This window comes from Lactuca saligna, chromosome 9 (genome assembly GCF_052625555.1).
Source record: "Lactuca saligna cultivar CGN05327 chromosome 9, ASM5262555v1, whole genome shotgun sequence".
NCBI lineage: Eukaryota > Viridiplantae > Streptophyta > Magnoliopsida > Asterales > Asteraceae > Lactuca > Lactuca saligna.
Genome location: NC_136425.1, coordinates 2,102,216 through 2,174,304, shown reverse-complemented (window position 1 = coordinate 2,174,304; position 72,089 = coordinate 2,102,216). Strand labels below are relative to the sequence as shown.

At 34.2% G+C, this 72,089-nt stretch overlaps 7 protein-coding genes and 2 long non-coding RNA genes across 11 annotated transcripts; 3 read left to right on the top strand and 6 right to left on the bottom strand.

The window, feature by feature from the left end:
* Positions 1–2,119: 2,119 nt before the first annotated feature.
* On the top strand, positions 2,120–5,798 carry LOC145014835 (DUF724 domain-containing protein 7-like). Of its 3 annotated transcripts, none has more exons than XM_078973266.1 (7): positions 2,120–2,614; positions 3,139–3,800; positions 3,885–3,996; positions 4,081–4,262; positions 4,378–4,462; positions 4,555–4,719; positions 4,803–5,798. In XM_078973266.1, the coding sequence occupies exons 1-7, from the start codon at positions 2,593–2,595 to the stop codon at positions 5,585–5,587; spliced, it is 2,013 nt and encodes a 670-aa protein (XP_078829392.1). In that variant the 5' UTR covers positions 2,120–2,592; the 3' UTR covers positions 5,588–5,798. The 3 variants fall into 3 exon arrangements, with proteins under 3 accessions (XP_078829392.1, XP_078829393.1, XP_078829394.1); XM_078973267.1 differs by having other exon boundaries at positions 2,122–2,614; positions 4,806–5,798; XM_078973268.1 differs by lacking the exon at positions 2,120–2,614 and adding an exon at positions 2,805–2,922.
* Positions 5,799–24,957: 19,159 nt separating this feature from the next.
* LOC145014187 (uncharacterized) lies at positions 24,958–26,919 on the top strand. The gene is made up of 2 exons (XR_013665445.1): positions 24,958–26,526; positions 26,601–26,919. It is a non-coding gene; the product is annotated as an uncharacterized LOC145014187 (long non-coding RNA).
* Positions 26,920–27,178: 259 nt separating this feature from the next.
* On the bottom strand, positions 27,179–29,352 carry LOC145015717 (protein FAR1-RELATED SEQUENCE 6-like). The gene is made up of 5 exons (XM_078974191.1): positions 29,230–29,352; positions 28,817–29,162; positions 28,575–28,727; positions 28,252–28,501; positions 27,179–28,163 (listed from the first exon to the last, which is right to left on the bottom strand). Coding segments are annotated over exons 1-5 (1,515 nt in total). The 5' UTR covers positions 29,232–29,352; the 3' UTR covers positions 27,179–27,399.
* A 49-nt stretch (positions 29,353–29,401) lies between these two features.
* LOC145015719 (uncharacterized) lies at positions 29,402–37,855 on the bottom strand. Its single transcript, XM_078974192.1, has 2 exons — positions 30,549–37,855; positions 29,402–30,464 (listed from the first exon to the last, which is right to left on the bottom strand). The coding sequence occupies exons 1-2, from the start codon at positions 30,604–30,606 to the stop codon at positions 29,404–29,406; spliced, it is 1,119 nt and encodes a 372-aa protein (XP_078830318.1). The 5' UTR covers positions 30,607–37,855; the 3' UTR covers positions 29,402–29,403.
* LOC145014800 (uncharacterized) lies at positions 36,154–38,566 on the top strand. The gene is made up of 5 exons (XM_078973241.1): positions 36,154–36,162; positions 36,741–37,064; positions 37,168–37,606; positions 37,659–37,840; positions 37,946–38,566. Exons 1-5 carry the CDS (start codon positions 36,154–36,156, stop codon positions 38,564–38,566), a joined length of 1,575 nt encoding a protein of 524 aa, XP_078829367.1.
* A 115-nt stretch (positions 38,567–38,681) lies between these two features.
* LOC145017661 (uncharacterized) lies at positions 38,682–40,854 on the bottom strand. The gene is made up of 2 exons (XR_013666608.1): positions 40,086–40,854; positions 38,682–39,242 (listed from the first exon to the last, which is right to left on the bottom strand). It is a non-coding gene; the product is annotated as an uncharacterized LOC145017661 (long non-coding RNA).
* Positions 40,855–55,217: 14,363 nt separating this feature from the next.
* Positions 55,218–55,652, bottom strand: LOC145014793 (uncharacterized). Its single transcript, XM_078973234.1, has one exon. The coding sequence runs from the start codon at positions 55,650–55,652 to the stop codon at positions 55,218–55,220; it is 435 nt and encodes a 144-aa protein (XP_078829360.1).
* A 33-nt stretch (positions 55,653–55,685) lies between these two features.
* Positions 55,686–56,263, bottom strand: LOC145014792 (protein FAR1-RELATED SEQUENCE 5-like). Its single transcript, XM_078973233.1, has 2 exons — positions 55,991–56,263; positions 55,686–55,829 (listed from the first exon to the last, which is right to left on the bottom strand). The coding sequence occupies exons 1-2, from the start codon at positions 56,261–56,263 to the stop codon at positions 55,686–55,688; spliced, it is 417 nt and encodes a 138-aa protein (XP_078829359.1).
* Positions 56,264–56,311: 48 nt separating this feature from the next.
* LOC145014789 (protein FAR1-RELATED SEQUENCE 5-like) lies at positions 56,312–56,949 on the bottom strand. Its single transcript, XM_078973231.1, has 2 exons — positions 56,698–56,949; positions 56,312–56,560 (listed from the first exon to the last, which is right to left on the bottom strand). The coding sequence occupies exons 1-2, from the start codon at positions 56,947–56,949 to the stop codon at positions 56,312–56,314; spliced, it is 501 nt and encodes a 166-aa protein (XP_078829357.1).
* Between the last annotated feature and the right edge of the window lie 15,140 nt (positions 56,950–72,089).

Genomic DNA, 72,089 nt, shown 5'->3' with positions numbered 1-72,089 from the left:
TCAAATGTTTTTGGTGGAATATAGAAAAGGACCTTATTTTTTTTTATAATTTGTTTAACTGATGAAAGCGTTTGAACTAATTTGTTTTGGAATAAAGTTAATACATATAATAGCATCATGTTTTTTAAAGATGTGTCATAAAGTATTTCGTATTATGATGTTAAATTTATTTTTAGAGAGAAATTTCAGACGAATTTCATTTGGCAACGATTATTTTGGAAGTGACATTTTGGGTTGACAATTCGTATTTTTAAGTGCAATTTGTGTACCTTTTGCACACTTATCTCGTTTATGTATCACATTTAATGTTAGAACATTACATCTTATTCATAATGTAGGGAGGTTTCATATTATCCGGGGATATGCATAATTTTTATGTTGAGTTTAAGTGGTTTAAGGACTAGAATCCATCAAGGAAGGTGAAAGAAGGATTGAGTCAAAATCTTAGAACATTCGGGCAATAAACGAACAAAATAGAAAATTTAAGATTGGTTAGACCTCAGGAGTGAACACATGAGCCGTGTGAATTTACATTGGAACTCCACATGGGCCATGTGAGTGAATATGGATGGGAGTCTTGAAGGCTTCACACAGGTCGTGTGGTTTGAAAACATGCAATTTTTGGTAACTTACTTTTGAGGAATTCCATATTAAAGCAAGACACTTTACCCTTTACATGCATCGCGTGGATTTACACTGAAACCATAGAGGCTGTGTGCCCCATATGATTTTTTTTTTGGCAAATTTTGTTTTGAGCTTTATTATGGGACTATCACTTCTTTGGATACATACATACACACTATCAGAGACTCACTAGTGATCATAAACATATTGAATTATAATATTTTTGAATAATAATATTTTGAATCATCCCTATTTTGATCATATTATATTCAATATCTATTAAAAAACTTTTAATCTTTTAAAATAAAGTTTGCTATATAAAACACTTTATATTTTAAAAATTATTCTTACAAAATTATTAGAATAGTGAGTAGAAATATATTTTTTTACATTTTTATAATTTTTGTAGAAATTTTTTTCTAGGTTATTTTTAGATTTTTTTAAAAAAAAATTCATGATTATATTTATTTTATAGAGAATTAAATTTTAATAACTTTAGTATTTTTAGAATTTTTGTTTTTTTTTTAAAGTACCTAAAAACTTATTAGGTGGAAAAAAGATCACCACAACCAATAGACTTATGATATATGTTGGCGAGAGAAATTAGAAGGTTCATGGGCATCTCATGTGTGCTTAGGTTTACACAAATATTTTTCAAAAATTTTCATTTCCACACAAAGTTTCATATATTTTCATAAATGACCCTTTGTCTTTTATTAATTAACCATTTTTTACATTAAATCTAAACCATCAAAGTTCACCTATCAATTTTTGAATTCTTAGGTCATCCTATATATATACTAGTTGATTCGAACTAAAATCTCTAATCATCATACTATACATTATAACTTATATAAAATAATATTCATTAAATTCTATCATTAGACATGACTTTTGAATTGATTTGAACATAATAATTCACAAAATATACTACAATCTTCACAAATGAATAGCTATATATAAAATTAAAATTAAAAAGGAACTGCAAACCACGACTTAAGTGGTTTAGTTGGGTACTTGGGTTCCAATCTCAGAAGTTTCAAGTCACGCATCGATTTGTGTTCACTATCGTTTTCTTCAAATCTGTTTTAACCATAGATGCATTCCACCAACCATCACCATTTTATTCACTATCGTTTTCTTCAAATCTGTTTTTACCAGAGAGACATTCCACCGACCATCACAATTTTATTCTATCTTTCGTCGGTCAATATAGGTTTGAAAGAAAATTTGGAAGAAAAATCGCCGACACCGCTTACTGTCATCATCAGCTACCGATTACCACCTAAACGTCTGTTTCAATCTACCATATCCCTTGAGTTCATGTTGATTCAAACTAAGATCTTTAATCATTAAAGTAGATATTATAACTTATATAAAGTACATAAGATATAGACGTGACTTTGAATTGATTTGAACATACTAAATCACAAAATATACCAAAATCTTCACAAACGAATAATCTCATTTAAAGGGTCCGTTGTTTTTAAAGAAAATGGAGAAAAATGGGCAATTGGGACTAGAAACACGTTAGGGTTTTTGGATAAAATGCCTGTCAAAAGTACTGCGAGGATGGGAAAAACACTAGGCCCTCGTTCTTAACAAAAAGGTCTCCGATCGAATTCAACTCCCACGAAAAAGGTTTCCACGGTCCTCTTTCCATTTCCAAAAACGCTGATTTCCGGCGAGAGTACCCCCTCCCAACTTCATCAATTTATTCTGTATATCGAGTACCATAATTGTTTGAGAGAACAGGCGCCCGTTTATTGTCGTTGCAGTCGCATCGTTCTGCCAGTGACAGTTCCGTTTTGCATTTGGAGCTGAACGACGTTATTGATTCTATTTAGCGAGACAGGTGGTGGACCGGCGTCATCGCAGGAGCTGTAGAACACTGGCCATCACCTTCCAGAACTCTCCGGACGGAATTCAATTTTGAATTCGGGTCAAGCGAAAATGGGTTGATGGCAAATGGATCCGACCCGAGGAGCAGGTTTCGCTTTACCTTTTTTTTAAGCCTGCTTGCTCATTTCTACCTTTTTTTTATAAGTCTTGCTTGCTCATTTTTACACACTCATGCTGTCTCTATTAGTTCTAGGGTTTTAAATTTCTTAATTGAAATTAGGGGATTTTGTGGACGTTGTCTTCTACCTTAGACAAGTAAGTACACATGCATCTAGGTACAATGAACGATGGGGGCGTATCTGTATGTATGCTGCACTTTGTTGTAAAAACTTAGGTGATCTGTTTTGAGTTTATGTTATATCTTCTAATCCGTTTGTCTCAGCCTTCATACAATGGGTGAGTGATTACCCCAATTGAGGATCTATGCTTGTTCATCGACCCAATTGGAAACTCTTGCCATGATTTTAATTTGCCCTAGTTTTCTATGTTTGTTTTCTTATGATTTGAATGTGATATCTGCATCAGAATCTTGTAACTTCCATGTTTGTTTTTGCTAGATTGAATCGTTCTGATTTTATTTCCTTTTGTGTTAAAAAATCTGGAAGAGAACAGCAAGATCGATCATTGGGGTAGGCGAAAAGGTGGAAATCTGGTTTGAGGAAGACGATCTACGCGATGCTTGGTTCCCTGCAACTGTAATTGAAGAATTGGGAAACAATCGATTCCTTATTGAATACCAGTGTGACAAGGCAGATCTTCGTAAAGTCACAGTAGATCGTCATCACATTCGCCCCGCAACCCCTCCGATTAAGGATACGAATTTTGTTTTGTTAGAGAAGGTAGATGCTTTTTATGATTTTGGCTGGTGGACTGGTGTAATCACCAAAAAACTTGCTGATAGTAGGTATATTGTGTATTTTAAACACACAAACAAGGAGAGAGAAGTCAGTCACCTGGAATTAAGGCTGCATGTTGAGCATGGTGAATCAAGCTCTGTGAAGCGTAGCTCTGAAGAGAGATCAGCTGTTTTGTTAAACGTTACGGGTCCAATTGACAAACAAACTTCCATTGTAGCATCAACGATGAAGAGAACAAAGGTGACAAGTGCTGGCAGCAACGATAAACATCTGAGGCCTTCTAAGAAGTTAAAGCCTGGAATCACTTTTGATGATCAAACCCTATCAGATGTGGGAGGAGGAAGTAAAGAAGCAAACAACCCAACTGCAACTGCAACTGCAACTGCAACTGAGAATCTTTCTCGTGGAAAGAGAGTGGTGGGTTGAATCTGTCATATTAAGCAAAGTTTTTAGCTTGTTAAGTGGTGTTGATGATAAAGATTGCATTTTCTACATGTCCAGCTTGTTAACCGAGAAAAGAATATTGAGTCGAGCAGTCCAGTGATTACTTCTGCAAGAAAGAAGGGGAGATCAGCAGCAGCTGATTCTAAAGGTGTGAAAGCTTTACCCCAAGGTATGGCAGAAATCTTAATTTGGATTTTGTATTCATCTCAGGTTTATTTTATATATAATATACTAAGTTATAAGTGTTTGGCAGGGGAGATGAAAATACAGACCCCGAAGATTGTTGAGAAGGAGCATGTTCCCAGAGAGTTTGGTCCTCCTATTACATGTGTTATGGGTTTGCAGTGTAAAGCCATGACTATCTCACAAACCAAGAATGTGAAGAAAACTGTGGAGTCAGGTGTTCCATTGACACCCAAGACAACAGGCAGTCAGGTGCAACATCCAAAATTTGTGTTTTTGGTTTTTTATTTAGTTAATATTCAATATTCATATAAACACACATTGTTTGCCTTTGCCATGTATGATGTATGATGTATGATGTATGTAGGAGGAAAAGGCAGCGGATGGAGGCGTGAGTCTGAAGAGGAAGAGGGGAAGGCCATTCAAATCACAACCCAAGACACCCTTGGCAGGTAGGTATAAATATAATTATAAATAAGTTGTTTTTAAGCAAAACATATCTCTCGACTAGAACATACCTGATTTGTTTCTTTCATAATTGCAGTGACCCATGCGAATGGAGATGCAGGGCAGCAGAGAAACACTCCAGTAGTGAATAATGCAGAAAAGCTGCCAAATACAAGTGTGAAGTATCAATCAGTAAAAGGCAAACGAGGCAAGCGACGAAAAATAAAAAGCATAAACATCGTATCTCCAGCGCAAGCACAAGGTAAATGATTATCATTAGTTATTATTATAGTAACTTGGAAGTTGTTGTGGTTGGAAAGTATTGTTGATGATTTGTGCATACAGCAGTTGGTAAAGATTCATCATCGAAACAAAAAGCAAAGGAGAATGGGGGTTCAGGTTCAGAAGTAGTTGTTGAGAAATCAGCAGACAGAATGTCGATGTCAATCTCAATCTCGGATGATCAACCACTGTCGAGGTGGATTGAAGGGATGCAGCAGCAGCCTTCAGCATCGGTGAAGAAACAGATTGAAAAGCTGTCGTTTGAGAAACGAAGCACGCTTTGGGCGACATTGGAATCAATGGAACTGTTCCGGATGATCCCACAAAAGCCGCATTTCCGTCCACTGGAGAAGGAGAAGGAATGCACGCGCGAAGGACATGCCATCAGCAAAATGGTGAACTACCTGCGGGTGGTGGAGGCCGCCTCACAGATGAAACTGGAGAGCCCAAGAAGCGCGTATGATGACAACATGGAGGCGCTGCTGGAATTGGAATCCCATGGATTTGATGTCAAGGCTGTGAGAGAGCGCTTGAGGGGGTTGCTGAGGATCAAAGAGAAGCAGGAAGGCCTGGAAGAAGAGTCGAAGAAAGTGAAAGAGAAAATGGAGGCGGAAAGAGTTGAAGGGGTGAGGATTGATAAGGAGATTGAGTTGGTGGATAAACAGGTGGTGGCCCTGCTGGAGAAACGTGTACAGGTGTTGAAGAAGAAGGAGAAGAAGGATGCACAGGTTGGCGTGTTGGAAGCTGAGGTGGATGGGATTCGTCAAGGGATCGATCAGGCTAGACGCAATTTTGATGACTTGGCTGCTGCATCTCTTTGTGTTTCTTCTGTATCTCAGCAAGCATGATATATATGATATAATGCTCCATGGAAAGAAGAAGAAGAAGAAGAAGAAGCTTTGTTTTTTTTTTTTCTTAATTTGTTGTGGTTGTGTTAGTCAAGTCAAGTGACTGTAGGGGGGGTTTTATTTTGATTATTCAGTATTGTATGTGATGCTTATTTTCCAGTTAGACTTTTAGCTGCTAAATTAAATACTTAATCACCCACCTTAACATTTACTGTTTTGGTTAGCAGGGAAATGTTCGGTTTGGAATTGTTATTTATTTACTTATTTTTTTTTTGCAATTTCTTGTTAGATTTTAATTTTACAAGGGTTTTTTTTTTTTTTTTTTTTGGTTGGAAAAGTACTTCAAAATTTACTCTATTTTTAAAAAAAATCCCTTTGGAACATTTGAAGTCCAAAATTCCATTATTATTTTTGCATTTGAAAACAAAATACCGTACACAATAAATTTTTTCCATACCCAATAATTGCTGCTTTAAAATGTTGTATTGTATAACTATATAATGTATAAATTGTTGTGTATGGTAAAAAACTGTTGTGTACGAATCACTTCCCCTATTCAATCAATCGATATGTTTCCTTTCTTATTTCCCCTCAATCTCGACCCTTTGTACTATTTTCTTAATTTTCTTTCTGATTTCTAGGGACGTTTGTTTTTGTGATTTTTTTAACCTTTTTGTTTGTTTTTTACACCCATTGTTTTTTGGTTAAGCTTCAAACTATTGGGAAAGAAGATGAAACCAGGTTTGCATTTTTTTTACACCATTGGTGTGGAGAGGCCATCTGAAGTGACGCCTTGGTATGCAAAGTTCTTTCAATACTTGTACTCTTTTTAATCTGTTTAATCTTGTGCTTAAATCCATATTTTTTGTGCTTCCTTGTAGATGATGTCACACTTCAGCCTATTTCATTTAGATTTATTGTTTTTTCCATTTTTTCTTTTCGATTTATAGGTTCGATTTTGTAGTTGCAACCTGCCAACAGCTTCGTCGCCATCAGCCACAGGGGTACCCTTGAAACAATATTATTTGTATATTTTTTTCCATCTAAAGGTTTGGATTTTCTTGTTAATTTTCTTTTTTGATATACAGGTTCATCTTTCTGATTATTGACTCATTCCCCAATTCTTGTTTTTCATTTATAGACTCATTCCCTCTGATTTTGTTTTTATTTCATATTTTTCCCTAATTCTTGATTTTAATTAACATGTAGTTTTTTATTTTTCTGAAGGGTTGATGTTGGTTTCAGATTTTCTTATGTGGTTACTAAAAATTCTTAATGATCATATGTCTACCGATTCCTTTATACGATTTATATTGTCTCTACTCGATTCCCCAGTTTTTTGATGGGCCATTATTCCAGAAACGTTTCTCGGTAATGTACTTTTTATATTGAGAGCATGTAACAAAACATTCAAGTGAAAACTCTACTCAGGTTTGTTCTTACAAAAGTTACTTGTGCATAATTGTACTTTGTTTTTCCTAATATAATTGGTAAATTGATGAACATTTTTGTTCCTTTACATAAATCTTATAGTTCCATAAAATAGATTGGCCTACACAAAGAGCTTCTGGTCTATTTCGACTATAGTAGCATCATGTCGTGAAAGATGATTAAGGCACTGAAGAAGTTTTACATCAGGTGAGTATTGTACAAAGTTAGTGTGTTTGTTTTAAGTGTGTGTTTTTTTTTTTTTTTGTTTGAAACTAAGTTTTATGGAGTTACTGTCTTTTTTTATAATCACAACATATGGTTAAACAAAAATACACATATGCATAAAATGAATAGATTACATCATTTTCAAAATAACTTTCATATCTTACAAGTTGGTTAAACAAGGTGGTTTTTAACCTTTTTGATTGAGTATTGATAATGTTCTTAATTCATCACTTTTCTTGGGGTCCTCACCTTACAACATAAAATGTTTCTAAAAAATTCACTTTAGTCCATGTTAGTTTAAGACGATTCATATAATGTATGTTTACATATTCTTTATAGAGGTAAAAGTTCACTGCCGGCTGTAACGTTATTAATAATATTTCAGACAACACATTTTCCTCTTCACAGGATGTTTGGTTATGCATTGTAATTTTGATTTTTGATATGTTCATATTGAACTAAACATTTTTTTAACAGATCTTGATTATTTGGTAACAAGGCTACCACTTGATTCTTTGGGTGTGATTTTGGCTGTATTTCTCTTGTATTTATGACGTATTAAAAACTTTGCACGAAAAATGAGCATGTCTTGATGATATTTATGACGTATTAAAAGCTGCTTTTCATGACATAAGGATGCCAATTTCAGTAACTACTTAATTTTTTTTTTTTTTTTTTTTTTTTTTTTTTTTTTTTTTTTTACCTTATACTTGCAAGCTTTTAATGTATATGGATTTGGTCTCAAGGATGGTTGCTCGACACCAAAGCTGTTAAAGGACCTAAACCTCAAGGTAGACATGAGAAGTAATATTAAACACCAGATATTTGTAACATTCTCAGTTAAATTTCATTTCAGGTGGGTAAACTATTAACAAGAGATTCTTTGGAATTGTTAAAAAACATGGAGGTTAGTTTTTCAAATGGTGAGTTTTCGAACAATTTTTGGAAAAAAAATGATGACGTTTTATAGCATCCTACATTTTGAGCAGTTTTTTCAATGTATTTTGACAGTTGTTTTTCTTTTTACTATTTCATGACTTTTATAACATCATATTTTTTTTTTTATAATAGAAATGTACTATAACTCAATCCCTTTTGATGAATCCATTTTTATAGTCACAAAAAATGTTACCCCACTCCCAACGAATATCATGTGAAAGAGTCGTAGAAAGGGATTGAGATTTTGATGTGGGTAGATATACATGTTTCCAAAGGATTATTGGCTAATTGCATGGATTTATGTTAGATTAAGTGTTTTTTGGGATGATTAAATGATAGTTTAGATGGTCTGTGTTATTATGGTAGAATTATTATTATTATTATTATTATTATTATTATTATTATTATTATTTACAAGAATAGTGGCATGGTTGTGGTCATTCTGTTTATAATCACCAAATTAATGCAAATTCTATAAAATATATTACATAATACAATACGAGCTAGCAGGCGATGAGAAATTATGATTAGCGGAAGTCAATTGCATGTTTAACAATTTGTTGGATCAAATGGCCCCTTATTTCTCTTCATTTAATTGTCATAAACCGACTGATAACAATATGTATATGCTTTGTGTTTATTGAAAGATAACATGTTTCTTAATGGAATTAATTATTGAAAGAGACTATTCACCGCCGCGGTTTTGCGTGCGTACGTAACTAGTGTGTGTGTGTGTCTATATATATATATATATATATATATATATATATATATATATATATATATATATATATATATATATATATATATATATATATATATATATATACACACACACACAAGAATTTTATTTAATTATGCTATTGTATTTTTATTACATCTTACTACATTTTCTATGTTTGAATAAAATTATCTTATTGTAATTTATTGTTTTGTTACAGATGATGGGATGAGAGGATGGATTATCATGTATCTATAATATATCCAAGCCAAATAGTTTTATCATAAACTTATTGTATTTACCTACTAGATGAGTGACCCCGCTTATTTTATTTACCTACTAGATGAGTGACCCTGCAATGTGTGATCTTTATTTTGGTCTTGTTTATAAAATGTTGTTCCTACATGTGGGAAATCTAGACTGAACGGATCCCATCATCAACATAAATTGTAACAGGTGTCTCATCTCTTGTTTTCAGGTTAACCATCTTTTCTCCAAATAAAACATTTTAGTTAGAAAAAAAGAAAAAGAAAAAGGAAATACAAAAAGTGTAATAGTGGAAGACGTCTTCATTTTCTCATTTTTCACTTTGGTTGGAATCGGAATGATCTCGTCCTTGAATTTTCCACCAGCAGCCTTTCTATGGGACTCGACCTACTCATTATCAAATAAATAAATAAATTAAAAGAAAACTTTAATTAAAAGAAAAAAAACATAATAAATTAACTTAACTCACTGCAGCCTGATCTTGTTCCTTTGAAGCGTTGGACTACATTTTCTGATGTGATTCCCATTGGAAGAAGACAATCTTTGGCTTGTGCCATGGTTGCAAATAAAACACAATAGATGTTCAAAACAATCCAAAATGGAAACTTTTTTTTGATCATTATTTATTATTAACAAAGAGGGAGAAAAAATGTCATACTTTTGGATTAACAGATCCTTCCCAAGCCATAGGATTGGTGGTCATAGATTCAAGCCCAACATTAATACGTATTTATATATAAAATTAATTCATAAACAAACCAGAAAAATGGCGTAATATAAGTATAATAAAAAATAATTGAAAAAAGATATTCACGGATCTCATAGAATCCAGCTTTAATAGCTACTGCATGAAGACCTGAGGAACATTGTCTGTTGATGGTCCTAATTGGCACAGTTTCTGAAAATAAAAAACAGGTAAGTCATTATATTCAGACAATCATGTAAAAGGAATTATTAGAGTACGAGGGTATTTTGGTCTTTTAATAAAGAAAAATGGAATTGATTCCTTCTATTATCATCAAACATGGAGTTTAAAAGAACATGACAAAATTGAATTCTATCTGTTTGGAAACAAAACATGGAATGAAATCCTGAATTCACTTGCTCTTTGGGAGGCTGGTCCCAATACTGATCCAACAACAGTGTCTCGAACTTCAACTGAATTAATATTTCTTTTTCTATCAATGCCTAGAAATTACAACAAAACAATGTAAAAGTTGTACAAGATTTTTCAAATAAACAATAAAACACAAGTTGAAAGCATTTACCTTTAAAACTGGGGCAACTATATCATCATGATATGTATCCTTGAGCCTACCCCTCTCTGTTTTGAAAAGGGTAGATCGGTAGGCAATGCATAAATGATAAAATAAGGAAAAAGAAAAAAAAAGATTACCGAAAGATGCATCTTGAAAGTAGTCACAAGTGATTCCATTGGATCTCACTTATTTAGAGTATTTTATTTGTAGATGATGATAACAACATAATGGTGTCCAACTGGTGAAAATTCTGATTCAGGCTTTTATTTTTTAATGACATGATAATGGTCTAAATTATGTTAGGTTGGGTGGTGGTGAAACTGTAACGCCCGTAGATCCGGGCTAGTCAATTTAGAGACAATAGGGGTCAAAAACGACTTTTCGACAAAAGATTATTAAGAATAAATAATCTCAACCAAGTTTTAGTATATGTTACAAGGTTTCCGTACATATAAAGAGCGTCAAAATCCGAGTTAAAACGAAGAAGTTATGGCCCGTCGAAGTTTTACGGCAAAACCGGCACGGCACCGGGAGACGTAAATAATGAATTTATGATAGAGCTTCTTTTAGCCTTAGTAATCTAAATGAAAGTCGTAGAATATGTTAACCTGAGAGCGTCCATAAAAAGAACGCCCAAATCTGACTTCTTATGAGGAAGTTATGATTTTTCGAAGTTTCGGCTTAGCGGTGTACAACCCGAAGTTCGAGTATTAAATCGAGCGGTTTTAGCCGACGCAACCTAAACGAGAATCGAAGATCTCGTTATTAGTAGCGTAACGATAAAAAGACATACGAAAATGGACATCGGATAAAGAAGTTATGAGATTTTAACGGACCAATCCTGTCCCGGCCTGTTAAAAATATAACTTTAAAAATAAAGTCAAAATTAGCCGATGGAGTCTAAACGAAAGTTGTAGAGTACGCCTCCACCTACGCGTGGATATAAATAACGTCAAAAACGGAGTTCGTATGAACGAGTTACAAATTATAATAGCATATTTACGTATTAAAATAAAGTATAAATCATATATACGTACACACACACACACACACACATATATATATATATATATATATATATATATATATATATATATATATATATATATATATATATATATATATATATATATCATTAGAAAGGTATCGAAGATGCGGTCATTATAAGACTAATGTTGAGTTCTTTCGACATTAGTTTAGTGCAAATATCATTAAATCTATTTAAAATAGTATTATGAAGGGGTGTTTAGTTGTTTATATAACTATAAGGTCATTAAGTAATTATGGAGGGTAGTTTTTGTAAATTCAATTACTATAAATAAGAGGCTTGGGCTCTCATATTTCTTGCACCATTATCTTGATTCAAGAGTCTTTCTCTCCTTATCTCCCGAGCATTTCGGTCCCTCGTGATTCGACTTCTCTTTCTGTAGTTTTAGTATAGTAAGGTGAGCGCTGAAGCGTTGCACGAATCTTTCTTAGAAAGATTCAGCGATGAAGTTATGCCCCTGCAGAGCCCGACTCCTAGCTGAAATCCCATTGTAAGTAAGTTATGCTTACCCTATTTTAAATATAGTTTATATTTAAAATTAGTATTGTTATTATAAATTTATAATAAATATTTGAGCTATTATTATGACTTATATAAATGTCGTTATAATATCTTTTTAACTACTCGCGGTACGGGGAATCTGGTTTAAAGGGCCGCATAGGGTTGTTGGATTTCAGAAGTGCTATACGCCAAAATGGTCCTGCCCTCCGATGTTTTATGTCTGACCCCTGTCTGTACATAGTGGTTGGAAAGTATTGTTTAAACGCTTATATAATAATAATAATAATAATAATAATAATAATAATAATAATAATAATAATAATAATAATAATAATAAGACTAATAATTAGTCACGGTAATATTAGACTAAAATCTAGTGGTGATAATACTAGGTTTCGTCGAAGGAAATTATTTTAAAGTAAACGAAGCGCTTTCCGAGTACCGAGTCACCACCTTCTTAGGTGAGTGCATAGTTACTTTCAGCTTACACATAGATATGAAGTATTTTATATAAATTACCTGCTATATGTGCATATTATCTGAATACTTGCTATCTATGCTGGATGAACGTTTTATACATGTTTTCAATGATTTAAACGGTATGTGTATTTTATATCTACAAAATGTGTTGGGTAAAACATGGGTAGATGTAATAGTTGTTGTGTGACAAGATAAAATAATGAGAGGCCTCGTTATAGATGTTATTGATGATCTAGTCATCTAGCGGAGTATAGATGATGACCACGGACTATTCTAGACAATCAAGTGGAACACTAGTAGGCTCGCAACCTGTAGGTGTTTATTCGAACTGTGTGTTTATTTGAACTGTGTGCTCACCAGATGTACTCCATCCCCCACATGGTTGCGTGAAGGACATTTACGGCTGAGGAATCCCCTTAGCAGTAGTGTCCATCCCGATGATAGTCCTTAGACTAGGTCCCTTGTGTTAGATGTCTTACGGACGTAAAGTGAGGATAACGGGAATGGGTAATCGGGTTTATTTGGTTTGATAAAGTTAATAAACTTATTTATTGTGGGTTGAAAACCCTATGTGCTCACCAGGCTCCCAAGCCTGACACACCCAGTTTCTTGTATTACAGGTAGTGGCGCATGAGCATATATGTGATGTTTTGGACGAGGGATTACGGATATAGGCCTGTAGATATGAAATAATGTAGTAACGCCTATGTTGTATTGTTTATACTTATGTACTATATCGAACATGACATCCCAAGTCTTTTTAATGAAATACATTTCTAAGGAAATGCTTTTGATAAATCTTTATCATAATATTGTTTTGGGACAAATTCCGCAACTCTTTTATTAAAAGATTACTCTGATTTTGAAATAAAGTATAAACAAAACCGGTCTTTTCTGGCTGTGATTTTGGGGATGTCACAGTTGGTATCAGAGCATTAGTTTAAGCGAACTAGGAATTTGTAGGATTTCTAGACTTAAACTTAGAATGCTAAGCGATGATTGTGAGGTGTGAGCACTAGCTTATTTTAGGAATTATGCCTAAAATGCTTTTATGTGCTAAATGCTTTGTGCCTGACATGCTATTATTTGTTCGGATCTATGGTCTGTTGCCGACCGGATCTGGAAACCTTATGTGTTTAGAATTATAAGCGTTTAACTACGATATTAGAACTAGCATATAAACGTTTCAGAGTGATAAGGATGATTTAAACCTCAATCCTAAATAAAGATCTAGATTCACCTTATTCGGTGTATAGATCAAGATGGAAAGGACCCGTAGCGGAAACATGAATGCAAATGGGAACCGAGATCAGCCCCCAGTGATACAGCAAATACCAGTCGTAGTAGAAGTTTCACTTGAGCCAATCATGATGGCCGGAGTGCAAGCATTGATCCAGATGATGTTGGATCGTCAAATGGAGGAAACAAGGCATTTACTTCAACAAGCTCGAGAGGAAATTACGATGCCTGTCGAACAACCCAAGCTGAATGACGGGCAGTCTAAGGAAGGGAACGACAGCAGGACCGTTGGTCAAGCTGATCCCCCGGTGATTAGGAGGAACAATCATGATGAAGGAGTCGAGAGGAATGAATGCAAGTACAAAGATTTTCTAACTTGCAAGCCATCGACTTTCACTGGGAAGGAAGATCCGATCGGTGTCATGGATTAGGTCTCAGAGATGGATTTGGCCTTCATGACATGTGGTTGCAAAGGCAACCTACAAACCTCGTTTGCAGTACGTCAATTCAGAGGAGGCGCTGTTCGTTGGTGGAATACCCTAGGGAAGACTTTGAGCCCCAATGAGCCCCTGCAACTGGCATGGGCAGAGTTTCTGGTGCAATTTAAACGAAAGTACTGCTCAGCTCAAAACTTACTCGAGCTAGAGAACTAGTTCCTGAACTTGAAGAAAGGAAGCATGTCAATTGATGAATACACCAACAAATTCACAGAGAATATGGAGTTCGCCTTGCGCCTTGTTCCGGATGAGCTGACGAAAATCGACAAGTACGCAAAGGGACTTCCATGGGAGTATGCGGTGCCGGTGCGTCAGGCACCTACTCTGGAGGCAGCTATCTGGGCTGCCAAGTCTGTGGAAGATATGATTAAGGGAAGAACTGCCAACAAGATTGAGGTTGGCGAAAAGAGGAAGTTTGAGGGGTCTACGAGGCCCAATAAGAAGATCAAGTCTGGTTCAAAGGAGTTTAGCGGAGGAGGAAACAAAGTGAAATGGTGCGAGAAGTGCAAGAAGAATCACTTTGAGAAATGTAGCGAAGAAGTGACTTGCTACAAGTGCGGGAAGATCGGACATTACGCCAACGAGTGCACCGCCAGCAAAAGGGTGTGTTATGAATGCCGTGAAGAAGGGCATGATGCTAAGGATTGCCCGAAAAAGAAAGAGGCGGCAAGACCAAACATTCCGCCAAAACCAAAGGCAAGAGCATTCCATATGATCCTAGACAAAGCAACTGACGATGCAAGGAATCAGGAGTGAGGATGGATACATGGAGATCAAGTTATGAAGAAGCCATGTAGATAGTGTCATATGGTGTAGCCTATTAGAGGCATAATCTAGGGTGAACTTGAACACCCATGTAATCGTTTCAAGGAATAATATAAAACCTTCGTTTTGATATTTTATGTGTTAAGTTTCTATGTGATTTTCTTGTATGGTGACTTGGAAAACTACGGGACAATACTTGGGACGAGTATGAGTAGGTGTGAAAGGTAGTAGAGGCCTATACTACCGGAAGCACAAGACTCACACTTGGATCAGGGAAAGTCACAAGGTTACCAAGAAACTAGTAATTGATTTTGTTTTATTCAAGTATGTCATTACCATTGTTTCGGTAATGACTAAGAAGATTGTTGTTATCCCGACCCTAGTGGTCATATCACATTGAGTCCGACTACGATGAGTAGGTTACGTGGTTTAGAGAACCAAGTTTGATGTAGCGTCCGACTTAAACCAAACGATTGAAAGTATGAGTACATGCATGCATACTAGTATAGTGATAAATTTAGGATGATACAAAATTAAAAATAAGGAGTTGGACATTACGACTAGACCCTCGGATATGTAATCAGACTTGGGACGAATATAGCCTGATCAACTATATTTAACCCAATGTGTGATTAATGCATGACGGGAATGGTCGCAGTGAGCAACAAGCCTAACAACTTCCCATACAAGAAAATCATTAAGAACCTAACATAACGTTTAAAATACGTTTGGAGTATTTTGTGGTACTATAACTTATGTGATAATTAAATAGACCCTTACTGGCAGATTCATAATTACCGAGTGTATACCTTAAGGTTTTATATAATTTAGATTGTATAGACCTAGAAATGGATGATTTTCACTCTACCTCCTTTTCCTTATTTTGATGTGGTCTTAGAGTAGGATCACTCAGTTAGAGGCATGTTTAACCTTAAGATATATATACAACATGTATACACTGCGTGATTTTGGGAAGACTCAGTAGGGGTCACCCAAAAGATAAAAAAATTGTTTTAGTTAATCCCATCGATTGTTTAGCCACTCCCATTCTCGCAAAAACAATATAGATAGGCATAGCCCCTCCACCACAACAACCACTAGAGGAGTCGATGAAGAACGAGAAGAGATTCATGAAGAGGATTCTCGGAAGGGATCAGTCGTAGAGTAAGGCACTGGAGTAAATTCTAATGAGCCTTACCATAGCATGATCAGAAATGAGAAACTCGCTCGGACATTCGGGTCCGACCCTGCATCACGAAGTAATGGAGATCAGTGGCAAAGTCTAAAGCAGGATGTAGTAAGGATTCAACACATCTACAGCGAACAAGAACACCTTGGGAATACCCGAAGACAACAAATCTCTACAACCAAACTTAGGATAATCATATCATGAGCATAAAACAGATAAACCAATTCCTTAGATACGCAAAGAGACCGAGCATTGTATGCGTCACACTAATAGTTAATAAACTAATACAACCTCGTGAGTTAGTAATTGCACTGCTCACACTATGCATTAGGGTTATTTTGTCTTTCGTATCAAATGGCGGCAACTTATTCAGTTCATAGATGTTCATAAGAAGGTAACTACTACTAACTCATAAGGTTGTTGTACATAGACCTCTGTTATGAAACGTTTTCAGAATACTACAAAAGCCGGAACATGATACGCTCAGAACTAAGATAACTTAGTTAGATAACTCACAACGTGTAAGCATTTAATTATGATTCATTATCACCTCACTTTTTTTTAAACATCATCATTGAAAGGTGCCTTCTTCGTGGACCTATAGGGTGCGATCATACCAACATTATTGCACCAAATCCCATCAGAACTCCTTAGCTAAGTGTGTATGGGGAAAGATAGTACTAGGATGGGTAAGACTTAATGCTGGTACAAAACCCACTTCTATCCACTACCATAACTCCATCTTGGGGATGTTTAGAGGGAAACATTGGGAATAGCACAACAAAGTGAAAATTTTATTTATATAAATCGTAAGAATGTAACTAGCAATGATCATCACTACTCACGAGGTCGTCCCTCACCATGCAACAGGACTATGTCGTCACCAGGAGGGAACCAACCAACAAGCAAGACACCAATCCTGCATATAGACTCTGCTACTTTTCAAGCGACAGTCACAAAAGCAGTGGCAGCCGTCATAACGCAACTCAATGCTAACAACGCCAACAAAGTAGGAGGCAGTGTCGACAATACTAGCCGTAGTAACAGTCGAGGACATCGTCAGATATCTACCAACAAAGAAGCCTCAGACCACAAGCTAAAGAATAAGAAACGAAAGTTTTGGGACAAAAAGAATCTCACTCTAACTCAAAAACTCGCTAAAAGACAACAAACCGTGGTTGCCCCTACAATACAACTGCGATCACGATACATGCCTCGGCCTTTGCCATAACAGCTATCGCTCAAGCACCGGCTAGACAATATAATGGAACACTTCCGAAGTGTAACAAGTGTAGCTATTACCACAATGGGGTTTGCCGGGTGTTTCACTGTAAAAACTGCAACAAGAATGGGCATACTGCCCGCTTCTGCAGGACTCAGCCCCAACACCTCGCTTTAATCACCAATTCTAGTGTAGGCACAGCTTGCTACCTATGCGGCGAAACAGGACACTTTAAGAGGGACTGCCCAACAAAAAGGAATGACGGAGGAACAGGAGGAGCGCGACAACTGAACCTACAGGAACAAAGAGAACCTACAAGAGCAAAAAGAAACCTTATTAGGACATTTAGGATCGTTTCAAAAACAAGAATAGTTAAGTAACGTATGTTTGTATGGTTTTATTATGTTTGCTATAATTACCGTCTATCAAGAAGTAGTTAAAATGCTCTCTCTCACTCAATCAAATCAAAACACTTATATATGAACTGTGATGACTTGATGTATACATCAGGGTTACTTATAGTTAAAATATTACAGACTTAAAGTGAATAATTCCGTCCTAATTCCTGTTCCACATCTAGTAGTGGGGTTAGGGTAGAGCCATTCACTCGTCGGTTTCATCAATATCAAATGACGTACGACTTACATATATCGATCGATCATAGAGTGATCTGTCGGAGATCACGATATAACGTATCATTACTAGCTATCAGAACACACTTATTACCAATACTAGCTGTTGTGGTATGAATCATTTACAGTAACAATAACATCGATTAAAACGGAACACACTGACAAGAAACACAGGATGCACTATCACTCTAACGAATATCTCATACAAATACAACGTAATACATGTGTCATTAAGAAAATATGACGTCATAATTCCATATGGATTGGTTTGGGTCATCGCCTTATCAATTGCATATGTTACGAGAAGACCCTCCACCTAACCAACTGAATAGCGAAACCCTCGTCTTTCATAGCCCTAAGTCTGACTCTGACCCTTGGGTCATCCTTCATTGTGAAACCCCAAAGCACTCTCTAGAGGTGTATTATATCTTCCGAAACCATTTCAAAGTACTCCTAGTAGACCATTCGAGAGTATCACTCGTATATCAGATCAAGATTAATCCCGGAGACATAGGATGAAATGTGGATAACCTATCACTACTATGTGTATATGCGAAGAGTTGGGTATAATTAAGATTCCACGAACGTTAGATGAGTGTTCCCGCCTTATTTCCTGTTCCTTGTCTTGTTGTGGACTTGGGGCAGGGACACCTATCTAACTGTCTTACAAATCTTAATTATATAAGACCTGTATGCACGAGGAAATGGCAGATGGACCAGGTACGAGCCCTACCACGAACTATGAGATAGAGCTAACTAGGACTACAAATGAACATTCTACCATTCGAAAGAAGCAAGTCATGCAGACCGAAATCATACACTCCCTATCGATCTAAGCAGCTGACGCAATGGTGAAAACCCGATGGAGCAACAATCGGGACCAAAATTTTACTTAAAAGAAGAAGCAAGAAACCACGTTCCAGAAACTAACACAGACCCTATGTAAAGCTCCGATTTTATCACTACAAGAAGGAATCAAAGACTTTGCGGCCTGCAACGACGCATCAAACCAGAGCTTGGGATGCATGTTAATACAACGAGAAAAGGTCATCATCCATGCCACGGAACGGTTAAGGATGTACGGGATCAATTAGGTCACTCATAACCTAGAATTGCGAGCAGTGGTAGTCACCCTAGAGACCTCGAGGCACTACATCTACGACACGAAAATGTACAATCTCCACCGATCATAAGAACCTAGAAGGCAAGAGCCTTAGGGCACGTTATCCATGAATCGAATCTGGACGCCGAGGTTGGTAGATTCGGAGACGCCATCACAAACGAAGCACACAAGAACTCGCTACTCCGTTCATCCAGGATCGGACGAGAGGTATCTGGACCTCAAAGGATGATAACGGTAGCCGAATGGAAAAGCTGACATCGATACGTATGTGGGGAAGTACTCAAATTGTGCCAAGGTCAAGGTAGAACTACAGGAGTCTTCGAGTTTCCTACAACAATATGGGATAACTGATAGGAAGTTGAGTGGTTAACCATGGAATTCATAACCCAGTTACCGCGCACATCCTACCAAACAAAGAAACCAACAAGATGGAGAATTTGAGTTGAAAGTACACCAAAGGGATCGTATGACTACATGGTGTGCCAATATCTAATATCTCTGACAGAGATATTAGATTCATTTCACGAGTCTGGAAGCCATTACGGGGACTGGGCCGACAGGAGTGCGGCCTATTACCTACAAACAAACTGACAAAGTGAAAGAGTTGTTCAAACCTTGGAGACGTGCCAAGAACTTGTGTGAGTGACTTCGGTAAAAGAGTGGGATACCCACTTACCATTCATTGAATTTTCATACAATGAAAGCTATCACTCTAACATTTAGGACGCTCCATTTGAAGCTCCTGACATCCGTAAGTACAGATCCCCTCTATGCTAGATCAAAGTAGGTGTTACTCTGTTATCTAAGGGACAAGTCCCTAACAACACCCCCTGCTGGTCCTGGAATCATAAGAGAAACTACATAGAAGATTGACCACATCCGAGAGCAACTAAAGGACTCCAGAGACAAAAAAAGGAGTGATGCGGACAACCGACAAAAACCTTTGAAATCCCAGGTCGGAGATCGATTACTATTAGAAGTCTCACCCTGGAAAGGCTAGATACGTTTCGACAAACGTAGGAAATTGAATCCAAGGTATATTGGGTCGTTCAGTATCCTCGATAGGGTGGCCCCAGTAGCATAACAAACTTAGAATACCTCAAGAACTCAAAGATGTACACCTTACATCCCATGTGTCAGACGAAAGAAGAAATTGTTCAACGAGAGTTTCCGCTTAGTAGAAAAACCGAAAGAAATCAAGTTGCATCCCTATTGTGAAGGTCCATTGGAACGTAGAACGAGGACCCGAGTTCGCCTAGGAATGCAAAGACCATATGGAACAGAAATACTTGTATCTTTCCCCAACCCTTGAAGTCCTAGTCAAAGCGCTAATTTCGGGACGAAATTCCTTCTAACGGGGGGATGATGGGACGATCGTCAATTTCCGGTCAAGTCAAAATCAAATAAAGTCAACAAGTCAAACCGGTCAACTCATTTAACCCTTGTATATTGGGGTTTACATTGTGTTACTATTGTACAACTCGTTTTTTTTAATAATGAGTTATCACTTGGAAAGTTCTTATGTTCAGAAATTCTAAACCTTAATCGGGGTAAGTGAAGAAACTACTCGATAAAACATTAGTCCATAACCCTTGGGGGCATATAACAATCATAACGAGGCTTAACGAGGTGTACAAACCTTGCATTGTGAAGCTAAACATCCAAAAGGGTCACAAACGAAGTCTCTCTCAATCTCTCTTTATCAATCTCTCTCTCTCTCTCTCTATCTATCTATCTATCTCTCCCAAATCTCTCTCGTAAACTCCCTCAACTTTTTATAATCATTTAGGGACATCCCGACCCATAATGGAGCCAAAAACCGCATGAAACGGGACGATTATCCGTGAAACAGTTCTATATAAGCGAAACCATAAGAAGCGAACCCCTAAGAAGCCTCTTGGACCGAAACCCCTTGCGAGGACCGAAGGCAGCTTTAAGAACTGAACCAGGAGGACCGAACCTGCATGAGACCGAAACTGCATATGGGACCGAACCTCACATGGACCAAAACCGAGACTGCTTCGGACCGAGCCTTCGCATTCGCTTCTCTTCTTCCGCCTTCGCTTCCTCTCCCTTCTCGCCTGCGAAACCTTTCAGACGAACCCCTATCGCGGTTCCCATCATATAACCAAATCACTCTTCGGTTCTAAGCATGTTAGGACCGAACTTCGGTCCTGAGCTCAGAATTTCGCATCTTTTCCCGGTTTTCAACCACTTTCGCGTTTTAAGCCTGTTTTTCATGATTTTGACATGGGATTTTCACCCAAAATCATATTTTGACATATAAGACCCTATATATTCATAATTTAAACACATTTTAAGTGAAATCTTTATCTAGGAATAATATCTAGTGGATAAGATATTAAGGTAGAGTGTTGACTTTACCTTAAAGTTATGACACAAGCAACCTCCCATACCCACTCCATATCACTATTGATGCTTTAAGTCACCAATCCCATCATCCCTAGTCTATTCCTTGTCCCCGCACACCCTTCCCCAGCAAGTTATCTTGCACAAGGGCTAGGAATACCTTATCTCACCTCCAAGAAGTCCTTCCTTTCACATTAAGCTAAACACTTTTCTCTCTCCACTTCTCTCCAAGATTTCGAGATTCTCCAGAGATATTGAGCTTTTCATCCTCCTTTGGTAAGTAAATTTCATCCCTCACTTGATTATCTTACACCCCTTCACTCAAATCATGGGTTCCTTACACAAATATCATCATAATTGTTGCTAGATCTTCGAATCTTCAAGCATCTCCCAAGTGTTATTGACTTGGAAACTTCTTCTATTCATCAACCATCCTAAGAAATCACTCAAGGTTAGTTCATACCCCCACATTTTCATGTTTCCTTTAAGTTTTAGGGGTATCATACAAGTTAAAACACCAACAAATTAACTAAACTCAAACATCAGCTTTCAACAGGAAAGTTTGGTTCCATTCACGGACTGTTTTGAACATCTTAAACTTTTTAGTTTTCAAACCGTATTAGGTGCAAATAGTTCAGGTTTATACCTTTAAAATGACCACTTGCACATGTTCATACGATTTTTCTATAATTATGGTAATTTTTACAAAACTATCTATCACTGTAGGTACGAATTTGGACCAATATGTGAATATGGACATTTCTACACAAGTTAGAGACATATAAAAATCATAATAAAAATTATGAACAAGATAGACACATTTTCTAAACTCTCAGAGTTTACGGATTCTGTTTTCGACTTCGTATGAATTTTCTGTGATTTTTACAAAATAGTGCAGAAATGTTAAAAACAAGTTAACAACTTACAACTTTCATCACACTTTGTAACATGTTGAGCAAAGTGTTAATCTTGATGACTTCTTATTTTACATGTGTTTTCTATTGTGGCATAATTATATAATAGAAAATACTCACTGATTTGTAAGAGTCATTTATCATTACAAATAATACAAGATAAGGCATGATAAACATAGTTATATTTGTGCACTAAATTCAACTTACATAGAGAAGGGTTCATTTACATTACAAACATTTTAAATAAACTATAATAGGTATAGTTTATGTTTATATACATTACAAACAATTATGTTAAACTATAATAGGTATAGTTTATGTTTCATTTACATTTCGAACTTATTATAAAAGTTTTTCAGCTGGTATAAATGGGGTACGTATACAAAGTACCGAGTTTATACAAAAAGTGGTTTCAGATCTCTTTACGTAAATCCGTTAATATATAAATTTGTGATACATTCTCTTCATGTTACTTCCAAAGTAACAAAGTCAAAAGTCTTGTAAATTGTAACCAGAGTCTCTTGTAGGGAGAGCGTGATAGTTGTGTATAGATCTATATTGGGTCTCACAAACCCACACCTGAGCTGCATGCAATAGCTAGACCGGCAGGTCTGAGGTGACAAATGTCATTTAACTTTACAAAGCCTAAAGAACATCGTATACAATGCCGACTGGGTCATAGCATGGTTATAATAACTCACATGGGGTATTAACAAACATAAGATTTATGGGTTTTACTTTCAAATTAAACGAGTTTATGTCGATTTAAACTTGCATAAATTTTCTTAAGTATGGAAAATTACTTGTACATTTCGATCTTGACATTTAAGACTACAATATATTTTAAAAGGGAAATATTGGATTTTTCTGGAACAAACATTACTTTTACGAGGAAAGAATTCCAAACACCACATACAAAAGCTTATGAACTCACGAACTTAATTGTTGACACTTTTTTTAAAACTACTTGTATTCTCAGGAAATCAGTGAACCAGATAAACAACAGTTTTTGAGGATGGGACGCTCAGACGTCAAACATTTCATTTTGTCATCATAATGTAATTGATTTTGAAATATGTGAACACATACTACGATATAACTTTCTAATTATATTTATGATGGTTGTATTTGCTTTGAGCACTATTATACTCGTTGTAATGATACTACACATGAAGTCCTCCACCCCTGGACGTTTCCTCCATGCCCTAAACTTGGTATAACCTTATTTTTGAGTGTTTTAGCCTCTTAAGGCCTTGCATGAACGTAAAGTTGGCAACTTTACGTGGTAACTACCGTAGAAGGGCTTGGATCTGTAATTTGGGGCCTTGGATTCCACTGGAAAGGATTGAACACAAAAAGAGCTGAAGGGACTTGACGAGTTGCTTAGACAACTCGACGAGTCGGGGAGGGTTTTCCGGTCCTTTGGATCCTAAGTGATTTCGGTACGCTGATTAAGGGATGTCGGTCAAGAGATTTCAGTTTAGAGTTTTCGGCCCTTGGACATAAGGAACTCGGCGAGTTGCTCAGGTGACTCGACAAGTTGACTCACCATTTTGGTTGTATGGACTCCGAAGGAGCTCGACGAGTTATTGGATGCACTCGACGAGTTGAGGTCAACATGCATTATTGACCTTGACTTTGACTAGGATTGACCATGGTTGACTTTGAGGGTATTCATGGTATTTCGGGATTGTGACAAGTTAATCACATGATGATTATAGGCAGTTGAGTTGGAGTTGTGCGTTGGGATGTATATGATCTTATCTTGTCAGTTCAGCATTCACGAGAGGCGAGTCTCCTCGCCATACCAATGGGTCAAAGGCACAAAGGTCGACCCATTTTGTGATATGTGCTACGCTCGCTGTTGTAGAGATATGTGGTATAATATTTAGTTATGCTAAGTGTTATGCTAGTTATATATGTGATACTTGCAGGGAAGACTATAAGGGAGCCCATGACACTTGGATGTAAGACCATGTGGGGGAACCCATGACTTTTCACGTAAAAACCTTGGAAGGATCCCATGGCACTTGGATGTAAGACCATGTGGGGGAGCCCATGGCTTTCCAGCTAAAGACCATGGGGGAGCCCATGACACTTAGGTGTAATACCATTTGGGGGAGCCCATGGCCTCCTGGAGTAAGACCTTGAGAGGAGCCCACGACATCCTTTTATGTTTGTATGCATGACTTATGTGGTTTATGTAGCTTTTATAGCTAATATGATTATGTGTTTATGTGGATTGTGTAGGGTATGCTCTGGGAAACTCACTAAGCATTAGCTTACAGTTTTTGATTTGTTTGAGATACTTCTAAGCCTAAGGGCAAGGGCAAGACCTAATGGTGTGGCATGCACTCTCTCTCAGGCGTTTTTATGGGACACTCTGATGTTTGGAATAATATTGTTGATAATATGAATTTGAAAACAAATGTACTTAAGAAATTATGGTATATTGGAAATGTTTTTAACTAATTAAAAATGAAAATTTTCTTTTTGAAGTTGGGTTGTTGCACAGACTTTAGCCATAATTACTTTTGATATTGACACTTTTTGTCCTCCCTGCTTCTACCGCCACTGTAAGCCAATAAGAATGAGATTAGTGTCGATGGGGCTTATCGTTTCCTCATTCGGTTTACTTCTCATATCTCTAGTTCTCATCCTATACAACTATTCTCTCTCAGATTTATCTTCCAAATTTGAAATCGATGAGGACTCTTCATTCAATGGCCTCCTACCTTCAGAATTATGAATTCTGTCATCGCTCAGGCTTCACCTTTGACCTATACTCGGCTAATCACTCTTCTTTTGTAGTTTTGAAGGGTTTTTTTGGTTGCTTTAGGGTTTTGATTGTAGCTATAAATGATATAGATTTCATAAACCAATGGGAACTCCTCGCCCCTACCACAGAAGGTCAAACAAACCCTAATTTTTTACGATTCCTTTCTATTTGTTTGTAAATTTGATTGCTTTTCTTTTGTTTTCTAGTTTTCGATTGTAGCTATTGTATTATTCTACTGGTTATACCATATTCACAAAACCAATTCGTTGGTCTTATTGGAAAAAAGCCATGGGATTGAAAGCCTCTGAATCAAAAGGATGATAATTCACCGGAACAATCACACCGTTTCCTATCTTCCGATTGTCGACAAACACTTCCCAAATTAGACCTGTCAAAATCATCCACCTTATACTCCGAATTTCTTTCTTTTTATATTCGTCATGAATTCGACTTTGATTTTCAGGTTATTTTTGTTGGGTTCCGATTTATATTACCCATTTGTTTTTCCGACTTTTCAAATTCTGATATTACCCTTTGCAAATTTGTCACAAGGTATAACATTGTAGATCGTAGTTGTCAAATTAGCAGCACTGATCAAATTAACAGGTTTACGACAATGTTGAAACAAAAAATGGTTTAACATTTTTTTTATGATTTTTGGATTTATTTAACATTAACTTACTAACGGTTGTTACTGAAGGTGGATACAGATAAAGATAAATCATTAATGGTTGAGGTCGTCAAAATAAAGTTATCATATTTATATGTACAAGTGGTTTTTCTAAAGTACAGTGGTCTAATTAGGAATCAACCACAATGCTCATCAGATATTCCTCTAGCTTGTGAAACAATATTGGTGGTCGTATACCCTAACTAAATGGCAAAATCTTCGAATGACACCTTGATTAGTGATAAATCCAACCAGAATGGTTCATATAGTTAGTTGTAGGACAAAGTACACGAATGGTCCCTATGGTTTAGTGTTTGTTACGCGCCTAGTCCCTAACTCTATTTTTTAACCATGCCAATCCTTAATAGTTTGGTTTAGTGCACGGATAGTCCCTCATCTAACATTCCGTTTGATTTTGGAGTTAAAACCCCCACGTGCCTTGCACGTTGAGGGGTATTTCCGTCATTTTACTTATTCATCCTATAAAAACCCTAGATCAGTGCATCCCCCTTTTCTTCCTCTACGTTTGTTCTCTCATTTCATCTCTCGTTTCTTTAATGGACAAAAAATCAACAATGATGAAATGTAATTGCGGGCAACCAAGTGTTATACTGACATCATGGACCGACGACAACCCCGGAAGGAAGTTTTATGGCTGCACAAAGAAGGTAAGGTCGTTTTGATTCTAACTCAAGCTTTTGTGTGACAATGACCGCAAATCTGTTGGATTTGAACTTGACAGGGACCTAAATGTAAGTTTATTGGATGGGTTGATGAGGAAGGATGTGGACGATGTACTAGGATAATTCCAGGGTTGTTGAAGGCTAAGAACAAAGTTGAAGCTGAGAATCGACTGCTGAAGATAATCATTATTTTAAGTTGGGTGTTCATAGGAATCATTATATACAAGTTGTAGTGCTTAAGAAGATCCAACTAGTATGCTATGTCTGATGTTTGTCTTTTTTGAACTTATTTTGACTTCTATGATCCATCTAGTTGGTTGTTGTATGTGAATTTGAAGTGTTTTGAAGTGTTTCTGGAATGTATTTTGATTAAGTGTTTGTGAATTTGATAATATTTTGGTTAAGTGTTTCATTAAGTGTTTTTGGAGCTTATTTTGACTTCTATGAGCCATGTATTTTCATCAAGTGTTTCTGGAACTTATTTGGAAAAGTAAACACTAACAATTGACAAAAACAACCAATAACATATGCTAACAATCGACATAAACAACTAATAGCACAAGTGGGATTTAATAAAGGGTAATTTAGTTTCCATACTTTCCATAACATAGTTTCATACATCAACAAAATGGTTAATAGTTTCATACATCAACAAAATGGTTAATAATTTCATACATCAACAAAACGGTTAATAGTTTCATACATCAACAAAATGGTTAACCAAAAGAAACATAATTTACCCAAAAGTGTTAACCATAAGGACACAGTTTTACCAAAAAGACACAATTTAACCAAAAGAACTATTAACCAACAAAATAAACTTTCACTAATAGATCAAGACAATGTCATCAATTTCCCTCAACCAACTTTTCCTTTTCCCTTACCAGAACCACCAGGACCACCAGAACCACTAGGAGCATTAGCTTTTTGTCCCTTACAACTCCTTGCATTATGACCAATGTTGTTGCACTTTGAACAAGTAACCGACTGAAGGATTCTTGATGCACTATTACCCTTCACCATGTCATCAATTTCATAAGCTGATTTTCTGCGTTTCTTCTTTGGTCTACCAATTGTGACATGATGTTTAGGAGGAACCAAAGTTGTTGGACACACAGACTTTTCCCACATGCTTCTCCCATTAATGGGCTCAATTTTGAATGAGTACATCTGTTTCCAAGTTTTTAGCCAATATACCTCATGCACCCAAGTTTCTGGTATTCCAACATCCTTACTATTCTTCCTCATCTCCCATATAGTAGCAACAACATGTTTGCATGACATCCCAGTGAGTTCCCATTTCCTGCAGGAGCATGTTTGTTGAACCACATCCACCGCGCATTGGTCCATCCAAGGGCCACTTACCTGATACTTACCATTTCCACAAAATACAGATCTATAATCTTCTGCCTGTTTTTTTATATTTTCCAAAGTCTGCATAGCTGTAGGTGTCAAAGGACCAGTACATTTCCCAATGGCCTTTTCTACATTCACAATCTTCTTCATTAGATATTCCCTAATGAACTCTAGGCAAGTAATAATTGGTTTATCACGACCCTCATTCAGTTTTCCATTGAATGTTTCACACAAGTTATTAAGAATCACATCAGAATGTGCTCTCCCTGTCCAATCACATCACTTAAAGTCAATTAAATAAAACTACACAAACCAGGAAAACATACAGAATGTTATTAGAGTTAAATATTATACCAGTGAAATGGGACCTAGACCAGTGCTGAGGTGGTATCTTCTTAAGCCACTCATAACAATCCTTGTTTAATTTCTTTAGCTCTTCCATGCCTTTGTTAAACTGTTGTACATGTGTTGCAGTTGCACATGTCCATAAGAGGTCTTCGAAAGGTTTACCCCTCCATTGCTTCCTCATGTTATCCCGAATGTGACGAACACAGTAACGATTTTCAACACAAGGAAACAAGTTCGCAATTGCATTTAGAATACCCTAACAATCATACATAGATTTTGTTAGTAAACAATTTAGAAATAAAGTAAAAAAAAATCTATGATTTTAGTACCTTTTGTCTGTCTGTTATAAAAGTGAAATTAGAATTGGTATTCAAGCCAAGATCCTCCCCAAGACAACTCAAAAACCAAGTCCATGAACTGATGTTCTCTGTTTCAACCACCGCATATGCCAATGGATATGTGCCATTATTACCATCTAGTCCCTGCATTTTATGATAAATAACAATCATGAATAGATTTTTACTTATTTTTATGTATAACAATAAGTAAAAGAACCATAACTAAAACTTACCACGGCTGAAAGAATTTGTCCTGGAAATGGACCCTTCATGAAAGCACCATCAAAGCCAAGAAAATCCCTCTTTCCAGCTGCGAAGCCTTTCTTTAAAGCTCCCAAGCATATGTAAATGCGTCTGAATGTCCTCGTTTCACTGTGTGGATTTCCTTCGCTTTCAACATCAACCCTAACAGTCGTATCTGGGTTACGAGTTTGCAACTCAACAATGTAATCTCTGAGTAAACTATACTGAGTAACGAAATCTCCTTGCACAAGGTTTAGAGCCTCAGATTTTGCCCTAAATGTTTTCATCCTAGAAAGATCTACCTTAAACCTCCGTTGTAGCTGTTCTTGCAAAGCCCTAATTGGAACAGCAGGGTTACTTTCAACCTGTTCAACAATTTTAGAAGAGAGGAATTTATACGTACATGCTTTTACTGTTCTAGTTTGAAGACATTTATGGACTTTGTTGTACGTTTTAACTGTCCAGTTGACATCTTTTTTCCATTTACTAGCTAATAAGACCCAAGGACATATTTCTTCTTCATCGTTGACTTCTACATTAGGCCCAAGCTTTGGTATTGTTCCCTTACAAACCCATCTCACTCTATTCTTGTCATTTTTTCAAGAGCCAGCTCCCTTCTAGTCTCTATGGCATGGAGTTTTACCTTATCCTTAAACTCCTTTGCTGAACCAAATTTTTGAAAAATATAGAAGGGTTCACTAACAAGTGCTTCATCATTCTCATGTGCCCTTTGAATTGCTCTTATTGATTTCTTTCTTTGACCATTAATCCCCTCATCTGATGATGAATCAGATGCTAAAAAGTCAGTGTTAATCACCTCTAAAGCTTCATCCTGTGTGCCTTCATCAACCACAGTGTTAGACGACCCTCCAACCCATTCCACATCTTTGTCGATATTCATTTCAAAATCTTGCATATCCACATTAATATCATCCAATATATTTTCAATGTCCACAAAAAAATCACTATCATCACTTTCATCATTGTCACTCTCTAACTCACCAAACTTACCAAAGTCATTAGCATCATTAACCAAGTCATTCTCCATATGATCAGTGAGAGTAGCATCATTACCCAAATCATTCTCCATATGATCAGTGACAGTAGCATCATTACCCAAATCCTTCTCCAGATGACCAGTGGGTGTAGGATCATTACCCGATTCTTTCTCCATGTGATCCATGTCATCCTCCAAGTCAATAGCAGGTGTGCTATGCCACTCCAGGAACAGTGTCTTTGAACAAGATGGAGGTTCAGTAATCTCCGTTATACGAACTTTACTGTGGGTTGGGGACATTAAATAGGTGTGCAGAGTAGTTTTGTCATGCTCTATATATACCTCAATTAACTTATGCTTAGCCACAAAACTCCCCAAATAACGAACATCTTCATCACTAGCTAAAGCGAATAACCCAAAATCTAAATCGCCTAAAGGCCTTTGAAAGTGATAGTAAAGTGGTTTACCTATTGAAGCATACCCTAGGTCTTCCATCATCTCATCAATGTCATGAACGGAAAAGGTATCAATGTCCAGTAAATCAACAAATGTTTTCTTCCCACGAATATACTTCCTTCCAGGAAAGCTTGTAAAGTCACCTCCATGGTGCATTCTTATTGAAAACATTGTCGGATGTCCAGCTGTAGAGGAGAGAATCGTTTTTAGCTAACAAAATTAAACCTTTAACAGTCAATATCATTCAAACGAAAGTCAATCAAACATACCATAACTTTGATCAACGTCGATTTCATCCATTTCACCACGAATGTGCCAAGAAACCATTGCAATTCTTTGTTCTTGCAGTCGTCGATACTAGGGTTTTCACGTAAGGATTTTGCACAAAGTTGTGTGTTTTTTTGGGTATACGATTGTGTAATGTAGAGTATGATCGTTTAATTGAACGCATCGATTTCTTAAACTGGCGGTAGGATGAATAAGTAAAATGACGGAAATACCCCTCAACGTGCAAGGCACGTGGGGGTTTTAACTCCAAAATCAAACGGAATGTTAGATGAGGGACTATCCGTGCACTAAACCAAACTATTAAGGATTGGCATGGTTAAAAAATGGAGTTAGGGACTAGGCGCGTAACAAACACTAAACCATAGGGACCATTCGTGTACTTTGTCCTTAGTTGTATTATGATGTTTGGATATATCTATATTTAAACAACTTATGTAATTAAGATGAATGCATTTGGTAGATGTTATGTTTTAATGCCCCGAGTGTTTTTTCTTTTAAATTTAACCCACATAGTTTGTGTTAGATGATTTAGAACCCGATTGTAAAGGGGAAAAAGGAGATTAAATATTAAGATGTATGTATATAATGGGTATATGATGAAAATTCTCACTCAAAAATAGTATTTTATTTTTATAGCACAATGTTATAATTGGGTATATCTTTAAAAAACATTCACTCAAAAATAGCATTTTATTATCAAACATAGTTACTAATTTTTGATTAATTAATTGAAATGAATATTTAAATATTATTTATAAGTTCTTTTCTAATATAAACATATTATGTGCAATTTATAGTTAAAATAATTTTCTAATAGTTTTGTATTTGTATTTAATTTATTAAGTATTTTCTGTCGAAAATGTATTTATGACCCAAGTTGTACAAATAAAAAGTTAATTTTGCTCTCTGTTGTGTTTTTAGGTGTAATTGGCTATCAATCTATAAATAAATAAAACTGGGAATTACTTGGCTGGATTTTTTTAAAATCAAAAGTGGTTTTTATTTTAAGTTCATATTTAATGTTTGAATATGTATTTGTCATAAAGTATTTTTGATTCAAAATAAAAGAAATATTTATATTATCCAATGACATTTCATTATTAAAAATTATTGTAGAAATTTGGGAAACCATGATTCTTAGTATCATTATTTAATATGTTTAATGTTTCGTTTGTATGGTGTTAATAAATAATAAGCAACAAACTTTCATTTTAATGTTGGTTTTCTGTTTTTTAATTTGAAGGAAAAAAATTTATAATCGCATCAAGAAATGTCAAACCTACTAAAAATAAATTGGATTTGGGATAAAGAAGGTGAAATGTATGTTTTTGGTATGTTCATATATATTTTCTATAATTTGTCCTTAAAATTCAGATGATTTGACTTCAATTTCAGAGTTTTGATAATTATAAGTTAAATTTCTTAGCAGGTCCATGTACATAGGGCAAAATCAAAACAGAAGAAGGAAGTATTACTTCAAAAAGCCTTCCAAGTTAACGAAATACAATGTTTACTAAAGCCTCAGTTGCTTCTAATGATCATTCCATTGCTCATGGCAACATTATTCGTTAACTTGCTGCTATAATTGGCATCAGGGTTCAACATGTAACACTTGAATTGGGTATGTTTCCTTTTAGCCCTTTTTAATTATTGCAATTTGGTATTTGGGATTAGTACGCGGGGTGTACCATAGGGTACGCTTAACGTACTAGCTGAGAAGTCGGTATGCGGGGCGTACCGCATGGTACGCTTAGCGTACTAAGAGGGAGGTCTGATTGCGGATTCGAGCCTCGTATGATGGGCATACAAGGGTTATGCTAGGTGTACGAGGATTTAATGGTACCCTAATTTTTGGGTTATTGCACCCTATGTATTCACCTTAAGTCCCAAGAGTTAGCCTCTTTATCAGCCTCCATTGCCCTAAAACCCTAATCTCGAACCCTAATATCATTTTGAGTGTTCTTGACCTTTTGGGGTGTTTCCTTAGTTAGTTGGTGCCTTTAGTAGAAGAAGGAGTTGGTGGAGAAGCTCTGTTGGAGCTTGAGCTTGTGGATCCAAAGATTAGGCACCTTTCTCAGTTGCAAGAAGGTATAAAGTCTCCACCTTGATCTTGGTGTGTTTATATCTCTTCATGATATGGTTTTATGCTTCTTTGTCCCTTTTTGGTTGGTCTTAATGGGTTAAGGACGTTTTAGAAGCTAAATCTTGTAGATATGGATGTTTGGAGAGTTCCTTAAGCATAAAGATGCAAACTTTATGGTGTTTATGGTCTCATGCATGCATCATGTCATTTATTAAGCTCTTTTAAGCTCTAAGAGCCTCATTAAGCCATGCATGAATGTAAAGTTGGCAACTTTACATGATAAAACATCTTAAGGAAGTCAGGTCTGAGTTTGGGTTGAGGTCTTAATCGATTAAGAGTTGGAAAATGGAAGTTGGCCAAATGGGGTAGTACGTTGGGCGTACGAGCATGTACGCTTAGCGTACAAGCCCTAAAGAGAGTATGTTGTGTGTATGTGCTGAGTACGCCCCGTGTACTCAATAGGTTGGGCTTTGGACTCTTGGGCTTTCGGTTTGGGCCATGTTTGGACTTAGGTGCTTAAGGCCTTGTTGGACCATCAGGTTTTGGGCGGATGTTTGTTTTAGGTTCGTTTGGAAAAGGCCCATGAAAGAGATTTGGGCCCAATTTGGAAAATTAGGTCATAATTGGGCTTGGAATGATTATTTTGGAATTTTAGGCTTTTGGACAATTGGATTGGGCCAAGTTAGGTAAAGGGTAAAAAAAGTCTTTTACCCTAGTTTAGACTCTTTGTGTGAGTTGGGATCCAATTATTGATTGGATGATTATTTTATGATTATTAACACGAGGATTTTAGCGGGCCAACAACCAGAGATTCTTCCTGTGAGATTCGACAGTGCGATGTGAGTTTCCTCCCTTTGTTTAGCGGGTCGGAGGCACTAATATCATCCCGTGGTTTTGTTATGTTAGGATGCTAGATGTTTGGGTGACCCTTGTATGTGTTATGTGCTCGTATGCTTACCGGGCGGGGCCTGATGACCATTATGTATGTTATGTATCTTTGTGATCATTGCATGTGTTATGCGTTTATATGTTTATATCTTTTATATATATACTAAGCGGGGCCCGATGACTGACAGATCTGTATACCGTGCGGGATCGATGCAGGGCGGGGCTGATTATGTGTTTCTTATGTATGGTATGTGGTATCTTGGGGAACTCAATAAGCTTTGTGCTTACAGTTTTCAATTTATGTTTCAGATACTTCTGGTTCCAAAGGGAAGAGCTCAGGATGATTGCAGAGCACACACCACTCGTTTCTACATCTTTGTGACTTACTTTGGTATTGATACATTTGATAATCTTGATTTTATAACAATGTTTTGGGTTGTTTTTATTAATCTAAAAATGAAAAAAAAAAAATTCGGGTCTTATTTTTGGGGCGTTACACAACACTTTATTGCTCTGGTGTCATATTTGAAACATTACATTTTCCAACAGGGCTACTTATGCTAATAATTATCCAAAATAATAATTTACATTAAGTTTATGTAATTGTTTTCTTTATCTTTTTTAGGTTAAAGTAGCAATTGTTGTTTTTAAAAGCTATGAGAGGCCATTCACAACAGGAAAAAAAATACGTTTTCATGTGCATACAAAACATATCTTCATTGTGTCATTCCGAAAGAGGTACAAATTACAATATTTTATTATTTTTAGGCAAAACATGTAATTTTACAATATCAATCACAATATGTTAATTATACACTTCTATTCAACCATAATAGCATCATTATTGTATTCCTAACCAAAGTATCTTTTAGAAAAATAAACCATTTACCTAATTATTGTATTCCCAACCAAAGTGTCTTTTAGAAAAATAAACCATTTACATAGTTTGTTGAAGTTCTTAAAATTTTAGACACATGATGTAGATGCAAGTGTTATTAGAAGTGCTTGAAACATGACATGATATCTAATATGATTTTGATCATAACCAACAGCCCAAAATCTATCGCCACTAACCAATGAAAGATCAATAATATAATTATCACATGAAATAGATGACCCGGGTTAAGTTTGGAGTGGCCAAAATCTAGGATTTTGGAGCAACATAAAGAATGTTATAAAGCAAGTATGTTATAAAGCTCGTAATCTCAAATCCGGTTTTCAATGCACATCCGGTTTTCGCACTAGAACGATTCCCCATTTCAAGGTACATCATCTCTGTGTGTTTTTTGGTGCTTTAGTGTGTGTGATTTTAATTCCATTATTCTAATTTCTTGATTTTGGTTTTAGGATAATGAAGAATTATGATTGGTACAAGCAAGATGGTCATTTGTGAACAAGGACGAGAATGTGTTAACAAGATTGCAAAATATAAATTTAGCATTTCATTTTGAAGTGGAACAACAAGTGAACTGGACTTTCTTGAACTTTTTTAGGTTTAATCGTACTGTGAGAGTGTGTCGGATTAAGTCTTTGGAAGATTCTGGTGTGTGGTTGGAATGAACGACCGTGGAGGATATAGACATTGCTATTAGGGCTCATCTCCATGCCAATATGATATTTTTCAATGATGTCAATGTATTTTCAATGATAAAAGAGCATTTACATCCTTTTACACATATACCCCATTATATTCAACCTTTTGGGGTGAGAGCGGGACAACAAATTACAATTTTGTCCGATTGACATCAATCACAGTTAGTCACATCAATCTTCGTGTATGCAAAATGTAGTACAAGATTGTCATGTTCTCTTGTAGGGGCCCTAAACTTCAAATAATTTGTTAGTTGAGGATTGTTTAATTAATTAATTATTTAAAAAAAATAACTTTTAGTGCCAATGTGAGTTGTGCCGATCGTATGAAGCTTATATGAAACACCTGCATAGATGGCATTACGGGCATATGGAGGGGCGGTCCTAGCTAGGTGCCCGGTGTGGCACCGGAAACACCTAGCTTCCGCGTACGTAGTAGAAAAAGTTTTATTTTTATTTTTTAATTTTTACCTATTGTGCCACTACGTAAAAAAATCGTGCAACTACTAAAAAAATTGTGCAACTACATAAAAAAAATTGTCACTCTATCGGGAATTACCAAACGAAAAAAAATAATAGCGAGCCCACAATCCAATGTTTTAATCGATTATTATCTAATAGTCCAATTACCCAAAGCCCAAAATAAAACTTAAGTGGATAAATTAGCAATTGGGCTAATTGCTTGTAAAAAAGATAGCCCATCCTAATTATTTCAGTTTCTAATTGATGATCGGTACAAGCAAAAAAAAAAAAAAAAACGATAGTTGCCTCCAGTCGATCTCCAGACGTCGACTCAACTTCTTGGCTCCAATCGATTGCCTAATCAATGTCGATCGCCCCTGGAATATGGATGACTTCTATATTCTATCGAGTCACAGCCTAATTCTGTCTTCTTGATTGTGAATCACAGCCCAAAATCGATTTTGTTGTTTGCCTTGAATCTTGATCGATTTCTTGAAGCAGTTTTCAACAATAGTATCAATCAACTTCTGTCTAAGTCTAACTGTCTTCTTTCAATTTCTACAATGAAGCAAGTAAGTTTTACCAATTACCATTTACCAATTCATTTAGATATTTGAAATTGATATGTTTTTTAAAGTTATTGATTGACTTGGGTGAAATTGATTTGTTTTGTTGAAGTTATATTGTTTGATTAGGTTATATTCATATATTGCTATGTTTTTTTTATTGCATTGATTGTTTGATTAGGTGAAATTCATATGTTTTTTATTGAATTGATTGTTTGATTAGGTGAAAGCAACTTGTCTTATTGAAGTCATTGTTTGATTAGGTGTAATTGTTATGTTTTTATTGAATTTTGAAAGCAACTTGTTTTATTGAAGTCATTGTTTAATTAGGTGTAATTGTTATGTTTTTATTGAATTTTTGTTTGATTAGGTGAAAGCAACTTGTTTTATTGAAGTCATTGTTTGATTAGGTGTAATTGTTAAGTTTTTATTGAATTTTTGTTTGATTAGGTGAAAGCAACTTGTTTTATTGAAGTCATTGTTTGATTAGGTGTAATTGTTAAGTTTTTATTGAATTTTTGTTTGATTAGGTGAAAGCAACTTGTTTTATTGTTTGATTAGGTGTACTTGTTATATTTTTGTAGGTTAAACTAAGTGGTTTTTCTACCAAAAGACAAAGACTTAATCCTAATGAAAGCGGTGAAGAATGTTCCCAAATACCAATCACTAATCAATCAATTCCTTCCGTTTCTAATCCTAATGCAACTCCACAAACACCAATCACCAATCATTCAATCCCTTTGGTTTCTAATCCAACTCCACAAACACCATGTTCTAACCAACCTAATGATAACGTTGACTTGAAAGATCTTCCAAAGGACCCGGCGGATAGGCCATTGATTACAAGTTACAATTCAAATATAAGAGATGATGTAAGAAGAGCATATTTGCTTCAAGGACCGTGTCAAGTAAGGGCACATAATTTTCCTAAAAAAAATAGGTGATAGATTTAGAAGATTCGTTCCTTCATGGTTTAATGACTTTGATTGGTTGGAATATAGTGTGAAAAAGAATTGTGCATATTGTTTATATTGTTATTTGTGTGGGGACCTCATGGGACAAAAAGGAGGGAGAGATGCAATTGTTTCCCAAGGTTTTGATACTTGGAATAAAAAAGATGCATTTCGGACTCATGTGGGTGGTGTTGATAGTTTTCACAACAAAGCAAGAGAAAAGTGTGAGTTTTTAATGAGGGAAAAACAAGCAATTAATGTAGTCTTGAGGAGGCAAACCGAAGCGGAGGACAATAAATATAAAGCTCGATTACGTGTTTCTATTATTTTTGTTAGACTTTTATTAAAAACCGGTTTACCGTTTCGTGGTCATGACGAGTCAGTTAACTCGGAAAATAGAGGGCTTTACATTGAAGTGTTAAAAGCCATTCGAGAGACCAGTGAAGAGATTTTCAACAATACTTTAGAAAATGCTCCTAAAAACAATCAACTAAGAAGTACTTTTGAGTATTCGTGAAGAGATTGGTCAAGATGTTTTTGCTTTACTAGTTGATGAATCTAGTGATGTTTCAAAAAAGGAACAAATGGCTATTGTTTTGCGTTATGTCGATAGTCTTGGCTTTGTGAAAGAAAGATTCATAGGAATAGTGCACGTGAAGGATACATCTTCTTTGACCCTCAAAAACATCATAAATGAAGTACTTACAAGTAATAAGTTGAGTTTTAGTCAGGTAATTTATTCTTTATTTTTTTTTATTTCAATTTAATTTATATATATATATATATATATATATATATATATATATATATATATTAATTGTTTTAAATTTTAATAGATAAGAGGACAAGGTTACGATGGGGCTAGCAATATGCGAGGGGAATTCAATGGTTTGAAAGCTTTGATATTACAAGAGAATGACACGGCTTTTTATGTACATTGCTTTGCACACCAACTTCAACTAGTAGTTGTGGTTGTAGCAAAGAAGCATGATGGTGTTAGTGTCTTTTTTGAGCAAATTCCGTTGGTGGTTAATGTTGTTTGTGCCTCATGTAAAAGAAAAGACTTACTACGAGAGCAAGCAAGAGAAAGGGTGCAAAAAGGCTTGTGTAGTGGTGATCTTGAAACAGGAAGAGGGTTAAATCAAGAGACTACACTTGTTCGAGCGGGAGAAACAAGATGGGGTTCACATTTCAATACACTCACAAGTTTGATGAAGTTGTTTGCAGATGTTCTTGTAGTTTTAGATTTTGTGAAAGAGGAGGGAGGGTCATTGGCAAACCGTCAACAAGCATCTGGAATCTTAGCATATTTTAAATCATATGAGTTCGTGTTTTACTTACATATGATGTATGATATTTTACACCTCACGGGTACATTGTCAAAGCAACTTCAAAGAAAAGATCTAGACATTTTGGAAGCGGCTTCGATGGTTAGAGGGACAATGGAGGCATTGTAGTCTTTTAGAAACATAGGGTTTGCTAGCATTTTGCCAAAAGTATCCTCTTTTTGTCAAACACACGAAATTGAAACTTTAGATATGGAAGAGTTGTATATTGGTGCGAGAAACCGTAGGACTACAAAGACTAATAGGTTTCATTTTGAGGTTGAAATCTTCAACACAGTGATAGATATGCAACTTACAGAATATCGGGATCGATTTAGTGAAACAAGCACCCAATTACTAGAATACATGGGTGCTTTGAGCCCTTGTGATTCATTTGCACAATTTGACAAATCAAAGTTATTGAAGTTAGGTAAGTTATACCAGTATGACTTTGATGATTCAGATATGATAGACCTCGAAGGGCAACTTGAGATATTTTATCACTCTTGCATCAAAGATGAGCGTTTCACTAGTTTGAAAGGAATTTCCGACCTTTCTCGTTTGATGGTTAGTACAGGGAAGCATCGGTCTTATCCTTTGGTTTATAAGCTTTTAAAGTTGGCTTTAATATTACCCGTAGCGGCCGCAAGTGTAGAAAGATGTTTTTCAAAGTTTAAGCTCTTGAAGACAGACTTGCGTAACAAAATTGGCGATGAATTTTTGAACGACGCATTGCTTTGTAATGTTGAGACGGAAGTACTTACGAAAGTTGAGGATGAAAAAGTAATGGAGCGGTTTCAAAAGATGTCTGCACGAAGAGGACAAATTTAAATTATAATAGATAGTTATTATATAATGTTTAATCAGAAAAAAAAATTGTATTAGATAGTTTATATTATGTTTGACCAAAAAAAAAAATTTTTGTGCAACCCCTACTACTAATTCATGCATCCGCCCCTGGGCATATGCAATTGTTAAGGCTTTGCTTGCGAGACATTATCAAATCGAAGGTACATAAATGCAATAAATAACAATGTAAGAATCAAACTTAAGAACCATGTACCAATTACTACAAGGAATACCTACTTTTATTGATTTAGATGAATCATCACAGATTAGGTTCTTAATGTTGTGGATGTTCAAAGTAGAAACGTACTTACTTTCGTGTATTTATGGATGACTTTTACTTTGGATTATGATGAACTAAACTAGTTACTTTTTCCATCAATTTCGTTGAAATTTGTTGTAAATAATAGTTTAAATAAAAAAATAACAATGGTTTTTCTAAAAGAAAAAATTAAAATGTTTTTTTTTTTAATTTAAGACTTTATATTTAAACAATCTGATAATTAATATACGAACTAATAACGGATTATTTAGTATTGATAGACAAACAGTGGATAAATAACATTTATAATTAAATATCCAAAACATTTTCACAAAAGCAAACAACTAATGATTAATATTGAGGATTAAACATTGAGATGTCGCGATATAATAAATTCAATTTTTAATTCAATTACAGAGTTTCGTCTAGAAACCAAAAATCGATCATTAATTCACGATCAGATATGATTATGAGAAAGGGGTAGAAGCAGAATGTCTTGGTATCGAAAGGAATTAAAAGATGAAACAACAAAGTAAAACCAACCTCGAAGTGGCAGATCTTGGACCGGTGAACGACTACACTGAAGAACTTCTTGTCCTTAAAGATTTTTATGTCGCTCTACTGCTATAAGCTTGAGCGAAAACAACCAGAATTTTATGTAGTTTATTATTCGTTCCAATAACTATGGAAGAGGAATAAACACAAAGTGATACTCGGAGAGAGAGAGAGAGAGAGAGAGAGAGAGAGAGAGAGAGAGAGAGAGAGAGAGAGAGAGAGAGAGAGAGAGAGAGAGAGAGAGAGAGAGAGAGGTGTTTGGCCCCTAGAGGCCCTAGGGCTACTCCTTGTTCTCCAAACAACACGTTTTTATGGGTTTTCCAAAATATTATGACGGGAATTGTGGCATAATCCCATCGTCCCGACGTGAAATTTGTAAATCTGATTCGATCCAACTCGACCGGTCCCAAACCTACTAAAAATAAAAGGTCATCAATGATAGATATGTCGTTCACCTAAATCATGCATTAGTGCATCGGCTAGGCACGACATGCATATGGGCTTGACCCATCTCTTGATCTATTAAAACCTTAAGAAGGTTATCAAGATAATAGCCTTTGTAAACCCACATTTGGTTTCATCCCCGGTTCCCACCAATACGAGATAGAAAGAAATTTATCCAACTTATCATATTTACCTCTAAAATTTCCAACATCTTTTAGGTAAAAGACAAAATATAAGTGTATTTTTTTCTTTTTTTGAAACTCACTACTATAAATAAAATAAATAAATAAATAAATAAATAAATAAAAGAGTAAAATATACGAAAGATAGAAAATGAAGGTGTGGATCTAAGAATGAAATATATATAATTTGGAAGCATGTTTTTGTTATGCTATGAGCACGTTGAGTTCAATAAAAACGCACAACCACCAAACCTAAAAAATCGTCTTTTAGTGCATCTATTAATATTATCAAATAGACATCGTACCATATAACATTATTTCAGATGCATATTATATTGTTTGTTGGAACTATTAAATGGAAACCATCGTGGCTATAATTTACTACTTTTTAGCGCTACCCGCCTCATTTAGTGAGAAATAGAACCGGAACCGACATATTTTAGAAAGTTAGAACGGGAACCAGAACCGATCAAGGCAATTTTTAAGTTTTTGGAACCGGCGGTTCCGATTACAAATGCAGGTCACCTGGTTACATCAATTTTATTAACTTTTGTCAATAAAACTATGATTTACTTTGGTCCAAATCGAATCAATTTGGACCAAAGACGGACAAAAATCAAACAAATATATTTTAAACAAGTCTAAATAACACGCATATTCATACGAAATACTAAAAAATATTGTGAATGTGGGAATCATTCAAAACCAATCATTTATTTTTGACACAAAATCATCAATCGTACCGGTGGAAATGAGAAATAAATATAGATGTGTTTTCCAACCAAATATATTATCTTAAACTATATTAATCTTTATCTTAATATATACATAAACATCATATTTTTATATATATAAGAACTATTTTTATCGAAAAACTATTTTAAATATATCAAAATTCATTATTTTTTATTCTCTGTTAATAAACGTCCATATTAATATCGTTTAAAGATAAAATATTTTTTTATATAGTTTCAGCTTTGGTTATTCATTTATGAATAAAAATGCATCAAATTTTTATTACAGTACATTCGTTATCTACTTATGAATAAAACGTATGTTTATTATTATTTTTTTTACAATTTAAATCATATATGAATATAACATATAATAATTTTTTTAGAAATTTACATCCGCTCTCGTTACATGTTATATTCACATATAAATCAAATGTATATCAGCTCTTTTCACAACTTATATTCATATATAAATAACACATTTATCATAAACTTTGTTAAAGTTCATCTGTTATTCATATACTAAGCGAATCTTTATGTGTTGCGCGGAATACAATAATAAATTTGGAATCTTTACAAATATATATTTTTTAATATTTCAATGACGTACGTGTTAACTGTTACATAATAAATCTTATAATAAGTTGATATAAACAGTTTTTATTTTGCATTATCTTTACTATCTTATAAAAGAAATCCCACTATTTCTAAAAATAGATTGAATATAATAATAATATTTTTTTAAGACGTTCAAATCATTAAGCTAATAGTATAAGTAGCCATCAATAAAATAATATTAAATTTTAACATGTGTTTTGAATCCTTATATTTCTCAACAAATCCTATCTCCTTCCCTGAATTTCGGATAATTCAAAATTTGAAACCATCAGAAAATACATGTTGATTCAAATATCCCTCTTGCAGATGGCTTTTTCTTAACAAGTTTTTATTTTAATCCTTACTTGTAATTGATTTCATCATTTTTAACTTTTTGTATTTTTATCTTATAAATATATTGGGTGAAGGCTTTATTATATCAGGTTTGTTCCTAAAAAGGTTTTTACTATGTTTCTTTAATGTGCTGGCTTTGCAGATTTAAAGAACTCAACCAAGAGGGTCAGTTAGAGCATTGTATTATCATTAGTTTGTATATTTTGGCATCTTACTTTTGCAATAAAGAACGGTTAAATACAAGATTTGATATGATTAAGGTAGTTTGTATATTTTTCATCTTGTTTAGTCTAAAAATTAAACATTTTTCATCATTGGCCCTTATAATATCAAGTTTCATCACATGGACTTCCTGATTACGGTGATTATTGTCCTTATTATAAGGTTCTATATAGATTTTGTTCAATGTTTTAAGGTTTCGAGAACCTAAATGAATATGAATCCTTGAATTACACACCATTGTTGAAAATGTTTTAATTTGTGACCAAACTTGGTTTAAAATCACAATGAACAAGTTGACACCTGAGTATTTTGGCCTTCTCAAAGGCCTATTTATCGACTTTTGAATCACAACACCTGATATTCTAATGGTTTATTTTTATAAACTATTATTTATATATTTTAGCATTTTACTCAGTAGGACATTAAATTAATAAAGGAATTAAGGAAAACGAAAAAAAAATGACGATAAACAGTACAAGTGGTTTGGGTATGTATAAATGGAAGTAATAACCATTTAGGGGGTGTTTGGCAAAAAAAAAACTTATTGCTTATTAGTTTATTAGCTTATAAGTTAATAAGTAAGTGTAGGGTAACTTATAAAAAAAAATGTATTAGAGGTTCCCCACCGGAATAATTTATTTTAATCCAAACGCTTTTTTAACTTATAGTGATGTGGAACATAATAAGTTGTTTTAAAAAAAAAACTTAGCTAAACACCCCCTTAATATGGTATGGTAATGCTCTTGAAAAATAGATGTCATTTAATATTCATTTCTTGAAGTGAACGCAAAATGGTTTTAACTCTAAATAGATCAAATTATTCGCCGTCTGCCGCTTTGCGCGGGTAGACGGCTAGTATAATATTGTAGACATCTTTTAAAATTATATAATTTCAATTGTCTCAATGACTTCTACCTACAGGTTACTCATGAACAAAATTAAATATAATATACTGATTAATATTATTTATATTTGTTATGATTAATTGATTTAAAAAGTTTCTTTGCTTAAGATTTTAATTTCTATTATTGAAATTATTTAAAACATCAAACATTGTTGTTTTTAAAAGTAACAATATAATTTTTGTATATAATGTTACTTTTAACTATTGTTGTTGTGAGTCATTTATAATAATATATTTGAAAACTCTTAATTATTTTAATTTGATTTTAGAAACTTAACTTTTTTAAAATTTATATCATGAATATTATTGTTTTATTTTATTGTAATTATTTAAAATAAAAAAAAATGTTTTTAAGATAACATTATAATTTTTTTTTATATAATATTACTTTTAATTATTCTTATTGTAAGTTACTTTTAAACTATTTATTTGAAAATTCTTCATGATTATAAAAAATAGTTTCATGGTTTTTTTTTTTAATTTGGGAATGTAATTAAGGTTTATCACTATAATTTATAAATTTTAACTATTTATAAAATAGTTTCTCGATTTTTTTTCAAGTTTAACTAAAATTTTAATTTTAGTTAACCGTTTAACATTATTTTTGAAATTAATAATTTAACTACTTTGCATAAAATCATAAATTATACAAAAATCATGACTTTAAAATGAACCGTTTAACATTATTTTGAAATTAATAATTGAACTATTTTACATAAAATCATAAATTATACAAAATTATGACTTTAAAATGATAATTACTCACATATGACAACATATTTAAACTAATAACTATAATATTTTAAAAGGTTAAATTCATAATTTTATAAATAGAAGTAAAATATGATATTTTAATATCGTAGTTTAGCTAATTTATGATTATAATTTAGTTATTGTATTAATTAAACATTATTAACAAATTTATACTAATTATTAGAAAGAAACTAAAAATCCGTGGTGGTTTCAAATGCATATGGTGCAAGTAAAAATGTTTTTTTTATAAGAATACTACGCGAATGCCCATGCGTTGCACAAAAACACTTACATTGCTAATGGCTTGTTCTTATGTTCTTAAGTCAGGCTAAATATGCTACTGATATTCTCACCCGTGCTTGTTTAATTGACTCTAAGCTCATGCCAACTCCTTTGGCTGCCAAGAAGATTTTTTCTTCAAATGGTCCCTTGTTTTCTAATCCCACTCTCTATCGGTTGTTAGTTGGAGCTCTCCAGTACTTAACTATTACAAGGCCTGATCTCTTTTATGCTGTCAGTCAAGCAAGTCAGTAACTTCATGCTCCCACCACTGCTCATATTCAATCTGTTAAACGCATTTTGAGATATCTTAAAGGTACGGTTTCCTTTGGTCTCTACTTTCGCCATATACAAACAAATACCATTTTGGGTTACTCTAATGCTGATTGGGCACACTATCTTGAAACTCGTCACTCTACTTATGACTATTCAATTTTCTTGGTGGAAATCTCATATCTTGGAGTGCCAAGAAACAACCTACTGTTTCCCGATCAAGTTGTGAGTCAGAGTATCGGGCTATGGCAAACACAACAGCTGAAATAGTTTGGATCATTCACCTCTTTCTTGAACTTCATGCTCTTCCTCCAGATCGGCCTACACTGTTATGTGATAATAAAAGTGCCATGTTCATGACTCAGTATCCCAATTCTCACAAACGGGTCAAACACATTAACCTGGACTATCATTTTGTTAGGGAACTTGGGCTTCTGGTAAACTTTACACCGAGTTCATTTCTACCAAGCTTCAGGTGGCAGATATATTCACCAAAAGTCTTCCACGTCTGCATTTTGAACATTTTCGTGCCATGCTTCGTCTTGGTCCACCACCGATTCGCTTAAGGGTGGATATTAGATAATAATCTAGAATTATATTAAAATGTATTATTGTGTATTATCTCTTTATTATTATAGGAGATATTGTTGTAATATTTTAATATAAATATACATAACACACATTATTATTGTGTGGTTCGTTCAATATAACAACCAGAACCGGAACTATTTAAGGGGGTTCAAATTCCAGAACCAATAGTTTCGAGGCGGTTTTGGTTCTGAAAACGAATACCTAATTCCGATGTTGATCCCTACTTACAAGTAACATGGAGGTAAAATTATAGAATAAGGGGTCGTTTGGTTCGCTGGAATCTGTTGGAATCGGAAGGAATTTGAATTTAATTCCATCACTTTCCTATGTTTGGTTCAAGTTTTGGGAATGAATTGGATTCCTAAATATGTCCAACTTTCCTTCCACTGAGGGAAAATAAATTCCATCTAAAAGATGAGGAAATTCAAATTCCTTCAAGTGAGAGTGGTGAATATTACCATATTACCCTTTTCATTTTTAACATTAAATGAAAAACCTCTATCACTACTTGCGACCACCTCCACCACAACCTTCGCCACCACTACCCACCACCACCACCTCCGCCACCCACCCACCGACCCACCACCACCAACCATCCTCACTAATAACATCGCCACTGCCACCACCTTCTACACCACCACCCACCGCTTCTGTTACCACCATCACCATCGTTGACACCATTACTATCACCACTGTCACCACCACCACTACCCATAACTTACCACCTACACCACAACCCTACCACTACCATAGTTACTACTAACTCTATCATCACCACCATCACCTCTATTGCCACCACCACCGTCGCCACTACCTGCACCCACCAACACCACCGCCGCCGCCACTAACACCTACCGCCACAACCACCACTGTCTCTACGATTAACATTAGTGATGTCACTACTACCACCACCTCCACCTTCATCACCACCACACATTACCACCATCACCACCACCGTCACTCTGCCACCATCGCCGCCGCCACCACCACCGTTTACTATTTTTATAATTTATATAATATATTTTTACATATAATTATAAAAAAAAGTAAAAGTAAGCAAAAATCAAAAATAGTAGTTCTGTCATTTTACACTATACAAATTCCATTTTCCGCCAACCAAACAAAATATAACATTGAATTCAAATTCTATTTACTGCTAACCAAACATAATATTAAATTAGATTCCAATTCAAGACCGTTCAAAAACATTATACGAGCCAAACAAGGCCTAAGGTTTATTTATATTATTTTATTTACATTGAAGATAATAAGCATTTAAGAAGACCATGTGTCCGACTGTTGTTCCGAAATCCACGAATCAAGTACAAGTACCAACAAAATCAAATTTATTGTTTCTACCCGCCCTTCCTACTTCACACGCCCTACTTTAATATTACCAAACATATATTACCAATTTGTATTATGTAATTTGAATCATAAGTTTAAGAATTCATGAATTCTAATTTCTTAATCAAACAAGCTTTCTTTATTTATTTTTTACAAAAATGGGTTTAATTTGGTTATAGTTTGATTCGGTAAGGTTTCAACTTGGTTTCACAATTTTAACGTTTCATATGGAGTTCTATGTATTATTAAAATACACTTACACAAACTAAAAGAAATGAACATATGATAAATCACATCTAACCTAATAAATAAAAATTATTTTTGTTAAATGTCATGTTTTTATTGAATTTGACATATATTATTTTCTAAGATTTCTTAATTATTTTTTCTCTACTTATTATTATTATTATTATTTTATATTTTTTGTTTTCTTAAATTAAAAATTCACATTTTACTAAGAGTTTATTAAATTCAGAATAAATGCTCTACCATATTTTTTTTCCTTCCTATTTCAAATCTCTTAGCTAGAAGATATTGAATTAGTTACCTTATTTATTATATTATTTGTATTTATACAAAAGTATTAGTTTAAAAATATATAATGTTTATAACTTTATATCAAACTTCTAATTTTAATAAATTCGTATAATACACAGGTTCTACATCTAGTTTACAATAACTTCTCATCATCACACGTTTGTTTTTTAAATGGTTTAATTGGGTCGGATTAGATTACAACGTCCATTTAACTCAAACATTATAAATGTTTTTTTTGTTTTAAATATAAATAGAAAACTCATTCAATTGAAATAATAATTTATGTATGTAAAGAACGATTTAGAATTATTATAAACAACGAAATACTTTCGACATGTTTCATTATCCAAACTTTTAACCTTTATACATTTGAACAGTTAGAAATAGACATTTAAAATAATAATAATAATAATAATAATAATAATAATAATAATAATAATAATAACTAGAAAGGTTACCCCCGCTACGCAAGGCCAGAAGCTTTCAATGTTGTTTCTGAATCGATAAATATGACAGACGTAAGAAAGTGGAAGGATGAAAAGCTCGGGCTTTGCTCCGGACCATTCTTTTAATGTTTTTCTGAAAAAAATATAAAAGTTTTGACTGCAAGGACCAGAAGTGCTAAAATGGTTAAAGAATTAAAAGGGTAAGAATTAACAACTTTTTAGAAAAGGGATCAAAGTTGTCAAGCTGTTGAAGTTTTGTGGCCAAACTTTAAATATTAAAAAGTTCATAAAAAATGTTAAAATATTGATTGTAAGGATCAAAAGTGTCAAAATGACTAAAGAATGAAGAGCAAAGTTGCCAAAAAACTTCCAAATTTACTATTCGTAAGATTCATATCTTTAATATATATAGGGAAATGATCAAATGAGAACGCTTAAAAGGTTGAGAACGCGAGAACAAATCTGGTACATTAAATATTTATAATCTAAGGATCTCATTGTTAATTAATATAAAGAAATTAATAAATGAATTTAATTGTTTTTTTAATTAAAAAAAATATAAAAGGGTATTCAAGTAATTTTATGATGTTATCCAATTTGAATATATCGGGTAAGTTTGAAAATTAAAAGAAACCGTTCCTATGTTTTAGTAATCACAGTTAACTTCTAATGTTTTGGATGATTCGATCATATCTTGAAAGAAAAATAGCGTCACAGATAAACGATTATACCACATTCGAGTAATATAGTTCATTCGGGAAGAGTTATTTTGCATTCTGAACTTTGTGAAGCGTCGTAGGTGGAGGAATGTCGTCGTTGATCAATCGAAGTGGAAGAAGTAAGTTTTCTAATCTTTATTGAATGTCGATTGACTGGAAAACGTGTGTATTAGTGTGTTTAGGTTTTTATAATGTGTACATTTGACGATTCTTAAAACCCTAGAAGTTGGGTGATTCGTTTTTTCTTTATATCGTCGATTATGACTGTAGTTATTCTTCATCTCTGATGAATGTTGTTTTAAATGTTTTGTTTCACAAATAACACGTTGGTGTATTTGATTGTTAAAATGAAAATGGTAATTATAGGTGAGTTCCGAATTTACGGTATTGTGATTTTGAATGTGCTTAAAAATCAACAGTTTATGATTGTGTTTGATAGTTATAGAATGAATATACATGTGTAATCGTAGTCGACTACTTTGAACTGAAATAAGGTTACGTAAACCTAAAAATTAGGGCTTTTTTTTACATCATAAGTAGCACAGGAAGAGTAATTGATGTTAGTATTCGACTGTGAATGTTTTTTAGTTGACAAATAATAGCGAATTGTGAGAATGTCATTCATTAATAATGATTACTTGTAAAATCCAATTGTGCGACAAAAGTACTTTTATAGTATTAATCCTTGTTGTTGGTTGTATGTTTTGAATATAGTTAAAGTGATATTCAGTTGTGAATGGGTACTTTATTGAGTATGTATGTGGTTTTGATCCTGTACATGATTTTGTATGTAAAGATTAATGATGTAGGAGTGCAAACTGTTTTATGTGGGTAAGTTAATTGCACTGTTTGTTTGTTGATGATTGTTGTAAACATTACTCTGATTTTGGGGAGAAGAGGAGTCATTGATGTTAGTATTCGATTGTGAATGGCTTTTATTAGAAAAATAATAACGAAGGGTATAAATGTCATTTAGTACTACTGATTACTTGTAGAATCCGATTGTTTTTGAGACATAAGTACTTTTTCTATTATTATTCCTTGATGTTGGTTGTATGATTTGTATATTGTTAAAGACATAGTCATTTGTGAATATGTACTTTGTTGACTATGTTTTGTATGTTAAGAATAATGATGTATGAGTCCCAACTGTTTTACGTTAGTAAGTTAACTACACTTTTTGTTTATTGATGATTATTGTAAACATTCCTCTGTTTTTTGGGTATGTGTTTAATGTAGAATGTATAATGGATGATTATTTGAGTTGTTAATGTTTCAATTCTGAGTTATAAATGATTAAGGTATATTAATACTATTATTAGGTAGAAAGAAAAGCGAGATGATATTACTAAAGACGACATTCAGCAAATTCACTAATGAAGAATCCAATCCATTGCTTATTGATATTGAAGATGCAGACAATGAAGGAAACGAACTAGTACAACCTCATATTAGAAGAGAAGGACAGAAGAAGTTTTCAACACCTAAGAAGAAAACTAAAAATCAAACTGGTGGTGATGATGATTATATGAAATTTAAAATTTTAAATATCAATTTGAATCTATAGTGATTATGTGTCTTATTTTTTGGACAGGTGTGGGGGAACGTGTTAATCGCACACCAGCTCATTCAATGCGAAGGGATCTTAAAGTTGTAGTTTTGAGCTCAGATTCAAGTAATGTACTTGTTTAGAAATAAATTTATTTAGAGTTTGATGTTGTAGTTAGTTTTAATAACTTGTTTGTTTTGTATTTATTAATAGAAAAAAACAGGAAACCCAAAGTCAATGTGAAGAAGGTTGATGGAGGAAATTCAAGGTTCTCTAAAGCTAAAAAAAATATACAGAAAAAAAGGTATGAATGATGATTTCATGAAATGTAACTTATATATTAAAGTATCTTCAGTGATGATTATGTTGTCTAATTATTGACAGGTTTCATTGAAAGTTATGACTTGACAGAAGATAGTGGACTAAATAGGGAAAATGAATTGAGAACAAAAATCCGTTTTGATAGATGTAAAACAAAAGGTGATGAAGTTATTGTTATAAACTCATTTTCAGGTAGTGTTATTTTCTTTAATAAATTTACTATAGCATTGGTATGGTAATTTATTTATAATCATTTATTGTGTTAAATTTGTCTTAACAGGAAAAGATAATGTTACTGTCAAGAACCTTGACGAAGATGAAGACTCTGATTTTGAGGCTGACATAACTGTGGTAACAAGGAAAAAGAGAAGGCATCATACTTCATTCAAAGATGATGACAAAGAAAATGTGAAGAAATTTAAAAGACAAAGGAATAAAGAAGGAAATGTGTTGAAGCCAAGAAAACATCCTAAAGTTGTAGCAAGTGGTGCAGAAGAAGCTAAGCGAATACAAGTACGGACATCTCCAAATGTTTTGTACAGTTGTATGCATAACCTTAGCAAGGAACAGGAAGCTTATATTTCTTCTATTGGTCTGGGGCATTTGTTGAAGATGAAAGTTGATGGGTGTGCATCAATTATGGGGCATTATATTGTAAGGAATTTTAACGCAGATAGGATGGTACTCAAACTTCATCATGGAGAGATACCAATCAATCGGCAAGTTATTCACGAAATGTTGGGTCTGCCTCTAGGACATGTTACAATAAAGTCTATGCCTTATAGAGAAGTCACAGATGACACGATAACTGTTTGGAGAAAACAATTCGAAGATGAAGATAATATTAGACCAATGGCAGTTCAACAAGTTATTATGCAGTCAACACATGCGGATTTAATGTTTAAAGTAAACATCTTTGTCCTGTTGTGTAATACACTAGGTCAGTCGATGAGCATGGGCACGTGTGACCTGTCGATGTTATCAAAAGTGACGAAAGATCTGGATCTAAGTGACATTGATTGGTGTGGATATGTTTTTGATTGCCTTAAGGAGACAAAAAGTGCGTGGAATCCAAACAGCAAAAAAGGATTCTATGTTGGGCCAATTATATTACTGCTGGTAAAATTTGTTTTAAATTAAACTGTCATTCAATATTTGTAGCCTTATGTGTGCAGATTCATTAAAGTGTATTTAAGTAAAACATTTTTTATTTGTCTTTGTTGTAGTTGCTATACGTAGAAAGTGTTCGATGCGATTCAATGAAGATTGTACAATGCAGACCAGTAATATGTTGTTGGAGTGTTGATAAACTACGTGAGCGAGAAAGAGTAGAGTGTAGGACAATTGGTCTAGGTATGGGTGAATTGCAAGATCCATTTCAATTCATCAATGAAGCATCGGGAACTGGTAATGTAGGGCAAGAAAAAGTTCAGGTAATATTTTATTGTATTGAACAATGCATATGAAATTTATTATTTGTTTATTTGGTATAGTATAAATTAATTACATTTATAAATTATTGATAGGGAAATGATGCAGGAGATGTAAGGTGTAAGGTAGTAATATAATATAATCATAACTAAATAATAAGTTATTAGTACAACAACTAATATTGTGTTGCTTTTCGTAGGGAAATCATGGAGATAGTTAACTACCTATTCACATTTGAATAATGAGTTTCTACAGTATTAATTAATACTAACTGACATATTAATATTTTTATTTGGTTTGTAACATAATTCTATTGTGGTGACCTATTTAGACAACTGTTTCAACAATAAAGGAGATGTACGACATGATATTGTAGCAAAAGAAAGTGTTGGAAGACAAAATAAATGATGCTGTCAAGAAATATCCTGATAATCAGTTGGTCAAAGAATGGAAAAACAAAGTAAATGATTTGTTTACTGAAGTTTCTGCATCAGAGGAACCAGAACAATCTCAATGGTGGTATGATAACGAGGCTGAAATTGAACGTACGCTGATTCTAGCTACAACTAACAAACAGTTTGACAACTCCCCGTTAGCAAAATGTAGTATTCAAATGTCACAGGAATATGCAAATTTCGCGAATAGATCTGGAACAAAATCTTTTAAGAATACACCACCATCTAAAATGGAAATGCCAATTCCTTTGTCTGTAGTACCATTCAACAAAGATGAACATTGGGTTAGTAGAAGAGGTTACAGGCCTCGCATGAAATCCGAATATCTGAAATCTCCTTACGTTATACGGGCTGTTGATATCATCAAAGGAGTTCCACGGCAGGAAAAACGTGTAGCAGAATGGATATTCTCTCTCCAGGGAGATCCAAAGTAAGTTGCATTTAAAATATTTTTAAAATTACTTAATTTTATTGTTTGCTCATTAAAAATAGTATTAATTATTCACGTCTATTGCAATGATATAGTTTTCCACACTCTGGATGGGTTTTCTGCACAGAGGTTTCATATGGAAAGTTTTTTTCCAACATGTGAACTATTTGGCCATGTCATTGATTGTTGGAGTCAAATGTTGAATCTTGATGAAAGTAAGCGTGCACCTGAATCGCCCCTGAGAGTTTATTGCAAGACAGATGTGACGGTATAAGTTAATATTGTTCAATGTTGATTATATTATTTTTTAAATACAAACATATAAAGAAGTTAATGAGTTTTTAAAAATCGATCACAGAATTCGTATCTAGAAAGTGGTTTAACAGAAAGTCAACGTAAAGATAAATTCATTGAGAATTTGGTGCTTTCTATTGAAGATATGGACGCAAGCCTACGTTTTGTTGGATTCGTAAGAGATATATCTCCACAGTTTACTTACATGTGTATTTATCATTGATCAAATATGAATATTAAATAAAGTGAATACAATTGTAATTAATAAACGTTGCAACTTTTCCTACCAATCATCCGTTCCTTCCACATTTTCCTTTTTGTGATCAATCTACAACAACCAGAGTTTGTAATCGTTGACAACAGCAAAGTTGATGATCCTGATGGTGAGAGATATGGTCAGTTGTCCCAAATCATTGTAAGTGATTAATAAAAATTACTTTACATACTTAATAAAATTTAATATGTGTTGACAATGTTTTTTTTTACATTTTCAGAAAGAGTACATAGTTGATTACTTAAAATCTCAGAATCATCCAAAAGCTGAGATGTTTTCACATGTGATGCCACATAGACTGGAAATGCCTTGGAGAACAATAAACAACGGCATTGATTGTGGTGTATTTACGATGCGTCACATGGAAACATATATGGGGGAAGTATGAATGAGTTTAAAGCTGGATTCAAGAACGAGTCTTCTGAACAAGATGATCAACTTGTTAAACTGAGGACAAAGTATTTATACAAAATACTCACTCATGAATATAATATGCAAAAGGATTATGTGCTGCAAAAGGTTGATGAATTCCACAAGATTCCTTCAAAACAACGTTCTCAAATGTTGGCCATTGCAAAGGAAGAAATTCACAGGAGATTGGATGTTTTAAGTTAATTGTTTTAAAAAAGTAATTTTAGTTATGACTTTAATGGTTTCTTTTGGATGGATTAAAAACAATGCTTTTGTATGCTAAGGATGTTAACTTGGGTTGCTGTACGTACAATACTTACTTTTGGTTTGCTAATTTTGGTAATGGACTAGTGATATTTTAGTATTTATATTTTTACATTAACATTTGAATAATTAAGTTATCTTAGAAAATGATGATTAACATTGATGGTATAGTTTTACTGTATATTCAGTAATGATTCTAACTAACAAACATTTATCAATATGCTATTTTACTATGAATATACAATCAGAGTTTTTAATAGTTAAAGTGAACATATCTATATTATATAATGATTGTTGGTGGGTTTATATCTTAAAGTAGGTTGTTATTTAAATATTGAATAATAGCATAAACACTTACTTGAAGTATTCCTAACATATTATACTTTAGTTCAACCTACATACTTACTTTTGGTTTGCTAATTTTAGTGATGGACTAGTGATATTTTAGTATTTATATTTTTACATTAACATTTGAATAATTAAGTTATCTTAGAAAATGATGATTAACATTGATGGTATAGTTTTACTGTATATTCAGTAATGATTATAACTAACAAACATTTGTTAATATGCTATTTTACTATGAACATACAATCAGAATTTTTAATAGTTAAAGTGAACATATCTATATTATATAATGATTGTTGGTGAGTTTATATCATAAAGTATGTTGTTATTTAAATATTGAATAATAACATAAACACTTACTTGAAGTATTCCTAACATATTTTAATTTAAATGCAAATTGTTTTATCTTAAACAGAATAGTATTTAACAATGTTCATATCATCAATATGTTGAAAATAATTAATGTATTTATGATGTTATTCATTATTGACTACACTTAGGGTTAAAAAGTCAACCATGGTTAAACTTATGACTAAAATTTACCCAAACGCAAACGTAAATCAATATATGATGTATAGCTATTTTAAAAGTTAATCGTACAAACATTTGGTATTAAGATATACTACTAACATCATACAATAAACTATGAATATTGCTTGGATTGTATATGACTATAGTATATAATGATTGATGGTTTTATAATTTCAAAAAAGCACAAGTATATCTATTGTAAGTGCGAACTGTTTTAATCTAATAAAAGAGGTTTAAATACCAGATATTGTCATTAATCTGTTAGCATTACCAAATTTGGCATTGCTATTATTCATCTATGAATAAAATAAAAACGTTAAAAGTAATGAAAGTGGTTTAAGATAACATAACCTACTAAATCATAGAAACATATTCGTATTCATAAGTGTAATAGAAAAGTAAAATCTAATGGGAAAATGACTGGGCAATTTTAAGCTGCTTTTGACTCTCGTGCAAGTCTTACTTTGCAAGTCCTCCAATTATGGTTAACATATTGATTGCAACCTGTGCACATTCTGGTTTTTTTCTTTGCAGCTGCAACGGCTTTCTCAATAGCACTAACCATTCTTTTCTTAGTTCCACTACCTTTGGTACGTATAGATGCAGGTGGATGGATATTTATTTCATCAGGAATGCTGCGTATTCCAAGCATCCGAATAATTTCTTCTTCATCGTTATCAGATGATGTTTGGTTGGAACTGGCAAACTCCATTGCTGCCCGCTTCAACGTACGTGTTTTTTCAACAAACTCCAACAATTTCTCTTTGCTTCTTTTGAAATGATCCAAGCAGTATTCAATATTGTTGTATGCCTCTGTTAAAAGTTTAAAGGTGTCATCTTCTATTTCCATGGCAACATGTTTCATGGCAAATAAATGGCTGGAAATTGCATCCCTTCTCTATCTTCTTAGAATATATTGCTCTGGAATCTCTTCAATATGGTTGTTTTTCAATACAGCAAAAATATGACGACACAAAATGCCAGTACGTATGAAGTGATTGCATGAACATTTAACTTCTTTTTCAGGCAACTTTAGTTCAACCTACATTGTATAATAAAAATAATGTATGTTAGTAACTGATTGAAGTAACATATTAGTTGGTGGTTATTGCATAATAATGAAAAAATATATGTAATTTAAAAATAATTAGATATTATACTTGTATGATGACTAATGAAAAGCATTTAAACGATGAATATAACCTTGCATTTTATCTTCAACTGTTTGCTCTTATCCGTTTGTGTAATCATAACAACTTGCCACCCATCAATCTTTTCAACACTGTCGATAGAACAGTACCAGGCTGCTTTAAATATTTCCTTTTTGACCTCATAGAAAATCTTTTTTGTGTAAACCGCAGCTGCATGTTCTAGTAAGCCACTTGGAAGCGTCATTTCATGCTTTGCATTTTTTGTATCATGTTCTAGTTTATGTTGAGCATTTCGTTGCTTTCCAATTGCGGTGTCGTAGTTCATCATGAAATAGATAAGCAAATTACCAGAGTTAGAGTATTTATTAAAAAATCAGTTCACGCTTTCAGACCTTGAAGTAGTTTTCATCAGACCGTGTAGTGGCATGTCTTTAAAATAGGCTGGAATCCAAAATTTTCGTTCCCTGTACATGTCTTTGAACCATCTTTTGTCCTGTAGTTTGAATTTTCTCATTAGCAGTTTCCACCTTGATTCAAACACTTCAGGCTCGATATAGACATTCCATACAAGCTTTGTAAAACGCTTGCGAAAATCAGTGTTTTTCAAAAAATCGGCTGAAACCTAAAAAAAATAGAAATTTATTAGATTAACTATGAATAAACAATATGTATGCTAATCGTTATTAAAAATATGTAAAAGTGTGTAAATCATTGTTGAATAAAAATGTTGCGTGCTAACTTAGGCCAAAATATACACACCTTGGCTTGTAGTTTTTTCATAATGTGCCACATACATAAACGATGATTAGAATTAGGAAATATTGCTTCAACGGCCTGTAGAATTGCTGGATCTTGGTCTGTTAACACTAATTGAGGGTGTTTCACATGTGCTTTCAAAAAAGCTTCAAGCAACCAACGATAAGATTCTATTGACTCGTTGCTTAACAAACCTGCCCCAATGTTTATTAAACGTTTGTGGTTATCAATGGTTGTAAACGGCACAAAAATCATTCCATACCGGTATCAAAAAGGTAATTAAAAACAAATTCAATATTGATTACGAATTCAAAAAAACATCAATATTCATACTTTAAAAAAAATGTGTAATGAGTATAAGAGCATACTTATTTGTTCGGAATGTAGCATCAAATGATATCACATCTCCAAACTCCTTGTAATATAACTTATCAGTTTCATCCGCCCAAAACATTGCGTTTAACACACTATCAACACATTTATACTCAAATGTGTAATTATGAAACTCATCTTTCCTCATGTTCATTTTGTCAACAACCAGCTGTGCATCCTTGTCACCTATAATGTTTCCCACATTCCTTCTGAAATTTTTATAATCAATTGCTTTAGGGCCAACGTTTTCATAACCTCCTTGCAAACTAGCTTGTAACTTGTGTGCCTTTGTTGCACCAATGTTAGATGTTGAAGAACGCACTATAAACTCCTTGTCTTTATAACTAAGTCGTCGTGCACGTTTGGAATACCGTCTTTCTTCTTTAGTCTCTAGGGGGTGGTTGTGATTCTCTTCAAACTCATATATTTTACAAGCATTAGTTTGCATATGTAACCTTTCAAACTTTATCAATGCCTTGCAGTCCGTAATTTTGAAGTTTGAGTTTCGTTTATTCCTTCCACTCCCCTCAGGATCCAAAGTGTCAGTTGATTTGTTAGGCATTTTACCCATTTTGTTGCACACTACATACCTTTTTTAATGGTTTTGTCACCAAACCTCGTTACTGTATTTAACCTGACACCAAAACCTGCTTTATCTGCATATAATTTATACATTTCAATCGCCTCCTCTAATGATTGATATATAGCATCTACATCTGGCATAAAATCTTTAGGAACAATAGGTTTCCACAACTTGGTTTTCCCACCAGGCGAGTCAACAACATTACTATTGAATGATTCCTCTTCAGAATCAGTTCGATTTGTACCTGTTTTTTAAGACAACAAAAAACAATAATGCGACATGCAAAACCTAATATAAATTTCTATGAATTACGTATACATAAACTAAAGAACTTTATAATCATAATAAACGTATGTGAAACAGTAACCAAAGTTGAATTGTTTACATGTTTGAGTCGTATTAACGCATAATCACCAATGATTATCAAAACTTAATCAACATTGTATTAAACTTAAGAAAAAATCACCACCGAGGGACTCCTGTACAACGATATGTGATATAAACCATCATTACGTAATTAATACATGCAACGTATATGACTAATCATAAACAAATATGTACTCGGTCTTATTCAACATATACAAAAACTCAATAAATATTGAAAAACACGATCTGTAATTACAAGATATTGACATTGTTTTCATTAGTTACCTTCACTAGCATAATCAGAGATTTGATTTCTTCCGTCGAATTGATCATCAGACTTATAGAAATCGTCGTCGTCATATTCATTACAGTTGACGTCTTCTTCGCCATATTGATCATCATCTTCTGTATCATCGCTACTGTAATCAAAACAGTCCAACATCGATATTGATTTGAATCACGAATGGTATACTGCGTTGTTATCTTCAAACGTAAATGATTAACAATATACAACATTCGACTGAAAATCCGATTGCTATACTCGATTGCTATACACGAATGGTCCCTGGACATCGTATCTTCAATTCAATATCTCATTGAACGATAACTATGGAATATCCCTTAATTATAGGAAAATATTAATGGATAATATATTGATTATTAATTGTATTATATTAATTAAAAAATAGACTAAATACAAATTTACTTAAATCCCCTAATAAAATGATTGGCTGATAATTGTTCTCACATTCTCAACCTTTTAGGCGTTCTATATATATATATATATATATATATATATATATATATATATATATATATATATATATATATATTAATAATAACTAGAGAAGGTACCCATGTTTTGCATTGGTTGGAAAGGGATCTAATTTTCCTTGATTGTGTCATGCATCATCAATATAAATGGTTCATGTAGTCTTTGTTTTACCAAACGGTTACAAAAATAGTCCAATGGTCTCAGTGGTGACAGTAAATTGAGACATAAATGATCATTCTTATAGTTAACTTTTATATAATGTATACAAATATAAATAAATAAATAAATAAAAAGCACTCATCCATACTAAAAGAAGGGAAAGTTGGTTTGTATAGTTTGAATAAATAAAGATATGATGCAATAACAAACAAATAAATGACATTGCTATTTTTTTAAAATTAACTCTTAAAAATGGGTTTTCAAATACTGAAAATTAATTTGAAATGAAGTTGGGTCATGATATATTTTTTTCCCCTTAATTACTTTGTTATATTTACACCAATAGTTTAAAACTAAAAAAACAATATTAAAATGCATCTGGAAAGTGGAATTTCACCAATGCAAGAGTTGTTGAACAATCACAAATCTACTTCTGTCTTCCTTAACAAAGAACATACAACCTGCGAAAAAAGGAAGCAAATATTAGTGATTAATTGGCTAATTTGGTCAAAAAGAAACATTGGATATAGTAGCAACATCACGTAAAAAACTCATATATTTACATGTACCAGTTTTTTTATACCAATACTGTCATGTTTTGTAGTTGAAGTATGTATAGTGTTCTTCTACTTATATGACTACAAAAATTCTACCAATGTCATCGCAGGACAAATTAAGAAATATTCATTGTTAATATTCATTACTTTAAGTGTAACTGGACTAATTTATCAATGTATAAATTTTATTACAATGGCTAGAGGATCTATCATGCTTTATACATATGAAATTGTAGTTTGGCAAATGGTTAAATTGTAGCTGTAAAGTATAACTAACACCATGTATTGATCAACTAATATTTTTTTCCTGCATTCAACTCACATGCTTATCAGGAACTTTTGCAATTTTCAGAAGATGCACTTTTCCATCTTAATAAATTAGAGTACAACCTTTCACATCAACCAATGTGTTCGGTTTTACCTGTTAAATCCATAAAATGTTAAAAAAAATAATAACACGATGCGAGAAAAAAATGAAAATTATGAAATAATATAAATTAGTAGTAAAAAATAGTAGCATAGTTTCATTTATTGTTTTGTTATAGCATCCTAATTTCTTTTTGTCTTATTTCAAAAAATATAATGTGATTCAAATTTATGTCATAAAATTCAAATACTAAGTACCAACCTGTAGTTCTTTTTCAGGTTCGATGAACAGTCGAGGTTCACAATCTGCATGACAGAAGTGAAGTTTAATAATCGGACATGGAATCCACCGAAATTGACTTCTAACATGGAGATAGCTCCAACAAAATCCATGGACTACATTGCTCTAGTGTTACAAAAATGTATGGTAGAGGAACCTGATTGATTTCCACCTGAAGTATATCACAAATATAAGATTAGTCTAAAGCTAAAATATTCGATCTATCAATCAAACTTTGAGCAATCGTTGCTTGATTAACCTCAAAATGGGATCCTTAGTAAGAAGTCTTCATCTTCGAGCTCCGACTACAACTGTTTCTCATAATTTTGATAAAAGGGTCAACTTGTCTTTTTCATATGATGCTCATTTCAGTTTCGGAGGGCTACGTTGCCATAATATAGCAGTTTTATACGCATAACGCTCTTTTTTCCCATAGAGGTTTTTGGGCGTCGACGTACATTTTTGCTTCTGTCTTATTTTTTTGTTCAATTAGTAAGCTCATTTATATCTTCTCCAAGTTTTTTAACTTCAACTACATTATGGGAATAGATGAGTTAAAACGAAAGAAATTAGAAAAAAGCCTTATTGTAGGTGTCATACCAAACAAAAAATAACCATATATGACCAAACAGTCAACAATATGTACATAATAGAAGTCCAATTTTGGTGATGAATTGCTTTACTTGGGGTACAACAAACACATACAAATAAATTGAATGGAAGAAATTGAAAGTATGATGATTGATTGTGCCAAAATCTTGAAACTTGGGACTTAAAGTGGGAATTTCAATTGATTTCGCCAAATTGAAAGTGATTCGTTAAACAGGAAAGAACCAATTTTGGAATCAACTAACTAAAATTCACTGAGACATATTAACAAACAGTTGGTGTGCAATTCATAATTTTTTCAGCTCCACCATCAGTGATGCCAATGTTTATGATATCCTCCTCTATCTTCCAATGTAAAAGATGAAAAAATGAAGAAGATATACTAAAAGTACATAAAACACAGACATGTAGAAGAGTTTGAAGGAAACGCCCACACACAAATGAGGGTTAAAAAAGAGCAATGTATATTGTGGTCAATACCAGCCGATAGTAGGCATGTATGGGTTTTTGATGTAATTACAAATCCTTAATAATTACATACCTGATTTGTGGGAAAATTTTAGGAAAATCTGAAGAACAGATGCTAAATTTTTTTGGGCTTCTCTTCCTTTTTGGATTCCGATTTCGAATTTTGGGGTTCGGTATTGCTCTCCTCTGGTGTTGCTCGTTTGTCACTTGCATAGATGCAGGGCGAAGATTTTGGTTACCATTGTTTCCGTATATCTCTAACTGGAAGCGCTTAATAAATATTAGCTTAAAGGATACGAAGGGAACTGTGTTTGGATGGAACTTGGAGTAGCAGATATGAAAGGAAGAAGGTTGATTGAGAATGCAAGATAAAAGTGAGCGGTGGTGGAAGGATCGGGAAGTAAACGTGTGTATGTTGGCAGGTACCAAATTGACACACACGTATCCAGGACACGCAACAAACATTGAGTACCCCACCCATATAAAAAGATGGATAGAATTAAAAAAATCAACAAAATAAGGAATTGTAAACAGCTCCATAAATAAAGGACCAAAACTGCCAAAAAGTTAGGAACTTTACTGTTCCTAACTTTCATTTCTTTAATATATATATATATATATATATATATATATATATATATATATATATATATATATATATATATAATAAAACAAAGTTCACTGAAACTTGGCCTTCTAGACCAAAGCTAATAAGCCCCCTATTTAAAAAACTTCCAGATTCTGAACTTCATAGTCTAGAGGCCCCAATTTCACTTGAAGAAATTAACGCAACAAACATTGAGTACCCCACCCATAGAAAAAGATGGATAGAATTTAAAAAAAAAATCAACAAAATAAGGAATTGTAAACAGCTCCATAAATAAAGGACCAGAACTGCCAAAAAGTTAGGAACTTTACTGTTCCTAACTTTCATTTCTTATATATATATTAATTTTAAAACAAAGTTCACTGAAACTTGGCCTTCTAGACCAAAGCTAATAAACCCCCTATTTAAAAAAATTCCAGATTCTAAACTTCGCAGTCTAGCAGTCTAGAGGCTCCAATTTCACTTGAAGAAATTAAAGCATCAGTTTGGGAATGTGGCAATGAGAAGGCTCCGGGGCCCGACGGGTTTTCCTTCAAATTCATAAAAAAAGTATTGGGAAGTTCTTTTGGTGACATCGCAGCGGTGGTAAAATACTTTGAAAGATATGGTCGGCTAGGTAAGTCTTGTAACTCGTCCTTCATATCCCTAATCCCAAAGATTAAAGATCCTCAAATGCTAAGTGACTTCAGACCAATCAGCCTTATTGGGTGCATTTATAAAATTATCTCTAAAATCTTGGCTGCAAGATTAAAAAAAAAAGTAATGGGGCACTGTATCGATGAAGTGCAGTCAACTTATGTTGAGGGTAGAAATATCCTAGACGGGCCATTGATTGTTAATGAGATTTTCTCCTGGGCAAAAAAGAACAAAAAGAAAGTACTTCTCTTCAAAGCTGACTTCAACAAGGCTTTTGATTCCATTAACTGGGGTTTTTTGGACGCCAATCTCACGCAAATGGGTTTCGGAGACAAATGGAGAATGTGGATCAAAGGGTGCCTTCATTCATCTCATACATAGATCCTCATCAACAGAAATCCCACAGATGAGTTTAAAATCTCAAAAGGAGTCCGTCAGGGAGATCCTCTCTCCCCCTTCCTCTTCATCACGGCCATGGAAGGTCTCAGTGTCACAATGAGAGCAACCTGCCAAGCTGGTGTCTTCCAAGGCATCCAACTGCCACCTAGGCGGCCGCTAATCTCACATCTCCTATATGCGGATGACGCATTGTTTGTAGGCGAATGGTCCAAACACAACATAAAAAACCTCGCAAGAATCCTACGTTGTTTTCATGTGGCTTCGGGACTTAAAGTCAACTTCAACAAGTCAAAGGTATTCGGAGTGGGAGCTTGTCCGAAAGAGGTGTCTCGCTGGGCAACACCCTTAGGTCGTGAACCATCGGTATTGCCATTCACGTATCTTAGAGTCCCCGTGGGCGCTAACATGAGACTCGTAAATCATTGGAATCCAATTGTTGATAAGTTTCACAAAAAAATTTCGTCATGGAAGGCGAAGACGCTTTCATTTGGTGGGCGATTGACACTAATTAAATCTGTCCCTGGAAACCTTCCAAATTACTCCCTGTCTCTCTTTGTCGCACCTGCTGGGGTACTAAAGAAACTTGAAAAACTTAGAAGGAGGTTTTTATGGGGTGGATCCGAGGGCAATAAGAAGATTCACTGGGTCTCATGGGAGAAAGTGATAGCTATCAAAGATGTTGTAGGATTGGGTGTGGGATCTATAAAATCTCTCAATACATCCTTAATTGTTAAATGGTGGTGGCGGCTTCGAAATGAGTCCGGTTTACTGTGGGCCAAAGTCATCTCAAGCATACATAACCTTGCTAACAAACTTGATAATCATTACTCCATGAAATCAATTGCAAGAGCTTGGAATAATATTGCAAGTATCGAAAAGGAACTAGTCAAGATGGGCATCCCTCCCACCAACATCATAAAAAAAACATGAGGTGTCAAACGGATACCCTTGGACCTGCAGCCTTACGAATGATGGGAATTACCAGGTGCGTGCACTTAGACAGTTGCTTGAAGTGAACAATAGTGTAGATACAAGAAAATTTTGGTGGATTAAAGAAGTACCAATCAAAGTGACATGCTTTGTGTGGAGGGAAAAGTTAAGACGAATCCCCACTACCTCGACTCTATCCAGTCGAGGTATCAGTCTTTCCTCTACATCTTTTTTTTTTGGAAAGGGAACTTCCCTAACGAGGGTTTCCGGGCCAGCTTTCGCGCACCGACTAATCCCCCGCTGCAAACATAAAGCTTTGCTTCATGCCCTGGAGTCACTGCAGGCGAACCTCCATGGCCACAAGGGCTGAGTGGAGTCTTTCCTCTACATCTTGCTGCCAATGTGGACATAATGATGAAACAAACATCCATGTATTGGTGCAATGCCCATTCGCAAAAACTGTTCTGAAAGGGATATTTCACTGGAGTCAAATAGCATTGGTAGACTTTCAGTCGGTAAACGAGGTTCTAGATTATGCTTCAAACTGGGGAAATTGCCCAAAAAATAAGAGAATACTAATAGCCATCTGTTATGGGACTTTATGGTCTATATGGAAGGCAAGGAATGAAAAAGTATTCAACAACAAAAAGGTGTGTTCCACGAAAGTTGTCGATATCTGTAACATCCCAAAAACACAGTCTGAAAATTTCGTTTAATTTAATGATAAAACCATAGTCAATAAACCTCATATAGAAATCATAATCAATGTATCTCAAAATATTATAACAACTGTCAAATATATCAGAGTAAAAACATCCCAGGCTGAACAAATGGTGTGTGCACTGCAATCTTCCCGAGCTCCTCTTTTGAAAATTGAGTACCTGAAACCAAAACTGAAACTGTAAGCACGAAGCTTAGTGAGCTCCCCCAAACTACCACATACCATACAATAACATATAAACACATATTGGGCCTTGCCCACTGCATCGGGACGAAGCCCGGAAACTGCATCGGACCGAAGTCTGGAACTGACTGGGACCTTGTCCCCTGCATCGGACCAAAGTCCGGAACTAACTGCATCGGACCGAGGTCCGGAACTAACTGCATCGGACCGAGGTCCAGAACTAACTGCATCGGACCGAAGTCCGGAACTAACTGGGACCTTGTCCCCTGCATCGGACCGAAGTCCGGAACTAACTGACCGAACATAGCATAGCATATCAACTAGCATGAACACATATACTGCATGCTACATCGGGCCGTAGCCCGGAACACATAACACATAACACATAAAACATAGCGCATAAATCCTGTCTGAGCCACGAAGGCATCAAACATACTAGCTACTATATCGGACCGAAGTCCGGAAACTACTGCTAACTGGACGGGCCGGCATTGTGGCCTTAGACCCGTCCCTACTGGAAGGAAACTCACCTCACACTGCTGAAGTCCCGTTGACACAATCCCACACTGCTGAAGTCCCGTTGACACAATCCCACACTGCTGAAGTCCCGCAGACTCCACCCCAGCTGCTGGCTGATAGATTCCCGAACTGTCAACACCAAATAACACCCAATTAATAATTGGGTTCTAACACACAACTAAAAAAATACATGCTTTGGATAATTACTACATTACCCCTAGCTTGGCTTACCCAAGCCCAAGGCCCAATCCATAGGCCCAAAGTCAACTAGGGATTAAAGCCCAACATATGGCCCAATTTTCCAAATTGGGGCCAGGCCTATACATGGTCTTATTCTAAGGCCCAACATCATACAACCATTAAGGCCCAACTATGGTCCATCTATGGCCCAATTTTCCAAATTGGGCCCACCCCCTTACGTGGGACTTACCCTAGGCCCATTAATAATCCAATTATTAAGGCCCAACAATAAACCCAAGTGAAGTTAGGGTTTCACATAAAATGCCGATTAGGGTTAAGTTTCCTACTTAACCCATTAAGGAATTATTCCTCTAAGGACTTAATCCATTAAGTCCCTCATTCTTTTAAATAAGTCATATGGTGTGATTGGGCTTAATCACACAATTCCATTCCAATGGCCCAAATGTGGGTCTCGATAAGTCCAAGCGCATAATTCCAACTTAGAGTTTTCACATGAAATGATGATTAAGGTTCAGTGTTTCTTTCTTAACCCATTAAGGACTTAATCCGTTAAGTCCATTATTCCCTACGCTAGTTTGCCAATGATTATTAATTATTGGTTAAGATTTAATAATTAATTCTCGTGTGCGTCCCAAGCAATTTCCACAAATTAGGGTTTTATTGGCATTATGGTGTTCCAATCCAAATATTAGCCCATTTATCAATTTGTTGGGCTTTTAGGTCCATTAGGGCTTTATTGGGCCTATTAAGCCCACTAGAATATCATTAAGCCCATTAGGGTTTTATTTGGGTCAATTAGGGTCCATTAAGCTTAATTGGGCCCATTAGGACTTACAAGGCCCACTAGGGTTTCAAGCACCCCAAACGAATCAACACAATCGAGACAAGGCACATCGCCACCCAACACGGCGGCCGGTGGCGGCGGGAGGCGGCAGCCACCACCCTATGGTGGTGGTTTGATTTTTCCTTTCATTATTCCAATTGCTTTACAATTTACAATGAACCCACAAATAAACACACACACTACACTAATTAAACATGCACAACCACCCCATGGTGGCCGGCGGCGGCGAATGGTGGCAGCCACCACCTCACGGTGGTGGTGATAGCCTTCTTGGTTTTCTAGCCACACAACTCAACCTTACATCGCAGAAATAACACACGAAAAATAAAATAGACACATGCAACCACCTTGAGGCGGCAGGTGGCGGTAGCGAGTGGCGGGGTTTTCTTCGGATGTCCGGCCAGAAAACGTTTATGTAGCTCTAAACCGTCCCAATACTCGTGCACAACATTGCAACACACATACAGCTTCACGAGACCACCAACCCAGCCACCATTTCGCGGTGGCAGGTGGCTTATGCAGGCACCGGCGGGGTGTAGTGATTTGCGAACGACAGCAACGAACGATGACAACAAATGCGCCTAGCCTCTGACTAAAACCCAACAGCAGCAATGTCGCGGTTCCTCGGTGACGAAGGAGTAGCGATAGAAGGATCTGGCGGCCAAGGGCGGCGACTGCGACGATCTCGGTCTCTCTCTCAGCGACTTTCCGGCTTCCCAATCGCTTCCAGCAACAGCGATGAGGCGGCACCTAGCAACGATTGGATTGTTGTGGCGAAGGGAGGATGGGAACGGGAGGTGGCTGCGACTGGAGGTAGAGAAATGGGAGTGGCGGCTGGAGCAAAGAAAGGGTCTCCTAGTTTTAGGGTTGAAGGAAATGGCGTGGGGAAGGGATACGGGTATATCCCGTATCTTATTTCAATATATGATTAGATTATTCAACTTCAACCCCTCCACCCTAATTTGTTTACATTTTAAACCCTACCTTTCAAAACTCTTTACAATGAAGTCCAAAATTACCATTTAACCCTTGTTTCTCATAGTCTATCCATCTTAAGTCTCGATAATTTACCACGTGGTCCTTACCTCCATAAATACTTGTAAGACTAATCCGGAACTGACAATTTTAATCTCCGACTTCTAAAATTCTTCACAACTTGGTCCGAGACTTATATTTATTAATTTTTTTTTTTTAAATAAACGGAGCGTTACAATATCATTATATCATCGACTTTCTTATGGTTTAAGCATAGGAATGAAAAAAAACGATGTCATTTGGCCAAAATGGATTTCATACCCATTTAGTAATATGTAATGGTCTCTGTTTTACTTTCTTAAAATTATACTATGTTTCCCCTTAGCTTCTTGCTAGGTGGGGTTTTCTTTTCTTTTATTTATATATCTTTCTTTTGTCGGTAAAAAAAAAAAAAAAAAAGTTAAAAACGAGTGAAATTTGCCAACTATATTCACATTTAACATGACACGGACAAAATAAGTTAATAAGCCGCAAAAAAGTGTAGAACTATTAGCAATACGTTAACAACAGAATTAAATAAATAGACAACACAAATTTCGATGATAATTTTGGGTATTTAAAAAAAAAAAAATCGTTATGAGAATGGCTAGATAAATTGAATAGGGCTGAAGTGAGGAGTGCTTACGCACATCATAGGATTGTCGAGTAAATTAAACAAATGGTCTTTTAGTTTTATAATTTTTCATTTAAATAGTTTTTGCGAAACTTTTTTTTCTTAACAGCATCCTAATGGAACAAACTTTGCATACAAATGGCAGTTACCATTAATTAGATTAATCCATTAAGTTGAAAGAATTTTACATAAAGATTATTTATGTAATTTTGTGAAACTTACTTAATCCTCAAGTTTACAGCATGATCATTAAAAATATTACAATTTTAATCTCAATTTTTTCTTTTTAATATTTTCAGCCCTTTTTTTTTTCACAATGTTGTTATATATATATATATATATATATATATATATATATATATATATATATATATATATATATATATATATATATATATATATATATATATATATATATATATAATTTTTGTTATCTAGATTTTATCTAAAATATTTAAATCACAATGCATAATCAAATACTTTCGTTTTTTATCTAAAAATATTTGAAGCGTAAAAACATCATTTTATTGCTTTTTAATTTTTATATGATGTAATTTTTAACATTTATCTTCATTTATCTTATACAAATATATTTATTTTTACGAAAAAACATGATGTGTTATTATAAAAGGTACGTTATTATAGAAATAATAGCATGTTGCTATTTTATTTTAAAAATATAAGTATATTGTTTTGAGTTAAAGATAAAAATATGTTTCGGTTTTGATTTCATAATATAAATATAGTAAATTCTATATTGCTTTGATATAAAATTTTGATATTTAATTTTAAAAATTATTTGTTTGACCAAAATTTGAATATATTCCTTAATAAGACATAAACTTTTCAAAGAAAAATAAAAAAACGTCTGTTACTCAATAGTTAACTTCCTTGCTACAAATGCTAAAATAATTAATCATAAGATTGATATAACATTAAATTCCATTTATTTCATTTATTTAATGGAAAATAAATTTATTTTGGAAATTAATGTCACATTATTTTCATTTAATTCCATTTAATATTACATTAATTATGTTTAGTTCATTTTATATAAAGATATAAAATATTTTTTATTTTTTATTAAAAAAATGAATTAAACGAAATTAATGTTATATTGTTAAGATGGTTAATTATCTTAGCATTTGTAGCAGCATACTTAAGTATAGCTAACAAACGCTTTGTTTAATTATTATTTTGCGTTGAAAAGTTTATGTCTTATTAATGAATATATTCAAAATATGATAAAACTAAATAATTTTTTAAAATTAAATATCAAAATTTTATATCGAAGCTCCATTCAAAAAAAATATATCGAATCAATATAAAATTTATTGTACTTATATTATGAAATCAAAACCGAAATATATTTTTATCTTTAACTCAAAAGTGGAAGATATGGTGGATAACCTATTGACTCATGTTCAAATCCTGACACCACTCAGGCCTCAGCCCTTGTGGCCATGGAGGTTCTTCTGCAGTGACTTCAGGGCATGAGACAAAGCTTTATGTTTGCAGCGGAGGATTAGTCGGTGAACGAAAGCTGGCCCGGAAACCCTCGTTAGGGAAGTTCCCTTTAAAAAAAAAACATATTTTTTATAATAACACATCATGCTTTTTTCATAAAAATAAATATATTTGTATAAGATAAATGAAGATAAATGTTACAAATTACATAATATAAAAACAAAAAAGTAATAAAATGATGTTTTTACGCTTCAAATACTTTTAAATAAAAGATAGAAAACAAAAAATTTAATTATGTATTTTAATTTAAATATTTTAGATAAAATCTAGACAACAAAAGTTATATATATATATATATATATATATATATATATATATATATATATATATATATATAATAACAAAGTTGTGAAAAACCAGGGTTGAAAATGTAAAAAGAAAAAAGTAAAAGACTAAAATTGTAATATTTCAAATGGTCGTTAAACATGTTTCACAAAACGGCAGAAATAGTTCTTATCCAAAATTCTTTCAACTTAACGGATTAATCTAACGTACATTAACGGTAAGGACCATTTGTGTGCAATGTTTGCTTTGTAGGGACCATCACATGGAAAAAAAATTGTAAGGACTATTTCAGAGAAAAACTATAAAGCTGAAGGACCATTCGTGTAATTTATTCTTATTTGTTGCTGGTTTTCTATACATGAATCTTTTTTTTTTTTGAAGGGTGGAATTTTATTAAACTAGCAAGAAGCTAGAACAAACAATTACATGATAATAGAAGAGGAATTATGAAGCCAAGTAGACCATCCTAACTTAGCTTTTCTACATCTATTTGAAATCCAAAAGTAAGCCTTATAACTACGTCATCAAAGAGCAAAGTGATTTTAAATCGACGTAAAACCCCTATTTGAAATCCCGTAATGAATGGTGTGTAGTCTTAAATACCAAGACTGAACATATACAATAATATATGTAATTATTGATATGAAAAGTGATTTTAAATCGAAATAAAACCCCTTTTTGATTTATGAAAATCCCCGTAAACTTTATGTGTTGTTAACTTCCTATGTGAGCCGCTATAACCATACTATGACTGAATGAACCTACCACGACGTTTCTCAGGCATCGCGAAACTGAAATGACATTTGTCACCCGAAGACCTGCAGGTCCTACTGTACCTAGCAGTAAGGTGTGAGGTGTCAAACCTAATATAGATCTATACACAACTATCACGTTCTCCCTACAAGAGACTCTGATTATAACTACTAGGAATTTGGATCCCGCACTCGGACGTACGGAAAGAGAATGTCTCACAATCTAAGTAACAAGTTTACGTGTGGTGTGCGTGAGTGTAAAACTTTTTTCTGTGGGAATAAAACCTTCCGAAATGTATTTGTGTTAATGGAAACATAAACCATACCTATTATAGTTTATCAAAACGTTTAAATGTAATAGTTATAACTTTGTTTATTGTGGTTAACTACCGTATTTGTGAAGGTAAAAACCCTTTTGTTTACCGATATGTATATGTACTTTTTACTAAAGTGAAGCAACATGCATTATAACAACAAATTAATTACCACACTTTTGTAGGTAAAAATCCATTTGTTTTCTGATGTATGACTATATACAAAGATAAAATGTCATCTATTTGCAAAAACATATATTCACATAAAGATATACACCTTGCTCAACATGTTACAAGGTGAAATGAAATTTTATAGTATTTTTCTATCTAATTTTTCAGATATACAAGCATCAATACAATTGAAACCAAGCTAGGCTCTGATACCACTGATGGGTTTTGGTCATAAGACATCCTATGTGCTCATACAAACCCTAATGCTCGGATCTAGGTTTCTCTATTGTACATGCTTTGAATCCAAGACTATAAACCCTAATTCTAGCATGCAAGTAATCATATTAACATGTAATTAGGTTTAAGATCATACCTAGATTGTTATATAGCAATAACAATCACAACTCCACCTTGGATTGACTTTGGAATGCTTAGAGTCACAAGTGTCACTCCTCTAATGGCTTACAAACACCATAAGCAAATGGAGAAGGTATAAAGAGAGAGGTGAGAGGTTAGAATTCGTATCTAGGACCTCTTGGGAAGGGATACACGAATTCATGACCCTAGGGGTGTTTATATAGGTGTAGAGATAGGGTTTCAGTCATTATCCTTATCTAGTTGATTATCCATTAAGCAACCAATAAGATAATCCTTGAATCCTTATCATACTCGAATTCTAAGGCTTTCCAACCTTAAATTCGTCCACCATATAAATAAGATAATCCTTACCTTATTTTGTAACTATCACATAATTACAAATCAGCCCCTCTAGTTTAATTAATTACATTTGATCACAAAACTAATTCTTAATTAATTATTGACCAATATTAATTAAACAAATATGATTTCTCCTTTAATATATTATTCTTATAACATATTAATAAATCATATTATCCTCTCTCTCTTTATTCATTTCTCCAATCAAGTTGCTTTGGTGAAGGCAACCCAAAAGGACCATGCACCATCGGGTCAAGTACATACCAAAATAGTTATGGACTTAGACACTAATCCAACAGTCTCCCACTTGGATAAGTCTAACAACTATTCTGCGTGACTTCAGATCCTGATCTGCAATCGTAGCTTTCCAAAGCCGCTGTCAACTCTGATCATTTCAGATACGCGT

What these genes read in the sequence shown, in the direction of transcription:
- LOC145014835 (XM_078973266.1), top strand. Translation starts at nt 2,593, where the DNA reads ATGGATCCGACCCGAGGAGCAG. An exon ending in ACCCAAGACACCCTTGGCAG is followed by an intron (nt 4,463 to 4,554) that starts GTAGGTATAAAT and finishes TCATAATTGCAG; the next exon opens with TGACCCATGCGAATGGAGAT. An exon ending in ATCTCCAGCGCAAGCACAAG is followed by an intron (nt 4,720 to 4,802) that starts GTAAATGATTAT and finishes TTGTGCATACAG; the next exon opens with CAGTTGGTAAAGATTCATCA.
- LOC145014792 (XM_078973233.1), bottom strand. Translation starts at nt 56,263, where the DNA reads ATGAACTACGACACCGCAATTGGAAAGCAACGAAATGCTCAACATAAA. An exon ending in AGTTGAAGATAAAATGCAAG is followed by an intron (nt 55,830 to 55,990) that starts GTTATATTCATC and finishes TATACAATGTAG; the next exon opens with GTTGAACTAAAGTTGCCTGA.
- LOC145014800 (XM_078973241.1), top strand. An exon ending in TAAAAACAATCAACTAAGAA is followed by an intron (nt 37,607 to 37,658) that starts GTACTTTTGAGT and finishes TTGCTTTACTAG; the next exon opens with TTGATGAATCTAGTGATGTT. An exon ending in ATAAGTTGAGTTTTAGTCAG is followed by an intron (nt 37,841 to 37,945) that starts GTAATTTATTCT and finishes AAATTTTAATAG; the next exon opens with ATAAGAGGACAAGGTTACGA.
- LOC145014789 (XM_078973231.1), bottom strand. Translation starts at nt 56,949, where the DNA reads ATGATTTTTGTGCCGTTTACAACCATTGATAACCACAAACGTTTAATA. An exon ending in TGAAAAAACTACAAGCCAAG is followed by an intron (nt 56,561 to 56,697) that starts GTGTGTATATTT and finishes TATTTTTTTTAG; the next exon opens with GTTTCAGCCGATTTTTTGAA.
- LOC145014793 (XM_078973234.1), bottom strand. Translation starts at nt 55,652, where the DNA reads ATGAAACATGTTGCCATGGAAATAGAAGATGACACCTTTAAACTTTTA.
- LOC145015719 (XM_078974192.1), bottom strand. Translation starts at nt 30,606, where the DNA reads ATGGTTTCTTGGCACATTCGTGGTGAAATGGATGAAATCGACGTTGAT. An exon ending in CGACGTTGATCAAAGTTATG is followed by an intron (nt 30,465 to 30,548) that starts GTATGTTTGATT and finishes TCTCCTCTACAG; the next exon opens with CTGGACATCCGACAATGTTT.
- LOC145015717 (XM_078974191.1), bottom strand. An exon ending in GACAAATTCTTTCAGCCGTG is followed by an intron (nt 28,728 to 28,816) that starts GTAAGTTTTAGT and finishes CATAAAATGCAG; the next exon opens with GGACTAGATGGTAATAATGG. An exon ending in TTATAACAGACAGACAAAAG is followed by an intron (nt 28,502 to 28,574) that starts GTACTAAAATCA and finishes TATGATTGTTAG; the next exon opens with GGTATTCTAAATGCAATTGC.